This window comes from Anoplopoma fimbria, chromosome 8 (genome assembly GCF_027596085.1).
Source record: "Anoplopoma fimbria isolate UVic2021 breed Golden Eagle Sablefish chromosome 8, Afim_UVic_2022, whole genome shotgun sequence".
Taxonomy (NCBI): domain Eukaryota; kingdom Metazoa; phylum Chordata; class Actinopteri; order Perciformes; family Anoplopomatidae; genus Anoplopoma; species Anoplopoma fimbria.
Window position 1 is genome coordinate 13587718 of NC_072456.1, and position 58802 is coordinate 13646519.

At 38.7% G+C, this 58802-nt stretch overlaps 5 protein-coding genes and 1 long non-coding RNA gene across 6 annotated transcripts in view; 3 read left to right on the forward strand and 3 right to left on the reverse strand.

The window, feature by feature from the left end:
* LOC129094704 (E3 ubiquitin-protein ligase RNF213-like) overlaps window positions 1-3738 on the reverse strand; it is a 7723-nt gene extending 3985 nt beyond the window's left edge. The window contains exons 1-3 of the mRNA XM_054602964.1: window positions 3691-3738; window positions 3034-3582; window positions 1295-1858 (exon numbers count right to left, since the gene is read on the reverse strand). Coding sequence (XP_054458939.1) covers window positions 1295-1858; window positions 3034-3582; window positions 3691-3738 — 1161 coding nt within the window. The remainder of the gene's footprint in view (window positions 1-1294; window positions 1859-3033; window positions 3583-3690) is intronic.
* A 3629-nt stretch (window positions 3739-7367) lies between these two features.
* On the reverse strand, window positions 7368-10447 carry LOC129094072 (uncharacterized). The gene is made up of 3 exons (XR_008531358.1): window positions 10356-10447; window positions 9767-9885; window positions 7368-7441 (listed from the first exon to the last, which is right to left on the reverse strand). It is a non-coding gene; the product is annotated as an uncharacterized LOC129094072 (long non-coding RNA).
* A 12345-nt stretch (window positions 10448-22792) lies between these two features.
* On the forward strand, window positions 22793-24081 carry jund (JunD proto-oncogene, AP-1 transcription factor subunit). Its single transcript, XM_054602858.1, has one exon. It carries the CDS (start codon window positions 22959-22961, stop codon window positions 23778-23780), a length of 822 nt encoding a protein of 273 aa, XP_054458833.1. The 5' UTR covers window positions 22793-22958; the 3' UTR covers window positions 23781-24081.
* Window positions 24082-26160: 2079 nt separating this feature from the next.
* On the reverse strand, window positions 26161-44679 carry rab3ab (RAB3A, member RAS oncogene family, b). The gene is made up of 5 exons (XM_054602191.1): window positions 44624-44679; window positions 34900-35124; window positions 30604-30722; window positions 29653-29777; window positions 26161-29282 (listed from the first exon to the last, which is right to left on the reverse strand). The coding sequence occupies exons 2-5, from the start codon at window positions 35122-35124 to the stop codon at window positions 29092-29094; spliced, it is 660 nt and encodes a 219-aa protein (XP_054458166.1). The 5' UTR covers window positions 44624-44679; the 3' UTR covers window positions 26161-29091.
* A 2173-nt stretch (window positions 44680-46852) lies between these two features.
* On the forward strand, window positions 46853-54581 carry LOC129094598 (mpv17-like protein 2). Its single transcript, XM_054602840.1, has 6 exons — window positions 46853-46935; window positions 48177-48395; window positions 48554-48715; window positions 51549-51625; window positions 53158-53286; window positions 53570-54581. Exons 2-6 carry the CDS (start codon window positions 48206-48208, stop codon window positions 53666-53668), a joined length of 657 nt encoding a protein of 218 aa, XP_054458815.1. The 5' UTR covers window positions 46853-46935; window positions 48177-48205; the 3' UTR covers window positions 53669-54581.
* A 1310-nt stretch (window positions 54582-55891) lies between these two features.
* LOC129095127 (mpv17-like protein 2) lies at window positions 55892-57780 on the forward strand. The gene is made up of 5 exons (XM_054603515.1): window positions 55892-56069; window positions 56242-56403; window positions 56870-56946; window positions 57319-57447; window positions 57751-57780. Exons 1-5 carry the CDS (start codon window positions 55892-55894, stop codon window positions 57778-57780), a joined length of 576 nt encoding a protein of 191 aa, XP_054459490.1.
* Window positions 57781-58802: the final 1022 nt, after the last annotated feature.

The window sequence follows — 58802 nt, forward strand, 5'->3', positions numbered from 1 at the left end:
CACATGCATTTCCACTGCAGTTCCACAGCAGGGGTTCACCAGCTTAGCGGAGCCACACCAGGGCCTCCATAGAGCCAAAGGGGCATCTTGTGCGTAACTGACTGGCTCAACACGTGTGTGGCTGTATTGGTGACTATAAAGAAAACACTGGTATTAAAAGCCTCTTTGTTTATGTCTCAGTAAAGTGTCTTATCTTTATTGTTCATACTTTAAGGTGATGGCCTTATTAGGGCCCGAGCACCGACATCGTCGGGCTGCGAAGGCCCTATTGAAACTGTAATGTTTTTTCTTATTATTATTATTATTCAGCCAAATTAATTGCCTTTTTGAGGGCTTTATCATACTCAAAGTCTCACCAAATCTGACATGCATATCAGGACTGGTGAGAATTTTGATATTTTATGGGTCCCGGGCTCAGGCATGAATGTCCGCTTGACTTAGAATTTTACACACACATGCAACTCAATGAGCTCTACAAAAAATCCTCTTGGAACCCTAAGCTCCGCCTTCCAAAAGTTATCGCCATTTTGAATTTTTTGAAAAACACATTTTTGCAAACTCCTCCAGAGCGCTCTGTACGATTGCCACCAAATTTCATATGGATCCTTAACTGATCAATCTCATCAAAAGTTATAAAAAGCTTGTTGATATCTCGTTACATTTAGAAGGTATGGACCAATGAACTTGATGGGCGTGGCTTCCTACATCAATACAAATAACGTAAATACCATTTGACCTATAACCACGGAATTTGCAGCGTATGTCCACACAGCATCCTGTTACATACCATGACATTTTCATTCCATTCTACCACTAGGGGGCGATACAGTAAATGGTAAATTGTCTGCATTTTGGGTTGTTTTGAGGCGTCCTTTAACTGTAGCTGTTTCTTTTGTATTTGGGCAGCTGAAATGTTGCAAGGAAGTAAGTCACAGTGAGTTAGTATTATAAAAAAGCTGCATGCGACAGGGTCTTACTGTGATCATCAATGTAAACAAGGTATTTTCTGACCATGCAGAGGCTCTCAAAGGTTTATATTCAGTGGCCACTTCATTAGGCACAGCAGTACAGCCTAATGCAACCGAATACAAAAGCTATATTCTACCTTGACAAAAACTATGATGTTCAGTTTTTTAAATTCAACTATAAGTTTATGACTGAGATTGCTGCTGCTGGTGGTGTTATTCTAGATTGCAAAATATTAAAAGGCATTTTTTCCATTTGTTATAAGCCAAAGATTCAGGGTTTGAGTCAGTTAGAGGGTTAAAACTCTATGTGTTTGACTGATAACTACCTTAGTGTTTCGGGCACTTTCCTTCTTTACTGAAGATTCAGAGACGGACTGCTTTGCCAGCCTATCACATTCTTGAGGTGTTTGCTCAGAGGATTCAAGTGCAGTGGAGCCGGTTTCTCTAGTCAATGCTTGCGATGACACAGAGTTGGAAAACAGCCCAGAATTAATGGATTTTTGTTGATCAGCAGGTATTTGCACTGCATCAAGTCTGCCCTCTGTACTAATGTCTGGTGTGGCCGCTGTTTGTTGCTCATTCAGCTTATCACTGGCAGGTGTAGAGGAGGGTGGTGTCGTGTAATCAGACAGGTTTGATCCAGGTGCCACCTCACTGCATGGTTGAAAATCACTTTCAGGAGCTGTAGCAGAAGGCCTCTCATCCTCCTTACAGGTCTCTGCAACTTCTGTCTTCCTGGTAGTGACTGTTTCGCCAGCTGAGAGTGTCTGGTTGTGGGACGAGTGCTTGGCTCGTTTTTCCCCTGCGGCGGTGCTGGCAGTGTTATCTGATGGGTCCTGTGGTGTAGCGCCATCTCTGCCTGCCTCTTGGTCATCACTAGCCGGCTGCCCCTGAGAAGAGTCAAAAAAGTTAGCTTTTTTAGCCCATTTCAATTATGCCATACCGCGCTAAGCTATGAACACATGCATTTCCACTGCAGTTCCACAGCAGGGGTTCACCAGCTGTAGCGGAGCCACACCAGGGCCTCCATAGAGCCAAAGGGGCATCTTGTGCGTAACTGACTGGCTCAACACATGTGTGGCTGTATTGGAGACTATAAAGAAAACACTGGTATTAAAAGCCTCTTTGTTTATGTCTCAGTAAAGTGTCTTATCTTTATTGTTCATACTTTAAGGTGATGGCCTTATTAGGGCCCGAGCACAGACATCGTCGGGCTGCGAAGGCCCTATTGAAACTGTAATGTTTTTTCTTATTATTATTATTCTTCAGCCAAATTAATTGCCTTTTTGAGGGCTTTATCATACTCAAAGTCTCACCAAATCTGACATGCATATCAGGACTGGTGAAAATTTTGATATTTTATGGGTCCCGGGCTCAGGCATGAATGTCCGCTTGACTTAAAATTTTACACACACATGCAACTCAATGAGCTCTACAAAAAATCCTCTTGGAACCCTAAGCTCCGCCTACCAAAATTTTCTGCCATTTTGAATTTTTTGAAAAACACATTTTTGCAAACTCCTCCAGAACGCTCTGTACGATTGCCACCAAATTTCATATGGATCCTTAACTGATCAATCTCATCAAAAGTTATAAAAAGCTTGTTGATATCTTGTTACATTTAGAAGATATGGACCAATGAACTTGATGGGGCGTGGCTTCCTACATCAATACAAATAACGTAAATACCATTTGACCTATAACCACGGAATTTGCAGCGTATGTCCACACAGCATCCTGTTACATACCATGACATTTTCATTCCATTCTACCACTAGGGGCGATACAGTAAATGGTAAATTGTCTGCATTTTGCGTTGTTTTGAGGCGTCCTTTAACTGTAGCTGTTTCTTTTGTATTTGGGCAGCTGAAATGTTGCAAGGAAGTAAGTCACAGTGAGTTAGTATTATAAAAAAGCTGCATGCGACAGGGTCTTACTGTGATCATCAATGTAAACAAGGTATTTTCTGACCATGCAGAGGCTCTCAAAGGTTTATATTCAGTGGCCACTTCATTAGGTACAGCAGTACAGCCTAATGCAACCGAATACAAAAGCTATATTCTACCTTGACAAAAACTATGATGTTTTCAGAGACGGACTGCTTTGCCAGCCTATCACATTCTTGAGGTGTTTTCTCAGAGGATTCAAGTGCAGTGGAGCCGGTTTCTCTAGTCAATGCTTGCGATGACACAGAGTTGGAAAACAGCCCAGAATTAATGGATTTTTGTTGATCAGCAGGTATTTGCACTGCATCAAGTCTGCCCTCTGTACTAATGTCTGGTGTGGCCGCTGTTTGTTGCTCAGTCAGCTTATCACTGGCAGGTGTAGAGGAGGGTGGTGTCGTGTAATCAGACAGGTTTGATCCAGGTGCCACCACACTGCATGGTTGAAAATCACTTTCAGGAGCTGTAGCAGAAGGCCTCTCATCCTCCTTACAGGTCTCTGCAACTTCTGTCTTCCTGGTAGTGACTGTTTCGCCAGCTGAGAGTGTCTGGTTGTGGGACGAGTGCTTGGCTCGTTTTTCCCCTGCGGCGGTGCTGGCAGTGTTATCTGATGGGTCCTGTGGTGTAGCGCCATCTCTGCCTGCCTCTTGGTCATCACTAGCCGGCTGCCCCTGAGAAGAGTCAAAAAAGTTAGCTTTTTTAGCCCATTTCAATTATGCCATACCGCGCTAAGCTATGAACACATGCATTTCCACTGCAGTTCCACAGCAGGGGTTCACCAGCTGTAGCGGAGCCACACCAGGGCCTCCATAGAGCCAAAGGGGCATCTTGTGCGTAACTGACTGGCTCAACACATGTGTGGCTGTATTGGAGACTATAAAGAAAACACTGGTATTAAAAGCCTCTTTGTTTATGTCTCAGTAAAGTGTCTTATCTTTATTGTTCATACTTTAAGGTGATGGCCTTATTAGGGCCCGAGCACCGACATCGTCGGGCTGCGAAGGCCCTATTGAAACTGTAATGTTTTTTCTTATTATTATTATTATTCTTCAGCCAAATTAATTGCCTTTTTGAGGGCTTTATCATACTCAAAGTCTCACCAAATCTGACATGCATATCAGGACTGGTGAAAATTTTGATATTTTATGGGTCCGGGCTCAGGCATGAATGTCCGCTTGACTTAAAATTTTACACACACATGCAACTCAATGAGCTCTACAAAAAATCCTCTTGGAACCCTAAGCTCCGCCTACCAAAATGTTCTGCCATTTTGAATTTTTTGAAAAACACATTTTTGCAAACTCCTCCAGAACGCTCTGTACGATTGCCACCAAATTTCATATGGATCCTTAACTGATCAATCTCATCAAAAGTTATAAAAAGCTTGTTGATATCTTGTTACATTTAGAAGATATGGACCAATGAACTTGATGGGGCGTGGCTTCCTACATCAATACAAATAACGTAAATACCATTTGACCTATAACCACGGAATTTGCAGCGTATGTCCACACAGCATCCTGTTACATACCATGACATTTTCATTCCATTCTACCACTAGGGGCGATACAGTAAATGGTAAATTGTCTGCATTTTGCGTTGTTTTGAGGCGTCCTTTAACTGTAGCTGTTTCTTTTGTATTTGGGCAGCTGAAATGTTGCAAGGAAGTAAGTCACAGTGAGTTAGTATTATAAAAAAGCTGCATGCGACAGGGTCTTACTGTGATCATCAATGTAAACAAGGTATTTTCTGACCATGCAGAGGCTCTCAAAGGTTTATATTCAGTGGCCACTTCATTAGGTACAGCAGTACAGCCTAATGCAACCGAATACAAAAGCTATATTCTACCTTGACAAAAACTATGATGTTCAGTTTTTTTAAATTCAACTATAAGTTTATGACTGAGATTGCTGCTGCTGGTGGTGTTATTCTAGATTGCAAAATATTAAAAGGCATTTTTTCCATTTGTTATAAGCCAAAGATTCAGGGTTTGAGTCAGTTAGAGGGTTAAAACTCTATGTGTTTGACTGATAACTACCTTAGTGTTTCGGGCACTTTCCTTCTTTACTGAAGATTCAGAGACGGACTGCTTTGCCAGCCTATCACATTCTTGAGGTGTTTGCTCAGAGGATTCAAGTGCAGTGGAGCCGGTTTCTCTAGTCAATGCTTGCGATGACACAGAGTTGGAAAACAGCCCAGAATTAATGGATTTTTGTTGATCAGCAGGTATTTGCACTGCATCAAGTCTGCCCTCTGTACTAATGTCTGGTGTGGCTGCTGTTTGTTGTTTTGTCAGCTTATCACTGGCAGGTGTAGAGGAGGGTGGTGTCGTGTAATCAGACAGGTTTGATCCAGGTGCCACCTCACTGCATGGTTGAAAATCACTTTCAGGAGCTGTAGCAGAAGGCCTCTCATCCTCCTTACAGGTCTCTGCAACTTCTGTCTTCCTGGTAGTGACTGTTTCGCCAGCTGAGAGTGTCTGGTTGTGGGACGAGTGCTTGGCTCGTTTTCCCCTGCGGCGGTGCTGGCAGTGTTATCTGATGGGTCCTGTGGTGTAGCGCCATCTCTGCCTGCCTCTTGGTCATCACTAGCCGGCTGCCCCTGAGAAGAGTCAAAAAGGTTAGCTTTTTTAGCCCATTTCAATTATGCCATACCGGGCTAAGCTATGAACACATGCATTTCCACTGCAGTTCCACAGCAGGGGTTCACCAGCTGTAGCGGAGCCACACCAGGGCCTCCATAGAGCCAAAGGGGCATCTTGTGCGTAACTGACTGGCTCAACACATGTGTGGCTGTATTGGAGACTATAAAGAAAACACTGGTATTAAAAGCCTCTTTGTTTATGTCTCAGTAAAGTTTCTTATCTTTATTGTTCATACTTTAAGGTGATGGCCTTATTAGGGCCCGAGCACAGACATCGTCGGGCTGCGAAGGCCCTATTGAAACTGTAATGTTTTTTCTTATTATTATTATTCTTCAGCCAAATTAATTGCCTTTTTGAGGGCTTTATCATACTCAAAGTCTCACCAAATCTGACATGCATATCAGGACTGGTGAAAATTTTGATATTTTATGGGTCCAAGGCTCAGGCATGAATGTCCGCTTGACTTAAAATTTTACACACACATGCAACTCAATGAGCTCTACAAAAAATCCTCTTGGAACCCTAAGCTCCGCCTACCAAAATGTTCTGCCATTTTGAATTTTTTGAAAAACACATTTTTGCAAACTCCTCCAGAACGCTCTGTACGATTGCCACCAAATTTCATATGGATCCTTAACTGATCAATCTCATCAAAAGTTATAAAAAGCTTGTTGATATCTTGTTACATTTAGAAGATATGGACCAATGAACTTGATGGGGCGTGGCTTCCTACATCAATACAAATAACGTAAATACCATTTGACCTATAACCACGGAATTTGCAGCGTATGTCCACACAGCATCCTGTTACATACCATGACATTTTCATTCCATTCTACCACTAGGGGGCGATACAGTAAATGGTAAATTGTCTGCATTTTGCGTTGTTTTGAGGCGTCCTTTAACTGTAGCTGTTTCTTTTGTATTTGGGCAGCTGAAATGTTGCAAGGAAGTAAGTCACAGTGAGTTAGTATTATAAAAAAGCTGCATGCGACAGGGTCTTACTGTGATCATCAATGTAAACAAGGTATTTTCTGACCATGCAGAGGCTCTCAAAGGTTTATATTCAGTGGCCACTTCATTAGGTACAGCAGTACAGCCTAATGCAACCGAATACAAAAGCTATATTCTACCTTGACAAAAACTATGATGTTCAGTTTTTTTAAATTCAACTATAAGTTTATGACTGAGATTGCTGCTGCTGGTGGTGTTATTCTAGATTGCAAAATATTAAAAGGCATTTTTTCCATTTTTTATAAGCCAAAGATTCAGGGTTTGAGTCAGTTAGAGGGTTAAAACTCTATGTGTTTGACTGATAACTACCTTAGTGTTTCGGGCACTTTCCTTCTTTACTGAAGATTCAGAGACGGACTGCTTTGCCAGCCTATCACATTCTTGAGGTGTTTGCTCAGAGGATTCAAGTGCAGTGGAGCCGGTTTCTCTAGTCAATGCTTGCGATGACACAGAGTTGGAAAACAGCCCAGAATTAATGGATTTTTGTTGATCAGCAGGTATTTGCACTGCATCAAGTCTGCCCTCTGTACTAATGTCTGGTGTGGCTGCTGTTTGTTGTTTTTCAGCTTATCACTGGCAGGTGTAGAGGAGGGTGGTGTCGTGTAATCAGACAGGTTTGATCCAGGTGCCACCTCACTGCATGGTTGAAAATCACTTTCAGGAGCTGTAGCAGAAGGCCTCTCATTCTCCTTACAGGTCTCTGCAACTTCTGTCTTCCTGGTAGTGACTGTTTCGCCAGCTGAGAGTGTCTGGTTGTGGGACGAGTGCTTGGCTCGTTTTTCCCCTGCGGCGGTGCTGGCAGTGTTATCTGATGGGTCCTGTGGTGTAGCGCCATCTCTGCCTGCCTCTTGGTCATCACTAGCCGGCTGCCCCTGAGAAGAGTCAAAAAGTTAGCTTTTTTAGCCCATTTCAATTATGCCATACCGCGCTAAGCTATGAACACATGCATTTCCACTGCAGTTCCACAGCAGGGGTTCACCAGCTGTAGCGGAGCCACACCAGGGCCTCCATAGAGCCAAAGGGGCATCTTGTGCGTAACTGACTGGCTCAACACGTGTGTGGCTGTATTGGAGACTATAAAGAAAACACTGGTATTAAAAGCCTCTTTGTTGATGTCTCAGTAAAGTGTCTTTATTGTTCATACTTTAAGGTGATGGCCTTATTAGGGCCCGAGCACCGACATCGTCGGGCTGCGAATGCCCTATTGAAACTGTAATGTTTTTTCTTATTATTATTATTCTTCAGCCAAATTAATTGCCTTTTTGAGGGCTTTATCATACTCAAAGTCTCACCAAATCTGACATGCATATCAGGACTGGTGAGAATTTTGATATTTTATGGGTCCAAGGCTCAGGCATGAATGTCCGCTTGACTTAAAATTTTACACACACATGCAACTCAATGAGCTCTACAAAAAATCCTCTTGGAACCCTAAGCTCCGCCTACCAAAATTTATCGCCATTTTGAATTTTTTGAAAAACACATTTTTGCAAACTCCTCCAGAACGCTCTGTACGATTGCCACCAAATTTCATATGGATCCTTAACTGATCAATCTCATCAAAAGTTATAAAAAGCTTGTTGATATCTTGTTACATTTAGAAGGTATGGACCAATGAACTTGATGGGGCGTGGCTTCCTACATCAATACACATAACGTAAATGGCATTTGACCTATAACCACCGAATTTGCAGCGTATGTCCACACAGCATCCTGTTACATACCATGACATTTTCATTCCATTCTACAACTAGGGGGCGATACAGTAAATGGTCAATTTTCTGCATTTTGCGTTGTTTTGAGGCGTTGTGCTTTAACAAATTCCTCCTACAGAATTTATGCAATCGACTTCAAATTTGGTCAGGATGATCTTAAGACCTTTATGATCAAAAGTTATCAAAATGGTGAGTTTTCAAGGACCTTGACGTGACGTGGCAACAATTTTGTGGCAACTTCGTGCCGGTCGCCATGAAAGAGGAAGTTGTTGTAACTCCAAGGTACATTGTCCAATCAGGCCAAAATACTTATGCATGATGCTGGTTTATAAATTTGGTCAGTACAATCTAAAGACCTTTGTGATTAAAAGTTATCAAAATCTGTTCGTTTAATGGAATGGCATAGCCGTGGCGGGGCGGCCATTTTAGGTGATTCTCCATTAAATTAGCTGATGTAACTACACTGGACTTGCTTGAATCTGCCCCAAACTTTACATGCTTGATATAAGGTATGGTCTGAGGATGTCAACAAGCCTATTTTCAGTTTCCGTCAAAGCGCCACCTTCTGCCGAAAGGAAAACAGCATTATGTGACCAACAGCATCTGATTTACATGACATTTACATGATGTGGTCTACACTTGATATAGAACAGTATTATGCTTGTTTGTGTGTGTTATCTAGCACCACATAGTGAATACAGGTAGTGTTGGAAGTGATTTCCAGCATCACACAGCCATGGCCGGAAAAATCCGATGATAGCAGACATACACAGCCGCGTCGGCCCAGAATTAATGGATTTTTGTTGATTGTTAGCTTAACACCCTGGTATTGCTGACTTTAATGATGCCATACTGTGCTAAACTATGAACACATGCATTTCCAGTGAAACTGTAAACCTCTTTGTTCATCTCTCAGTAATCTTTACTTCATTGTTGTTTATACTTTCAGGTGACTAATTACTTTTACCTTTTATTGCTGACAAAAAATGACTTCAGCTGGTGCTGCTTCACATTAAAAGCCTACAAACATGAAGTTGTTGGCAATGCAAAGTATTTGTCGCAGATCTAAACAGATGTTCATTTAACTGTAGCTGTGTTTTTTGCATTTGGATTAATGAAGTTTATGAATGAGATTGTTGCTGCTGCTGGTGTTGTTATACTAGATTACATTATATTGAAAGGCATTTTTCATGGGATTATAAACACATTGCTGCCACAGCAGAAATTTGTTTCGTTTTTTATGAGCTTGTTTACAACTCTTGATAATGTTGGTGTAATGTAGCCCAACAGTTTGAGAAAGAGGAAGTAAAGGTTACTTCTGACTTAGAAAAAGCAGAGTATGGATCTTTTTTTCCTTTTTGATTTCTTTCTTTTTTAATTTGTTAAATTATTTTAAAAAGTTGGTTAAATTCATGGATTTATACATTTACAATGATCATAAAAATCACAGCAATACAATAACTGTTTTATTGGCCTGTTCACCTTTATCTGGGCAGTGTTTGCTTGTTCTTCTTTAACCTCTTTTGGAACCTGGTCAGGATCCTCCTTTTGGTTCTTCTCCTCAGCAGTGTCTGAGGGTTGATGTGCTGATGAGGCCACATCTGGGTAACAATCAATGTTAGGTGACATATAAGTTACATATTAACTTTGGTAAGCTATTTCTAAGTTTTATGGAAACCGTACAATAAATTACATATTTCCACTTTAAGCCAAACCAAAGTGGACTTTAATAAAGTCTTTCTACTAAGAAAAACATTACACTTTGTTGCAGAAGACTATTGGGTGTAACGACCCAATTTTTATTTCTCATTCTGGTTGAGTCAAACTGCAGCATAGTTTTGTGGTTTCACAAGGGAAAGCTTTTTATTACTCAGTCAAGCTTAAGAAAACTGATTGTGTGACATCAGTATAAGTAGTGATTTAACATTGATAGTTTATTGGTTATCGAATAAAAATCAGAAGATGGATATGTGGATGCCATAAAAATGATTAAATTAACGATCTTGCTTGAATTTCTATTTCATCAAGTAACCACAAGTTATTAGTAAACACTGTATTCTGCGAAACTTACCTTTGGTCCTATTTTGAGTCAAGACAAATAATTTGTAGCCACAATGAGGACAGAACTTAAATGACCTTTCCACTTCATTTCCACAGTCAGGGCAAAACATGATTTACCTGTTCAAAAAGACAATAGAAAGTTGTTGAGCATTAGAAGCAGAATTCATGCATCTTCCAGAAAAGTCTATACCCACTGTTTTAAATTATTTCCATGAATAAAAGTAAATTACAGTATGTAATGTATGGAAACCAATGTAACAGGCTGTTACACCTTAAAGGTAGATTAATATAAAGTATAAAATACCATATACAAAACCACATTGGATTTAGGTCTTTTTGTGTGTAGTGGTAACACACAGATTTTCTCTCACTTCCTTCTTCCGCTATGTCTGTCTTTTGTCATTCAACTAGAGCACTAGATGATCTAAGAAAGCTTCTTAAAATTAAATAGTAAGCAAACAGTTGAGCCTAATTCTTTAATGAACAATAAAGAATACTTATTATAGCACAGTAGGTAATATAAAGTGAAAGTATAAAAAATAGCTGTCAGTATAACTAACCTCAGAGTTATTATTACAAACACAGAACTTCAATATTGTAGTCCTCGTAACTTCATGGATTATTCTTAGGTCAGTACAATGGATGAACTTATTCAGATAACCTACCTTGATGCTCTTCTTCCATACATGGTTGAATCTGAAATTCTGGTCCGATAACTGACGTTATATAGAGCTCATGCATTTGCTTTCACTTTTGATTTACAGTAAGAGGTGTGGCTGCTTTGGCTTTTTCTGTCACACTCATTTATCAAAATAATCACAACTTTGTGAGAATTCAAAGTGACACTTTTAAATTGCTTGTCTTCTCCAACTACAATAGATATTTCTTTATCCTCATATATGACACAAAGAAACAGCAAATCTTTAGATTTGAGAAGCTGGACATAGGGAAGAGTTATAGGTCTCCATTCCTAAAACTATTAATTGATTATCAAAATAATTGCTGATTTATTTTCCTTGATCAACTATTAGTTGTAGCCCTGAATGTCACTAATACCTTTAATATAATTCATGTATATTAATATACACAACCTTTACAAAAGGGACAATGCATAACATGCAATGCAACATCTAATATATCATGCACCAAGTATTTATTTATTAATTTGCTGTATTTTAAGTATTTAACTTTTTTTAATCATCTTTTTGCAGCAGACCTGTAGATCAGTTATCCTGAACTAAAGTGATTATGACGTGTAGAAAATTATTGGATGAACTATGATCATTTTCATCAACTTCCCAGCAAATTCTCTGTAAGTATGGAAACATGTGAAAATATAATCAATACTATCATTAGAAGTACTATTATGCTAACCATATTCAGTGACATGTTCTACAAACTCCAGCACTAGTTCATTCAGAAATCCTACTTGGTATCCACTAGGTGGCAATATTAATTTATCTAAAACACATATTGTTTAATAGCAAGTATGAAAAGTAATAGTAGTAGTAATGGTATTTTCCTTTTTCCTTTCCTCTTCCTTTATCAACCCACTTTCCCTACTGGGTTCAAAGTCTTATCTCATGTTGTCAATCTGAAATTTCATTCTTGTTGTTTTATAACTGAAATCCATGTTATTTACTTTCATCCATGCAATGGAATGTTGTAAAACAGCAACTTTATCATGGAAGAAGACGCTTTCCGTAGATTCCATTTATGATTGGGTCCCCTTATTGTTTGTATCTCATGCTCTACGACCAGCTTTTACAAGGAGTAAATGTTGATTGGAAGCATTGTACCAGTCCAAGATGTCCATGCCATCAAACTAATCATTTCTGTAATTGATTCATATTTACAATACTAGATTGCAGTATGATTTCACTGTATGCCAACAATGACAAGATGAAGCAACTTCACCCAAACTGTAGTTTAAATGTTTTGTAAAAAAAAAATTAACATTAACAGTTACAAGTTCATTTTTATTTAACATAAAACAAAACAGGAAGGGTTGTAAAAGGTGACTTGGATAGATAGAACAGACAACTTGAATTAACTGCAGTAAAGAAAAAGACTATGGGACAGAACAACCTTTGAAATGTAATTCAATTCAGAACTAAGGCTTTGCCAAAACAGCTGAATTGCCAAAGGGTCTATTTTAATTGCACTAAAATGAAAGAGCAGAATGCGTTAAGTTCATGTAGGGGGAATGCTAGGAATATTTAACTCCCAGAATGCATGCATAAAATCCAAGATGGCATTTGTGAGGGAGGAAAATAACACTATTTTCCACAGCCTCTGAAGTCAGTGCTCAAGGAGCGTGCTAAATCAATACATTTTATTGCTAGGCTGAATTGTACACCGTGCTAACAGGCTTGGACTGTGTGCTGTGTGTGTGTTTGTTTGTGTGTATCTGTGTTGGGAGTGTGGGAGCTAATCTCAGTGTTGTTTTATGAGTCCTCCTCCTCTTCTTTACCACCCACACATCTTTTCCACACACACAGACACAAACCATTGCAGCCGGCAGCCAATAGCTACCTCGCTCCCTTTCTATTCCCTTTACCTGCGTCACTCTGCATGTGTTGCCATGGTGATCACTGATGCTCCACCCACACTTGGTCTCTCTGTCTCTTTCAGTATGAAGATGAAGCTGACTTGTGGCTGATGATGCAGGCAGGCTGCACACGTCATCATTTCCCTCGGGAAGGAGGCCTATTTTTACCACTGGGCACAAAGTATACCACGCTGCCCAGCATATTTACGGAACCGCATCTAATCCCAGCCTGCCTGGAAAAACATCTCTCCCCACGCTGAGCATTTCTCTCTCCCTCTCCATTCATCTCACAGAAATGCTGTTCCTTCAAAGGCATAATTTAATCCTTGATTTGAGATGGTAGCACTTTTGAAGGTTTTGAAAAATCTTGTTTTAGTATCTGCGCTGTTTAAACTGTGATACTGTGATACTCACATGGAGGTCAGAGGTCGGTGGTCACAGTCACCCGAGATCCAGTAGCCCCACAGCTAATAAAGATTTAGGGGCACAATTCCCAAAAGGACTGCGCGGCTTTTGCAGACACTAAACTTGCACAAATAAGATTAAAAGAAACCTGCAAACGGGGAAATGCAACTGTAACTTTGCATGCCAAGCAAATAGCTTCTTGGTGCTCCTGTGCAACCGCCACATTGACCTTAAGTGCATGTATACTTTGCCACATAGATAACTGCTATCAGAGGCAAAAAAGTGCAAACTGCACTCAGCTGCAAAACAGTATGGGCGTGTTTGCACTGTAATTACCAAAACAACTTTAGTGAATCAGACTTTGAGACGGGACAGCTAGTTGCCTGATGTGCCAGGGACAGATAATAATGAAGGAAGTCAGCATGACATTGCCCACAGATTTCTAACTGGTCATTTGAAACCAGGAAACCAAGCTGGAGCCTAACACCATGCCCTTCAATATCATATCACACTTCACTTTTAGTTTTTTATTACAGTTACGTTGTGGTCTTGATGAGTAGTTTTCTGCAAAGACAGCTGCCAAACTAATGTTGAGAATAATGTTACCAGTTGTTGTTGCGTAGTTGTTTTGATAATGGTAAAAAAGGTAGATGGTATTTACCGCTAGGAAAATCCAGGCCCAGGCCACCATATAAAGCTTTTATGAACAGTATTTTGAAATGAGGGCGTGGCCCTCATTACATCATACATGGGGAAGTTAAAATTCAAAGAATTTTCATTGTACAGATGAGGTTCCTATGGCTAGCTAGCTAGTAATAGCGCCTGTTACAGACACCTGGCAGACAAATGTGTTCCCTTTTATCTGGAGAGCCTCTGGACAGGTGTCCTAGGACTTTCTAGTCTGTTGGTTATTTAGTCTGGTCTGGCTCTCTGTCCCTGTCTCCAGCCCTTGCTCACTTGCCTCGGGCCATGTTCTCTCCTCTCACTTCCCAGACCTGGCATCCTCTAACCATCCACTAGATGCCCTCAGACTCTCTTGTCAGTCCTGGTGACCTGATATTCCCTGCCACCTGTCCCCACTTTCTTCCCTGAAGTTACCTGACTTTCCTCACCCAATCACACCTGTTTACACTTTCCTTCATCAGCCCGGCAGTTTATAACCGCCATTTTCCACACATTCATTGCCAGTTTGTCTAGGTTGCCATGTGCTTTTCCCATAAGCTTTCGAGCATGGTTAATCAGTTGTCTGTGACCTGAAACCTTGGATTCTGTAAATTGCTACCTGCTTGAACCTCTGCCTTTGGACTTTGAATTTCCTGACTGACCCTGGTAGGATAAGTTTGCCTGTTTGGACTGGCTTCCCTGTTTTGCCCCCCCACACCTGCTGTGTGATGTTGTATACAATATACAGATAAAAGCAAAATTTACAATGTGCTATATATATATATATATATATATATATATATATATATATATATATATATATATATGTGTATGTGTGTGTGTGTGTGTGTGTGTGTGTGTGTGTGTGTGTGTGTGTGTTGTGTGTGTACATTAAATTATATAAAGTGTGTTCGCTTATTTTATCACCAGATGATCTAAGTACCTATACACACAATTTCTTACCTTTGCTGGACTTGGACTTCAAAATGAGGAAAAGCACCCCTCACATAATAAGACCATGATAGGCTGTCTCCTTCTTTCTTCTCCTCTTTGTTTTCCTCCATTTCTGTCCACAATAGTGTTTGCTGGTCAGTGTGTCGTCTACAACGGTCAGGTTCAACCATACAGCCTGTGGCTCTGACTAATACCTGTATGACAACTGGCTAGGATCTTCATCCCTTTGGAATAGGACCTACTGACTGGAAGTAATTATACTGATATCTTATCATACAGTTTGCTACAACAGAACACATGTTAGGATATGATATGATAGGCCTACATTAAAATCTAGATAATGTGGGTAAATCACACGGTAATACAGTGCTTAAGTCACTTTGGGGAAACATTTACAAAATATATCATTGATTGTAGATATTACAATAAATAATATAAAGTATGTTATCTTATAGTACAGTCCTTTACCTTCACCAGAGGGTCTAAGTACCTATATTGGAATTATACAGGGATTGAATACTGCTTATTTTATTTTTAATATCGTTTTGATACCTACTTTTTTCTCACCCGTATACATTTTAACAGTTGTGTTCAATAACATAACACATCTACAACTGAATTGATAATTTACTTATTGACTGGTAAATGGAGAGAAAATTAGAAAACCAGCTTTTTTTCTGATTGGCCTCATTTATTTGTACGATTTTTTTTGTGTGTATGTATATAAATATTAAACATAAATTAGAACATTTCATGGTTCCACCTTAAGTGTGAGAATGTGCTGCTCTCTGTTTTATATCATTTTAAATTGAAAATCTTTTGGGTTTTGTTACTTGGACAAAACAATGAATTGAAGACTTAAGCTTTATTGTTTGTGACAATAATATTTTACAATATACAGCTTTCAAACTCAAGTGAAATTATTTCTTTAGGCCGATATGAAATAAATAATATCACATAAAATGCCTTAGCGGACTTTACAGGGCCACATCATCCTCAAAAAGTAATTACGTATCACAAAAAGGAGACAAATTCAATACCAATATTTAAACCCACTTCTCCTGCTGTTGGGTGTTAGTATCAACCACTGAGCCGCTAAGCAACAGCAGCAGCAGCAAAGTTTCTGTTCGGATGTGGCAGATCAACCCACATTCACTGCAGAGGTTACAATCATCTTTTAACACATTCCAGACACAAAAGGCTTACTTTGGTCATCAAATTCTTCTAAAATTGAAACTATGTCTTTGTGGTAAGCAATCAGCCTCAAAGGTTATATTAAATTGTCATGAGACAGTTACAAAATCTTCCCACAAAATGTGATTTACATTTTCCCGTTTCCTAGTCAGGCTGGAAAATGGTTTGAAACCTTTATTTGAGGTTAATGAAGCACATTTCTTAACTCTACTGTCTCTACTATCACACTCATTTTCTACTGGGAAATATTATCGATTGACTATTAGAGCTGCAAAATAAGAATAAATACCTAAATATTATATTATCAGAAAACAAATAAATATAGAAAATAAAAAGAGGCAAGCTAGATAAGCAGACTGTTATAGTCCTGTACACACCCTCAGTAACACACTCAAAAGTCAAAAGACAGAATTTTTAGGGAAGCAGATATAGAACAAATAAATAAATACTAACAAATTAATTCAAGTGTTTAAGTCTCTCAGTGTGAATACTCTAAATATGGGGCAACATTAGGGTGTGATGTTCCAGTATTATAATCCAGTTTGTTCCATGTGTAACACGTTCTGGAAAAAAATAGGCTATCTCAGATGCCTTTGTCTGTTTCACTACAACAGCTCATGTTTAACCATGAAAAGGTGTAGGCCTAGTGAGGTTATGTGGTTAAGTGTGTGAAACTGTCAGTGTACGTACACACACACACACTCTCTCTCTCTCTCTCTCTCTCTCTCTCTCTCTCTGTGTGTACAGTGTTCCTACGTCCTCCATGAACGTGGAACTTCCTCCACTTAGAAACTACGTCATCAGGCCCAGTGGAGCAGTTTAGTAGGACAAATACATGTGTAGCCTACCTATACTTGTTATTTACATGATTTACTATTGAACCGTTAACATTCAGAAAGATAAGTTGCAAAAACGTCCATGCTGTGAGGACACAACCAACCCTCCCTCCAAATGTAGGCCAATATATTGAAACACAGAACACTTTTGAGGTATTACCCGATATGATCTTAAATTAAATTAAAATGTAGCCATTAACTTCTTTTTTGGCGCTTTGAGCACCACAGGCCATGTGCCTTATTGTCCCCTTATATTTCATAGAAGGCAGACATCTCTAAACTAGGCAACTAACATCAAAACAACCTAGATTTATAATAGCACTAAAGGTAAGAGGAAAAAATATGTAATTTAGATTTTTGGGTAAACTGTCTCATTAAGAATGCTTTGTGTATTAAGATGTTCTGAACAGCAATACTTGAAGAATCGGGTGAAAAGTTGGCAATCGTAGAGAACTGAGTCCTGATATTGGTTCAAATGGGTAAAACAGTGCACGCTTTCAATCTTTCCTGAAAGGCATTAATGGTGTTACACTGAGTTGTAAACATGAAAATAACAGAAACAGTGTGTAAACAATGAAAATGGAGAGCTTGAGTCATACACCTGGCCGGTCACTGTCCTTACTTAACGTATCCAGTATGTGGCGTGAATGTCATATTGACAGTTTTGGAAATTTACAAAAAAAACTCCGGTTTTGACATCGGTGTAGGACACCTAGGTAGTAGCATGTTGAACCCTTTAATGCTTTGTCTTGTTTTTAAAATACATATAACAGCTTTGTTATTATAAAGATATGTATATTTATCATCATCATCATCATCATTAGCACCAAAGAGGTCCAAGAACATCACTTCAGCAATCTATTCATATAAAGCCAGTAAGTATGAAAGATAAGTGCAGCAAAAGAAGATGAAGCCTCAAATAAGGTTTTGTTTGACATTGTTTTTATTGTTGAGCACCCAAGTAACATACAGTACATGCCATTCAGGCACGGTATCATTGTTGGCCTGGTAGTTATGTAGTGAACTACTTTGAAAGAATGCCTTAAAAGTTTATACAATATCTAATTGCATCCATGGTAGCGTGCCAAACCAGCTGGCAGCTAAACAACACAACACTTGACTTATGCGTTGGGCTTCATTGGCTTTCAAACCTCACAGTAGGTTCACAAGAAATTCCTAGAAATTAGGGAAGTATTGTCACAGGACCCAAGAGCAGCGTGACAGACACGGAGTAGTAGTGAGAAGCTTTATTCCAGGCAGACACAAACAGCAGGAAACCAGTTGACTCACACCAAGAAGTCAAGCCGGGGAACGCTGAGTCGTCAGGTGAGAGTGATTGAGCTGATGAGGTGGGTGTGGCGAACAGGTGCACTGAATGAGCTGATTGGGTGAGTGAGAGAGTGGCAGGGGAGAAGGGGCAGAGCTGTGACAGACTGGTGAGGTGGGAGTGGCTTCTAGATTAACTGAGGGAGAGTGAGACAGGATGACAGGGAGTGGCTGGCAGGTGAACTGAGTGAGCTAATTAGGTGAGTGAGGCAGAGTGACAGGGAGTATGGATCTAATGACAGTGGCGTATGGGGCAGAACTGTGACCAGTAGGCTGAAAGTTTCTGCCTGACAGAAGGTGGATACTCATATCTAATAATACCTTCAACCACAAATCAACCACATGTTGCTCAATGCAGCACCAAACGTTCCTGACCAAATTTCCCAACCGATGCCGAGTATTCCAGACAACTCATCACTTTCTGTCTTGACTTGCAACATCAACCAACAGTCACTTCTGACAATTATTGCTGGAGGCCTGAATGTGCTACACAGCTCATGTTGACTTATGTTTGAAGAATTTAGAACATTTAGCTGTCATATGACAAACTATTCATCATGTAAAAAGAACACCTAATCATGTCAGGGATCCTAAAGGAATTGAGAGGGAACAGTTTGTTCTGTAGGACTAAGCAGCACCACACAGGTATATTTGTATATATTAGCCCATTGGCTATTGGCAACCATTTAAAAATATACAATAAGCTTTTGTTTTTTGATTTTAATTTGCAGTATGTGGGTCAATATATAGGCTGCACGGTGGTGTGGAGTGGAGTTTGCATGACCGTGGGTTCTCTCTTGCTTCCTCCCCCATTCCAGAGACATGCAGCTTAGGTTAACTGAAGACTCTAAATTGCCCTTAGGTGTGAATGTGAGCATGAATGGTTGTCTTTCTGTCTTTATACATGTCAGCCCTGTGATAGTCTTTAGCTATCACAGGGAAAGATTTAGAAAGATTTAGCTATACTGTTGTGGCCATGCTCTTGTGACATGGCTCTAGGGATGGCACTGTCTGATGTCAGTTGGTTAGCACAGTTGGTTATTCCTCTTTGGTCCAAAGTGAAATATCTTGACAACTGTTGGATGCATTACCATTGAATTCAGCATTTACATTCAGGCTCCCCAGAGGATGACTTGATGAGTTGTTGATCCACGACTAGTGCCACGAACAGGTCAAAGTTTACCCTTATCAAGTGAAATATCTATTTTGTTGAAATGCTAGGTTACTTGCGTTGTATTAAAATTCAAGTCCAGTTTTCAATATCATTTTGAAATTATTGTCTGCCAGTTTGAAAATGAAAGACAATGTTACATGTCATGTCCTTTTTAATTTTGGCACTAACATATTTTGGAGTATACGCAGTCTCAATCATGATTTTTTTTTAGGGGGATATTTAGATGTTGAATTTTTCATACATCAGGCACACACAAAATAAACATATTTTTCTCTCTCTGAAATTCTTCACTGTGTTTTCAACTTATTTAATTAGTATTGATGAGTCGTTGCTGTCTTTGACTCAGGTAAAACGATGTTGTTGGTTTACAAAACAAAGGTCCATAACCGAAAAACATTGTATTGTCATAAACTAAGTGAGAGTGGGGAGGAATTTAAAGTTTGCTCACGAACTTGCAACTGCAGTACAAAAATAACGTCACTCTACAATAACCTTTGAAGTGATACTCCAACCAATATCTATTTTTAGGTATGAAACTCTCACATTCTGTCGGTTTTAAAAGTAGGTGTAACAATGTTTGGTTTTTTTTCTTCATAAACAACAGCAGCTATATTGTATTCTTTACATTCTGATTGTGATGATCGACCCTAACCTAACCCTTTTTTCAAGAAATGAATTGATCTGGCATTAAAAACATGTAATACAACATTACAACACATTAACAAATTAATTGGATATTCAGTGTCAAGAAACGTAATATGTGTTGTGTTTAACTCATTGTAAATGTATTTTTGTATTTTGCTCACATTGTGTGCAAGTGTATTATACATTAAAGGGTTAAAGGGAAATGACAGTGTGTGTGTGTGTGTTACATCCTTTTCCAGGTAGCATGCCCTTTTATTTTCTTGACTGCAGGCTCAGCACCCCCACTCTCTCTACACTGATACTCAGCTTTTAGACAAAAATATCTCTCCTCTGTTGGTTTACCCCCACCACCTCCATTTCCGCTACCGTGTTCAGAGATCTGACATCACAGGATCCATCATGTGATCCACCCACACAGAGCTCTGCAGTAATGGATGGGGCCTACCTGTGACGCACAAACCTCCTATCTGTAACCCTTTACATGCTGACAGAAAACGGTTTGATAATGAAGGAATCTATTTGGTCCCATTTTTGTTTATTTTGAAACAAAAACAACATGTAAATGGAGAAAAACAAACACAGACATTACACATTAAAGGAACAATTAAATTAATTGTTTATAGTAGACAATAGTGGTTTAAGTGTATAAAAAAATGCTATGTTTATAGGAGTGAGTAATCTTAGTATTAACGGAATCAAAATAAGCCTATTTGGTGGTAGGAGGGATAGTCTGGATAACTATGACCAAATGTATCAACCTTGGAAAAACAGAGCTTTCACTGTGAGAAGTGCTCACCACAGTGGCACTGAAAATGTACGACTCATGAATTAAAATTTTAAAGAAATCCTATTAAAACAAACAGTGGTAATATTCTTAAACTATTCTAGTAAATCGGGACACATTTTAAAAAGGGAAATTAACTTTTAGGGATTAATTGTAAAATTGAAAGTGAAATGGGAAAATCCGTGATAGAAAATGACAAAGCATGAGTGGAAACTGAAATTATCATGTGACGTTTTCATAAGATGGATGTGTTGGGTGCGTGAGACCAGATGCAACTTGAAACTCTGAATTGACCTGAAAAACTGTTCAAATCAGTTTCAGGTTCAACTTCTCTAAAATATGTTGTGCGGAAATACAACACGTGGGTTGGCTGAGGGCATAAAACAGAAGTATTCCTTTTCTGAGGAGACATCAACAAGATGTTCATGTCTTGTGCAAGCTGATATTTCCATTATATCCTGCAGTTAAGCAATCAGCATTCTTACTTTCAATTTGAAAAAAATTATAATGAAAACGAAATGGTTCCCAATGCTGAACATTCCGGACTTTATTGTATTAGTTTGACAATATTTATGGTTTATTTCCCCTCTCATAACAGGTACAAAAGATCATCTACTGAGAAAATGGATTTTTCAGCAGTTAAAATAATCTTAACACAAGGCCCATTTAATTTTTTTCCCAGAGCTTTCAAACACATCTCACACTCTTCCTCAGCAGATGCTCAGTTGTTGGGAAGAAATAATAACTACAACTGAGCATGTTAGAATCCTAAGTTAAACATCACAATGTGTTGTTTTTCAGTAACTTTAACACATTTAGAGTCCTAACAAACTTCATAATAGTTGTTTTTTAAGGTAACTATGGTGGAAAAAAAAGTTTGTCAGATGTTGCTATCCTCATACCAAATGCTGTGTTTTGGGGGAAAAACCACAAATCTCTCAGCTTGTGGTTGAAAGGAGAATCAAGCTTCCTTTCAATGTGAAAAACAACATGTGCAACAGTGGAAAAACCCAAGGACTGTTAAAAGATGTTGGATGGTCATTCATGGACTTCATGAAAAACAACACCATGGATTCCCTAACACACTATTTCAGCCCTCACTCACGGTGAATACCTACAGGTGTTTTTCACTTATGTTGCCTTTGACTGTGTGAGCATACAGACTTATTGATTGATGTCTCCTTCACTCCCTTACACCTTAATGACCAGTATAGCTCAGCCCAACTTCAACCTGAGCAGAGTTCTAAATGCCTGAATGAGCAAAAACACTTGTGTTTGTGTGCAAGACCCTTAAGGTAAAAGCCAGACTCCTTATTTTTCATACTGACTAGTGTGTGTTTCTAAAGATACACCTACGTACAAAAGCAGATAATATCCCTCAAATGGATGCTCTTAAGATAAACTATAATCCAAGTCATGACTGTAATAACAAGGTTAAAAGCTACTAATTTGGATTCACCCAAATACAATTGTACCCTCTGTGTTTTAATGGTTTTTTTCGTTTTTAACTGTGGGAGCTGCAGTTTTTGATAACCTAACATTCAAATATACCCCATAAAATTCAAAGAAACTCCTGTCTTAGAAATCTTAACCCTTTAACTTAAATATGAATGGACGTTGTGCGCTGTTATTGTAACAAACAACGTATTTCCATAAAGACTGCTAAAAACACTGATGTATCAGGAGTAACGCAGTTCATACAACACCCTGTGTGGGCACTGCCTCCTGTTTCTAGACCACAATGCAGAGAAGAGTGAGACTCCTCTCACTTCTGCTCTTCTCTGCTCGGTTTGTCCCATTATTTAAATTGAAGTATCTTCTGCCCAATGCGCCGGCGCGCTCATGTGACATAACGGAACGTGCCTGCGCTGAGAGGCTCGAGGCGGTGCGCGCAGGCTCGCTGTTCACTCCGATCGCGCTCGTGAACAGACGACACCGGCCTCAGTACAGAATCAGACAGTCTGATTAAAACAGATACTCATTTCCACTGCCGTGTTTCCCCCCCCTGTGAGGTTATGGGTAAGGCACCGCTGTGAGGGAGTGCCGAGTTATTTACACGTCTGGTTTCATTCACGGGAATAATGATGAAGAAGGATGTCAACTTGAGCCTGGCGGACGACGCGGACCTCAAGCCGCATCTCCGCGACGCCGAGAGCATCCTCAGCTCCCCGGACATGGGGCTGCTCAAACTGGCCTCCCCGGAGCTGGAGAGGCTCATCATCCAGTCAAACGGGATGGTCACCACCACGCCGACGAGCCCGCAGTTCCTCTACCCGAAGACGGTGACGGACGAGCAGGAGTTCGCGGAGGGCTTCGTGAAGGCGCTGGAGGATCTCCACAAGCAGAACCAGCTGAGCGGAGCCGGGCAGGCGAGCGGCAGCCTGGACCTGGGCTCAAACATGGCCCCGGGCACCGCTCAGCTGGATCTACCGGTGTACACCAACTTGAACAGTTACGGTAGCGCCACGCTGGAAACCACTGTCAACTACTCCACGGACACGGTCCCGTACCCGCCTCCTCCGGCGCATCATTTAGGGGGATCCCCGCCGCAGCCAGAGCTGTGTCGGGTCCAGCTGCTGAAGGAGGAGCCTCAGACGGTCCCCGACGTGCAGAGCTTCGGGGAGAGCCCCCCGCTGTCTCCCATCGACATTGACTCACCAGAGAGCATGAAAGCCGAGAGGAAGAGGCTCAGGAACCGCATCGCTGCCTCCAAGTGTCGGATGCGCAAACTGGAGCGGATTTCCCGGCTGGAGGACAAGGTCAAATCGCTGAAAAGCCACAACACGGATCTGGCCTCGACGGCGAGCCTGCTCAGGGACCAGGTGGCCCAGCTGAAACAGAAAGTCCTCACCCATGTCAACAGCGGCTGCCAGGTGCTGCCACACGAAGTCCAGGTGCACTAGAGGAGGAGGAGACCTGGAGTTGGGTTACTGACCAGCATATAAGCTTCATGGACTTTGTTAATGTTGTTGTTTTTCTGTATTTAGTGTAGCCCAGATGTGTGCTGATCCCAGTGGAATGAATTAACGCCATGTAGGCCAAATTGTACATTCAGGATCCGGTGTTCAAATGATTACGAGCATCGGCAAAAATGGGTAGAACACAATGGAAGAAAAATGGAGAGATAAGACTCTTCCGCTAGGACATATTATTTAGACCAGGATCCACGGGCGCCTCCAATCAGTGTTAATCATGGACATTTTTTTTTTTTTTAAATGATTGCTAATTGATTTATTGCATTTATGCCGAAATGAAAAGCGTTTTCCTTTCACTATGTTTGATGAAATCCTGTTATACATTGAACATATGTGTACTGATTAACAAGGCAGCATTAAACTGCAGTGTTTTTTAATGTAATTAGATCATGATTTTTCCTGATGAAAGAATTGTTCAACTCTATTGCCAGAAAGCCCATAATTTAAATGTTTTCAATGTAAAAATGTTTACAGACTAGCCATGTCTATATATAGTCTCAAACCTGGACCAAACATATTATCAATATTTCTACAGTAATATTAATATAATATCTATTTATGACACAGATATCCTTAATATATGAGGAGGGGACTGTAAAAAGAAATGCACATTCACACACATTGTATATGTAAAAGATAAACTACATATATAGACCATTTACCATTTATCTGTAGGGAACAATTTGCATGTTGTTTACATACTCGAATGTTGCCCACAGCTGGGTGTCAAGGGTGCAATTATTCAATGTTTATAATCTTTACTCTTTACAAATACATGTATTTATCAATTTTTTTACTCCACTGTGTCCCTATTTCATTGTATTCTTGTTTTAGTGTGAATAGCCGTAACCTTTTTGTTGCACTGACTGTTTCTGTCACCTCCAGCCTGCAGCTGTTTGGCTGTTTGCCACTGTGTTCTGGAATAAATGCTGCTCGGCAATAAACACTGTTTCCTGCATTTTGCTGAAACTCTGCATGCATGTTGATACAATCATAGGTCTAAGTCACGATGGTGGTGGTGGTTGGCTGGTATAAGCCTTCAGGTCCATAGAAGTTAGTCAAATTCAGGACATACTGTAACCAATCATTTAAAGATTATGTTTAGTTTCATAAAGGTGTTCAACTAACTGGGTTGACTGAAGATCAGTTTTGTTTTTCATTGCACATCATTCTTGCAAATAACATGGAAATGCTGTTTATTATGTTACAGTATATTAAACTAGACAGTAAGAAATTATATTGTGGTTTATATATCAGTGCCCACACAAGATTGACACTATAATGGACAACAACTTAAAGTCAATATAATATATTTTTCCTGGACCAACTGAAATTATCTTGATTAGAAGTTAATTTATAGTTGCTCTTCTGATGGAGACTGCATTAGAGAAGTCAGTGTTGTATAATAACCAGGATTTAGGAAATGTATTTAGAAATCAACATCACATCATCACTCTGGTGTCTTTCTCCCTCTGCTGGTTAAATGAGAAAATTGCAAAGGCTGTTGACCGACTAATGGTTGCAATGACATCTTGGTGAACATGTTTGTGATATCCAGAAGGACCTAGATTAGCTCCAGGATGTCAACAGCAAACATAAGGATAAGTTTGATTGCAAACGTTGTTGAATAGCCTATAAAAACTTGTGTGGATGGGTATTATATGACTGATTTATTTTAGTTTGATTTATTCCTCAGAAAGGCAGAATTAGATATAATTATGAAAGGACTATGTCTGTTATCCAAATCTATGCAGAGAACCTTTAAATGAATTTAAGACAAAAATATGAATTTTATCTTCCTTTTGTTAAACAGCAGCCTTGTGATGTTGCCGTCCACCTATGATGAGCAGGAGTATCTGGTCTGACCAAAGTTTAACACAATTAGAAATGCAAAACCTGCAAAATGTGATTTTTACATGGTATTTTTGTCTAGTGTAAGGTCTGCTTTTTGTGAGCCAGTTTGACTCGAGTACATTTCTGTGTGCATGACTTCTGCAAACAAAGAGTGAAACAGTGACATCTGGAGGCTATTGGGGACAAGAAGCATCCAAACATTGGCCACCAACGTGACTATTTTACTGCTAAATCTAGATGACTCTAAGCTTTCATGACACAAATTTTAAAATTTGGCATAAATCTGGATTTCCACTTAACTGTTTTGGGTTAAACAACATTGATGATGATTTCACTTAGTTTGAATCTATAACATCAGCTCCTTTGGGGATTTTTCCTTCATTATGAGTAGCAGGTAACAGTATCTCACCCCTGAAGGTACAAAATCTATCGAGAATCAACTGCTTGTTAGTAACTTTTTATTGTTTTACCACAAAGTACAGATAAAAACATCCACAGCATATTCTCTCACCTTAATGGCCCAAACTGAGGAGCGAGTGAAGAGGCATTGATACTAGACCAAATAAAGTACATGTTCCTGCGTGCTAGTAGAAGATCTAAAGTCGGCAACTTCTACCAAGCTTGATGGCATTTTTTTTTTTATGTGTAGATACTGTAGTGATCTATTGCTTTTGTAACAGAGTGACACATTCATTGACAAGCAGGCCTAGTAATGAATGCAGATACAGTACAACATGGCTCTTTTGGGGCTGGGTTTAAGGTTTATACTGTCTTTTATTTTTTCTCCTCATTTTTTCTTTGTTGCAAGCCTGAGTCGATACAACACAATCCACAAATTTGACTCAAAGAAACAGTATTTACAGATCTGGTTTATATAGAGAGGAAGACATATTAGAAAGGAGAACAATTTTAAAAGTTTGGATTTTAACCGGGAGAGAAACAGTCACAACCAGTAAGTAGTAAAATATACCCAGGATCAGAACCAGCTCTCAGGTTTGTCATCATCACTCCTTTTCTTTTAATAATCAATACTTTAACTGGGGCCTCATTTTCTCAAACTTTAATAGTCAGTGGCTCCTCTGTGATTTCAGGTTTGTGTGCCATTTGTACACTCACAGAATAAATTCGTTCTGAATCAGATTTGCTTTGATCACACAGTCAGAGTCACTGACTTTATGAAGTTGAGGATTTGGACCACCATAATGATTTTTACAGTGCTTTGCCCTCTCAGCCCATCCTCTCTCTTCTAACTTGTTTCATTACAGTTTTAAACTTTGACACACTACTCATTGTGGCATCCCACACAAACAGTGAGCTTCTTCGACAGCAATCTTTGGTGAAGTAAAAAGAAGGAGTACCCGGCAGACCAGTTCTAACTTTGGAAAACTGTATTAAAACAAGTATACTAATGCACGCCCAGAGTTAGTGATGGAATGCAGACTTAAAAACAGCTGTAAGTAGAAATGCGGCATTGGAACCAAAATAAAACCTCAGAACAAAATGTTCAATTCCTGCATTGACTTGAAACTAGTGTTAGAAACTCAGCAGCTACCTGGTCTGTGAACATTTCAGCCTCCAGCTGTTTGATGCTTGTTAAACAGTGCTGCCCGAACTTCACCTGAAGACTGCAATAACATTACACACACAAACAAACAGACTGTTATACTGATTCTGAGAAAGTTGCTTACTGTTGGGCTGTTTGTCGCTAAGCAAGGAAACATTAAATCGCTGAGTGTTGGTGGTGTGTCACGCGCTATCCTATTCTCTCCTGATGTTTCCTTTCAATTTTCTAGGGTCAAACTATCAGGTAAAGGCAAAATACCATAAAAATCATCAAACAAAACAACATGTTTGCGTCCTCCAAACTCATTCCATCATGTTTAAGAGAATGATTACATTTTACAGGAAATGTTTATAATTCATAAAGTAGCTGTGGCTATCCAAACAGCCATAAGGGTTTTGCTGTTTTTGAGTCAGAGTTAGAATTCATCTGCTGTTATGATCACAAATTTTCAACTTCAATGCTTAGCATCACCTGCAAAATTTCCTTTCCCAGTGTAAAATACTATAATATCAATATGCTGCATTGTTAATGTGCACAACTGCACAACTGCACAACTGTGTTGCACAAAATGCTTTTCAGATACCCTTTAATTTAGCTGAAAATCACAATGAGTGGTTTTGGAGGATTAAATACATACCGGTTATTTTGTAATTTGTAATTCAGACTTCATTTACTGTATTCTTTAAGCCGGAAGTTTGAATTTCTGACGTCTCTGAAGGGCAGCATGAGACTAAACCGACAGGAAAAGAAATTACGCATGGAAGGGCTGGGAAGGGTTCAAACAATTCCACACATCATCCAAACAAACCCAACAACATAGACCTCTTATATTTGATACTATCCTCATAGAACTTCAGACCTTTTTTAATTAATTTCAAGAAATGCATACCTGTAGATATTATATATATATATAGATATATATATATTGCACAACATTTATATATACATTTGAAATAAATATAATTAAATAAAAGGTGTCTCTTAATTATTTTGCTACTTCTACGTAGCTCTATCTTGTTCATATTTCCCCAATCAGCTTTAAAAGAATAAAGGGGGCACCAAAATACAAAAACATTAAAAAAAAGCCAAATGAAAAGGCTCAGATGAATAATGAAATCAAAATACTTGCTTACACCTGCAAAATCAATGTTTAGATACGAGGTGAAGAAGCAAATGAAACACAGATCCATGTATGTTTGATTCTGTCCTAACTTAAGTCCTAAAAGAAACGTAACACATCGGTATGGATCAGATTTCAGCGTGATCAGCCCTGACACATTAACTCCTCTGTGGCCTTCTTGGTCACCGTACCTGAGGCTGACATCTTATCGAGACATTTGACTGACATGAAGCAAAGTACTGTAAACATCGGAAGGATTTAAATGGCACTCTGAGGCCGCACGCCGTCAAATCCTTCTTGTAAAACCACACTGAGGAACAAGGAGACAACGAATGATGGGTCGGGAACCTTCAGGAACCTGGTTTGCTAAGAGTCTGAAACACTCTGGTTTGATTGAACTTGGTTTGGCATCAGACCAACACCAGCACTGATTAAAAAAAAACACCTTTTAGCTCTTTAATAAGAAGGAACCTGACGCAAACACGCCTCTAGCACTGGTCAACTCGCATCTCAGAGCATTTCAGACACTTTTCAACCTGGCTCTTGTGCCCCTCAGCCAATCATCCTTACTAGGTTACAGAAAGAAGCAGGAAAGTGAGTGAAAAGGGTGATGGGAGTATTTGACCCGAGGCCCCGGGGTCCAGCTGAAGGAGGACAAAGAGCAAGAGGGAGAAAAAGGGGTTTGGAGGGAGTAGTCAGCTTTAACATGCACAGTCCTGGTGAGGAGGAGCGGGCTGCTCTGTCAGCTGGGGCCCCTGTTTGGCCCCTGTGACGGCAGGATCTCCGGCGTCCAGGCTCTCCGACATCTTTTCACAGATGATGTCGACCAGGCGCTCAAAGGTCTGCTTCACGTTGATGTTGTCCTTGGCGCTGCACTCGAAGAACTCAAAACCTGCAGAGGAAACAGGGTGTGACAGAGGGTCAGAGGGGTTTATTGAGGATGTGGTCGTCTCTGCCACTGCATAGTTAAACGGAAAAGATATAGCGCAGGGTACAGCTGGTGAATGCAACTGTAACCATGGTAACAGCTTGTTCCCTAGGTCAGTATATGGTGAAATATCTTGACAGCTATTAATGTCCTTTTTCTGTAATTCCTAGTTCTAAAAAGATTAACCTTAATGACTCTGGTGATCGCCTGCTTTTCATCTAGCAACACCATCAGGCAAACCTTTCTGCCTGTCCATTGAGTCACTTCAGGTCAGTTTACCTAACACTGAGTCATAGAGTAAGTGTGTGTTTGTGTGTGCACACCAGGAACTCACCGAGGTGTTCAGACAGCTGCCGGCCTCTGTCTCCGCCCACCACCCGCTCATCCTCCATGTCGCACTTGTTCCCGACCAGCAGCACCTGGGCGTTGTCCCATGAGTACGTCTTAATCTGAGTCGACCTGGAAACCGACACGTCAGCCATCAGAGTGGAAACTCAGAGACTGTGATCCCACTGCAGGCTGCATGTGTCCTGAGGTTTTCTCATTAGTGTGTGTGTACAGTGAATGAACCACATGGAGTCTTTAAACCAAGTTCTAGATCACAGTGATTGAACATAGTTACAAAATCTGATCCCAAAAAATTAAACCTATATGTGAATTTTATTTCACATCAAAAAAAGGATCCGACAGAAAGCTTATTTTAACCCAATGTCATACAATTATTTAAGTAATTGAAGAAAAATGTGTCAGACTAAATATGAAATGTGTTATAATCAGAATGATAATCTGATTCTCAGGTATGGTCTCAGAATGTCCAAAACATTGTCAAGATATTGCACAATGAGCCCCATCTGTAACTCCCTCATCCTCTCCTCCTGCATGCTCATTGGCCGGAGTCCTATATCTCGATCTTACTTTTACCGTGTTTTTATTGTAAAGCATGTTGTAACATTGTTTTCAAGAGGTGCAATATAAATAAAGTTTTTATGATTATCATTAGGCAGTGAAAATAACACGCAGTTGTTGACACACTGTAATAGAGTGGGTCAAAGAAAAAGTCTTTCTTTAAGGACAAATGAAATGACAAACACAGGCAAAGGAGGAGGAGACAAAAATAAGACTTGAAACGGATCATGTGCTCTGTCCATCAATCTACAGTATCTCTTTATCTATTTTCCAGATTGGCTAAGCCACTTGATCCATCCTCGTCCTCTCAAAGGTAAAGCTACATGGTGTCACTTTACACTCTATTCATGTGACACCTCCTTCTAAACCAATCACGTACCAGTCCTGGACAGCACTGAAGGACTCCTCGTTAGTGATGTCGTACATGAGGATGAAGCCCATGGCTCCTCGGTAGTAGGCCGTGGTGATAGTGCGGTAACGCTCCTGCCCCGCCGTGTCCTGGAAAAATAAAAAAGCAGCAGTTAGCTTTTATTTAACCTCAAAATCTCACAGAATCCATTTCACAGTGACTTCTAACAGATTTGGCTGAGTATATACTTTTAGGTCTTCAGACGGTCGGCCCTTTTTCTTTATTTCTCCCATGTTGGATATTTTGCACAAGCCCTTAGTGTTTCTCTGCAACACCAACAATATTTATTATTTTTATTCTATTAGTCAAAAACTCAGTTTTTGATTCTAAACTTGAACACAACGAAACGACAAAACAGGCCTGACTCAGATTAAGATAATTATAACCAAAAGATATATAACTGATATAATACATCAGGATTATATATTAACCCAATGGCTAATAACCAAGGGCCAGATAGTGTTGAACTCTTATATTTATATGTCTATTATTCTAATGAAAGATTTCCATGTGCGTCTATTAAACCTTTAAGAGCCAGAGCACACAGAACAGCAGGCAGCTTAATGTAATTACAGTGTAATCAATAACTTTTTCTATACCACAAAAAAACGAGCCTACACTGCGGTTGAAGAGCTGCTGACCACTGCAGAGGACAAACTATCAGAAAACTTTTTCTCTGCATTCAAACTTTTGCTGCATCGGAAAGTTATTTAAGCCAATGTGTCTTGAACAAAATTATGAATTCCTCGAACGATGTGTGAATACATCATTAACACAAGCCAAATGCAAGAGTTGTCTAACCCTTTTAATGCGATCTGGTATTGTATTTAAAGACACATTCTTTGATCGGTTTACAGCGTGCTAATCCTTAGCTAGATTAATGAACACCAATCATGTATCCTGCATTAAAGATTTATTATCCTGATGAAACTTTAAGTGCACAAACAACAACAAAACAAACAAAAAAAATAAAAAATAAAAAAATAAAAACAAAACAAATCGTGACAATACTTATGCCTAAAGAACGTCTAAACATTCAAAGTGTCCCACTGACAAATTGTTTCAATGTGATTCAGTACAGCCAGCATATTAAAAGTCTTCTTGTGGTTTTAAAAATCTCCTCTTGTCTTTATTTTCGCTGCAAGCTTTACCAAACAATGATCCTGTCCAACAGTCTAAGGTGAGATTGAATGTCAGTATTAAGTCCTAATGAATGCTCAGGGAATTAAAGTCTGGTGTGTTTCTGATACCCGACCAGCTTCTGGTCCAACAGCATCACTCTGCTGTTGGTGTCGGTGTGGAGATCAGCAGAGCAACAGACTGACATGAACTGCAAAGTAACCAGCTACAATCACTGCCTCCACTGAAAGGAGACAGCTTTCTGGTTTACCTCGACATTTATGAGAATTCACACTTTTTTAAAGCATCTAAACTACACACACATACAGAAACATGAACTACAAAGTGCAAACTCTGACAAACAGAGTCCATAGATGTGTGCACAGATACTTACAAAAACAAAACATACTGAACACAAATACACTTTACTTGTCAGCTATACACCAGCTGACAGGAAGTAAATATGGAGCAAAGCCGTTGCCTGGCAACGCAATTCCATTGAAGCAGTCTATACCTAAAATGCCAGTGTAGGTAGCTCTGAGTGGTGTTACATAACAAACCCATTGGAGTACTCATCTTTCCCATCACCATGGGCCCTAAATTCAAGCATAAAGCTGTGAACATTTTTAATTTTAGCAAACAGCTTATTAAATGTTAATTTTCCAGCAGGCGAGTTATATTGCAGTTAACCAGTCTAACTAAGGTGAGAGGCGGGACATAAACTTGTCTTGAATACTTGAAAAATGAAGGAAAGAGAAGTTGTGAGATTATGAAAAAGTCTAATTTGTATTGCTTTAATTTCAATCAAAGGATTTAAAGGGGAAATCAAGAGTTTTTAAATAAATATTTGAGTTGTATGACATGTTGTTATTATAAATGGTCTAATATTATTTATGTTTATGTTTAAAGTGTAATGTAGGTGAGCTAGTCTCAACCTGTGAGCCGTGTCCCGCTGGCGGGCCGTGGAGGTACTGACAAATTATAAAAATGTATCAAACATGTCATTTTTGGGTAATTTACAAAGTTATTTTGCCATCTAAATATGCGCAATAATTCACATAAATAAAAAATGTCAAATTAAATTAGATTATGCAACAGACAGTAATAACTAATCTTAAACACCATCTTTGGTCTGTACACACATTTTCTGTGTGTTATCAATGGATCTAACAGGATTGAATAAGGGAAGTGATTTTGCTGTTTTTGACTCGAGTTGGAACAATTAATCGATTTATCAACAATTTCAATACTAACTTTAGTAATTTATGAAGCAAAAATGCCCAAATTGCTCTATTCAGCTTCTTAAATGTGAACATTTGCAGATTTTCTGTTTTATTTGATTAGAAATTGCAATGATAAAAGAAAGGGTGTCCAGTCTTCAGTATGAAATAATGTGCATGGCAAACTAAATATATATATATATATATAAGTACACATCACATCTGAATAAATCTATATAAATGGGATTAACTACACACTGTGAAATAAATATATATACAGAATACTGTATGTTGAAATTTGAGCTCATTTTTACTCGACTGGAGTCTCAGATGAGAGAACTGCTGAGAGATGGGGGTCGGGGATTTTATGTGTGTGTAGGGAATCGAGAGGGGGGGAAATCTACTCGGGTGAGATGTGTAGTAGTGGGGGGGGAGAGCAGCACCCAGTCATCTATTTCTCATGCTCTGATTGGCCAACGGTGTCTCCTATAACAGAGGCAAGACCTGGCAAAGGCTAACAACAGAGACAGCTCACACACACACACATACACACATACACACACACACACACACACACACACACACACACACACACACACACACACACACACACACACACACACACACACACACACACACACACACACACAAGCACACACACGCAGACACCGACACACACAGTGCTCTGCTCACCATCACAGCTCTGCCTGCTGCAGGACTTGTAGTAAAAGTGGAAATGATGGAATGATCTACAACGTGATACTGGAGCAGTGCGGTGCTCTATGATTGTTTTTACTGCTGAGTCCTGAGGAAATAACACATTTATGATTCAACAAACACCGCCCTGTTTGTTCCTGAAGGCACATCAATGCTACTTGAGTGTATTGGTCATTACTTCCATTGAATTCTATTGGATTCTACTCATCCACTGGTCAGATGGACGAGCAGGTTGCAGAGAGGATGCTGTTGAGTGCATATTTGTGTATGTTTACTGCGATCTGAGGACATTTGGCAAAAAAAACTGCACCACAGGGCAGTGTTTAACAGAGTTATTTTGCTCTATTATTAGATATCATTAAAACAAAACATAACGAACATTTATGGTTTTGTTTCAGAGGTTCAAGTGAGTAGCTCGAGGATAAAGCATCATATTTCTCACGAATGTCTAGCACACCTTTTAATCCTGCTTTTTGAAACAGCCTTCAGATGTAGAGCTGGTACGCTGTGCGCAAAACAAAATAATTTGTGCAACATGTCGTCCGACAACCGTATGCAAAAATGTTTATAGCTACTCTGAACGTGGTGAAAAGCCTGCCATCATTGAGGGGGACAAGATGCAAAACATTTTTGAATACTGAATGGGAATAACAGCGCGCACTAAAGGACAATACGTCATGAAATGAATTCATAGTGTTGCGCTATAAAGGTTTGAGAGAGAGAGAGAGAGAGAGAGGTTTTCAGACATTCAACCATCCAACATGCACTTCAGATGAAGCGTACTGATGCCTGGAGACTAAAGAGTTCACTTTGTGTCTGTAAAGGCTCTGCGTGTGCAGCCATAACAGTTCAGGAAACCTCTGACAACGTCAGCAAATCCCATTTAACTGATTCATCTGAGCAATACACAGAGAAAAGAAAACAAAAAAGCACTTGAAATGTGATGGAAGCACAGGAAGTAAAATATGTGGCTCAAAGGTCATATGGGAAACTGCAGCTATTCTTGGGACATTGTTGACCAACTGTAGGTGATGGTTTATTGGTGGAAAGTTAAGGAAGTCAACAAGGTTGTAACAGTGAAGGAAATCAATGGGACTCACTTATTCCACTTCAGCCTCAAATTCAGTTTAATTTAAGTACATGTTAATTATAGATCTCGGTTTAATTCACTCCCCTTCCAGGAAACCCAACACATCTCCAGAAGTCTTACCCAGATCTGTAATTTGATCCGCTTGTCATTCCTGTAGATGGTCTTCACCTTGAAGTCAATGCCCACCGTACTGACAAAGGCCGGTGTGAAGGAGTCGTCGGCGTAGCGGAACAAGAAGGACGTTTTGCCCACACTGCTGTTGCCAATGATGAGGATCTTGAACATGTAGTCAAAGTTTTGGTCCGAAGACTCCTTCTGTCCGTAGGTCGCTGTTGCTGAGGCCATCTGTGGACAGAGAGGAAGGAGAAACACAAAGCTTTAATTAAATGGCCGCCGCTACATTCACAATACAGGTTGGTTTCTTTAACCCAACATACATTGAGGCTAATTTTCCTGTCAGTGCAGTGAAGATAAAGGTCACATGAAAAAGTAATCTGTAAGATTATTCCTTCCTGGGTGGGGGTCCCATGTATAAACGGACTATTTTAACATTGATGAGGCTGTGATGAATTACACAGATCTGACTCCTCAATTTTCTGCCAAGAAAGCGATAAAAGTGACTTCCATGTAATACATCTCCCAAAGTCTGTGGTGAATCCATCTTGCTTATTTTAATTGCAAAATATTAAGGATTTGCCACAGTGCATCCATAATAAAATTCGCCTTCATGAAGTTCTAAAGTTCAAGATTGCAAAGTGTTTCACCCAGTACTTCAAAAATAGATTTTTTTGAATGAACAAATTAAAATTTTATGTTAGATCCACTCCTAAAACACTCTGTGGGTTGTAATCCAGCATATTTATTGAAAAACACAACCATATTAGTAAAAATCAGAAGCAACATGAACGATCAGGAAGAACGTCCAAATTAAATCCCACACAGGGATACAAATATACAGTAGATGTAGATGTAGATATAGATATAACTAAACAAGAATATACTAAAATAATTCGCTAGAAAGGCAAGTTAACTGGCCTGATGAAGCTTTAAGGAAAATTACATCATTTATTAAGATAATTAGAAAATGCAGAGTAGAGTAATTAGTAGTTTTAATGATTCTTAAAGCAAAAATGTGAAAGGATTTGATAGTTTCAGTTTTTAGCAGATTTACTGCTTCTCTGTGCAATAATGATAGTAAACTGAATATATTTGGGCTCTGGACTGTTGGTACAAACAACGTATTTGAATACATCTCCTTAGGCTGCAGGATAAACATTACATAAACAAAACAATTATTATTTTATGATGATTCAGGACTATTGCTGATTTGGATGTATATGCGTTAGTTGTTATTGATGTAGTGAGTAGTTTAGTAGTCTGACCTATCTGAATCAATAACCCTCTCCTTTAAAGACATGAGCAAAATACACACTTATTAAATTTAATTAAACCCAAGAAACCCTTAAAAAAGCAGCAGAGGTGATTTTTCACGCAGACAAGCTCATACTTTTAATGAGTGTTTGGACAAACGATGATGTTCCGTCAGCATCTGCTAGCCTCAGTGTAACTGTGATTAACTGGTCAGGCTTAAACATTTTCTTCATGGTAATTAATCAAAGCAGCACATTGCGATGTCAGGGGAAAACAGAAAGCCCATCTGAATTTTCTCAATTTGGCAGAAAGGTTGGAGGCAAATGGCGCGATTCGTCACAATCAGCTGGAGATGTGTGAGGAATAATTCATTGCACAAGCAGCTGCCAGATGAAGTCAGTTTGGAGTCTGATATTCTCCAGCTGGACTTGTATTTTAACATCACTAGCTCTGTGTCTATACCATCCTTTACTGTGGTAAGGGGATTATTTTAGGGTCAGATCTGACAAACGTTGATGGCTCCTTCATGGCAGGAGTCTAATGCTTACAGCTGAAGTTCCAGACTTGAGAAGAAGTATAGCCGGACATCTACACCAATGATGACACCACTAAGAAGTGATTATGTGACAGAGGTAATTTTAGATTAGATTTACACAAAGATTTCAGAACTGTCCTTGCCTAAATTCCTAAATCTCTAAGTAAAATGTTGTCATGACCAACAAAAAATATGAGAATAACAACAACGTTGACAAATACCAAAGATTCTATTTTAACGCAGATAAATTAACGTCCCAAACCCTGAACTGGCTCAAGGTGCAAACATGCTTCTCCAGGCTGCACATAGGTAAACATGTGCAGGCGTTGTTTGGCTATTTCTTTCTATACTTGTATATAAAATTTACAAGTTACATTGGAGGCAAGTTGTCATGGAGAGGGGCTATTTGACCATCTGACAAGGAGCATATTGGCAGCTTTATTTCAACATCAGTAGAAAAACCATCAGCTACATGACACTTGCAACATTTCTTCGGATGCAACCACGTAAGCTACCAGTGGGCTATAAGAGGGCTAAAAGGATTCAGGAAGCATTGTGGACTCTTGAGAGCACAATGACTGGAGCCCACAGGCCTCAGAGTCGCTGCACCCTGCTCTATATTTAGACTGTTATCTCCACTCGGCTGCAGTGGAACACGAGAACTCTCAGGGAATAAAGCACAAACAAAACAACTGCACCCACCTCAGAGCTGCAGCCGATCGGTTTACTTGTAGGAACAGAGATCCTTGTTAAATAATGAAAAAGCACCGACCCTTCCTCAACACTGGGGTTTAGAGGTTAGATGTGCCAGTTAAAGCCATCACCAAACCTGCTACATGCAAAAAAAACTCTAAATAGGGATCAAATAGGAAGCTGAAGCCAAAAAGAATAAATAAAACAGAAAACACACAAAACATTTTTCCTTTAATGTAATTTCTGGTCTAATTTGTGTAAATAATTGAGAACTTCCTAAGCGCAGCAGCAGCACAGGTGTCGATTTCTATCAGGTTGATGACAAGTTCTGCTGTGACATTAATAATTCCTCACAAATAACTCTGCTGCCGGGAGCTCCTGCATATACTTGAGTATGAGTTTTAATCCAGAGTACCGAAGACGACAACTGGAAAACAAGAGACCTCATCTGACAAAATGAGCATGGGCCTGAAATCAACTTTAATCAATTATTTGCAAAGATTAATACGATTCTAAAATAGTTATACAGAAGTCAAGTTTAATAGTATTAGGACTTCAAACACTCTGCTTTGTTTAAAAAAATATCTATTGACTTAATTTTTAATATATCTGCTCATTTAAAACATACTCAGTCTTGGCTGAGTTAGAACTAAAAGGGGAAGTTGCTTTTGATTTAATCAATAAACGCAGTAATTTATCAGTGAAAAAAACACACACACACGTTTAGCTTTTGTGTTGTCTGCAAACAAAACAATATATTTTTTTCAAACAACCCAAAGACTGCCAAGTTACTGGAGGTAAGAGAGTGTGAGAAGAGAAACACCTGAAATAAATACTTTATTCAAAAGTTGCATATTTGTACCTCCACAACGCATTCTACATAGAATCAAGTCCAATATTGCTTTTAATGATGAGCAGTTAGTGTCAGTACAACATACTGTGCAACCATGAAGAATTAGGAGAGTTTGATGATCTTTATCAACACAGTGCATTTCTATTATTAGGCTTTGTTTTTATATATGGAAATGTGTCTCCATCTCAGAAATATACAACAAGCTACAGCTCGTACAGACGTACATGCAAACAACTTGATCTGTGACTCAGCGTTTTAATGCTGCTGAACTCCAATCAAGCCAACTGAAAACGAGAGTCTGTGCGCTGCAGTGAAGTGAACTGCAGTGTGACTCACCGAGGGTGAGAGCGTAATCCACAGCAACTAAAGGAAATGTGAACAAACGCAGAGGTTGAAGGAGTCGTACGGTTTTCACTGGATCAACTGACCCACAGGAGATACTGCCATCCCACAATTCATTGATCCTACGACGACACACGTACAAACCAATGTCACATGATTATGAAGTCTATTGTGAGTTTCTGGATTCTCTGAGCAGAAACATTTTAAAGATGAATGATCGAATGCTCATATTGAGCTCTTTATTTGTACGTGTTTAACTGGTCTGAACATTAAAACAGAAAAACAGAGAGAAGAAGTTGATGTCTGAAATCAACTACGTCAGTCATGTGTACAGGTTTTTAAAATTTTGTGAAAATGTGTGAAATGCACATAGAAGGTAGAAAGAAGCACACTTTTCGACACGTGATCAAAATGCTACATGGAATGATTTTAAACACACAACTACATTTCATAAAAATACGTCAATATGCCAAATATTACAGAACGTTAATACTTGACTAAAATACATCAGAGGTATATTTGTCTCTGTGAACCAAAACGAGTTATATTCAAAAATATAACAAAGACTTTTTCTCTGGCTCTGACTAAAAACAAAACTACTGGAAGTGAGGACACACTTGATCACAGCCGGGGTTTGGTGTTCGATTTCGTCTTTGGCCAGCCTTATTAAATATGTATCTGCTCATGTTACACCAAAGTGTCTACTCAGCTCAGTAGATATTTCAGCCCATGTGCTTTTTATTGACACGTTTTTTAAAGCTGAGTCAGCAGTTCTAGCCCATTAGGCAAAAAGTTAACTTTGAAATAGACATTCAAGCCAAGGTCTTACAGTCACTTTAGACTGCACACTTCTTCTGAACATTTTGCTTATCATGGCTTGCTGTCCTCAAAAATATCTGAACCTCTGTCCTTGAAACCATTCTATTTTATTGTCTCTACTGTAAATGGTTCACCTCTTCAGCAATATTTGCTGCATCTGTGGAGGTGCTACAGCGTGATCTGACCCTTTCCCCTCCTAGTTAATGTTTTCTTAAAATGTTGGGTGTCTAAAACCTGGATTTATTGAGCTTGTTCTGGACAAAGCACCAGTTTAAATAGCTAAACATGAAACCTTAGCATGATTAGACAAGGTTATAAATGAATAGCCACAGCTGGAAGTCTTGATCTTGTCAAAAACTATCAAAGACTTTTGTTGACTGTTGAGTGTCTGCTGTATGTGAAGGTATGATGAGATTACTGCAGCCTCTCCTCTGCGTCTCAGAGATTAGCTGTGGAACAGAGAGCTGTTTTAACCTTCACTAAACACTATTTTGATACAGAAGCTTACAGACTGCAGGCCGCTGTGTTTAATCTCAAAGTAATTAACAAAGTCTCATTATGCAAATGTATTTCAGCCTGCAGGACGTTGCTGCTGCTTTCATTTGGCCTCGATAGTGAACCGCCTTTGAGCAAATCTACAAGTCAGGTGTTCTGAACTGTGAGACACATAGGCTTTTACGAATTATGGCTTTAAGGTATTTATGACACCTCCGAGCCTTGGAGCCCTGTTTCAAAGGCTGAAAATAACAATGTATTGCAGTTTTCTTCATTATTTTTCTTGTGACATTTCTTATTTGAAAATCATTTTTTTTAGCTTATCTTCCATGTATCTAATGTGCTGACTCATGACTCCCCAATAAAGGGATCTAAAGAGTCTCATCATCGTTTTTTCAAAGTAACATTTAACAAATAAAACTTGATTATGAGCCTGAGACAAAAATAACAACATTAATATTTTCTATTTCCCGTATATCAAGATGATTCTGATGGTTTTAAGAATAAATGAAAGAATCTCCAAAATGGAAGACAACATCACATCTACACATTTCAAAATGTTATGATTTTCCACCACATTAAAAAGGTCTCATCAAATTAAAATCCTCCTACAGTTTGTCGACCAGAAACAGGATGATGAGATGTGGCTGAATGTGATTTGAGAGGGCAAACAAAACTGCAAAATGGACACTGGCTCTGGATGCGGATGATAACTCAGTTCCTCTGTCATGGAGGAGGAGGGACATGATGACAAAGATGGACAAATCACACTGAAATCCACATCTCTGATGTTCCTGCTGTCACTTTGAGTTTCACATGGTGAGATGTGGTCACTGCAGTTGGTTTTGTGCTTTTTAGCTCAAATTGAGTCACTGAGAACCATTTTTATATCACAGAAGAGGAGTTTTTCAGTATAATCGATCATCTATTCATCAGTTATCTATAACAATAATTCTCAGCAGTTTGGTTGGGGGTTGGAGCAGATCCCAGTCAACATTGGGCGAGAGGCCCTGGAGAGGTTGTCAGACAATCCCAGGGCTGACATATAGAGACAGACAACCAATGACGCCCAAGATTTTGAGTCAACAATTATCCTAACCTGCACAGAGGAAGCCTAAGAAAGAGAGAAAGAGGTTTGAACTAGGAACTTGGTGTGAGGCGACAGTACTAACCACTGCACCACCATGCCACCTGTTTTTAATATAATATGAAGCGATAAAGATAGTGTTTAAAACACAGCTTTCACATATAACAAGAAATAATGACAACGCTATGGAGAAAACATGCAGCTACAGGTTTTCTGCTCTGCTCAACAGCATACTGTGAGTAGTTACACCTTAACCAAGTGTTAAATGTTCATCTTAAATCCTAATTCAATCATGACTAAGAGTTTCTGTGCTGTACGATGACATCATTGAGCTCTCCTACAAACCTGTCACCTAAAGAAGATTGAGGTTCTTAAGGAGCTGGATTGATCCACAGCTAAGTGCTGCCGCGGCCAGCTAGTCAGGCTCATTTAATCAGCAGTGGCCGGCTTCCTGCAGATTGACAACTGATCCTCAGCTGATCCCAGATCATCCAAACACCTTCTCGCCAAACACCTAGTCGACTTACAGAGGCGTCTTCACCTCCACGAGCTAACAAAAACATTTTGCTTGGAACACATTTTCTGAGGTGGGGATAATCCCATTTATTTATATTTAAAGTTTACAAAATCCTGGTAAATAATATAATACTTGCTGATGAAAAGTAACTAAGTACATCTACTCAAGTACTTATGTACAATATTGAGAATTTCCATTTTATACAAGTGGTAAAAAGTACTTAAAATTAGCTCCACTTTGACCATTAACAACATTCAAGTACCACTAACATGAATCCATCCTATAAAAAAAAAATCTACTTTATTTTATAGCGTTTTTTTTACTGCTTTTACTTTGGTACTTTTACTTAAATAAATAATCAAAATATTTCTTCTGTGAACAGGCTGAGAGGGTAGAAAAGGTTTACACTGATCTAAAATGTTCCACCAATCGTGAAGATTTACACCCAGAATCATAACCAGGACCAGAACTAGGAAGCCAAATCTAAACCAGCAGGACTTTGAGGAGTCAAATATTTATCTGCAACAAGATTGAATCAAGCAAACTCAAAATATCTGATCAAATATGAGAGGAATGCTGTAGCAAAACTCTTTCCATCCCAACCAACACACACTGCTGTTTTTTGCATCTTTCCTCACAACCTGCTGTTTTGTTCTCTTTTTAAATAAATGTCTAATGCTAAAATGCTAAAAAATAAAAAAATCAGGGAGGAAATATGGGACACTAATAACTGGACCACCGAAACGTAAAAATTGTAAAATTGATTTATAAAAACAAATAACGAAAAAAAAAAAAAAAAAAAAAAAAAAAAAAAAGGAATGCCCTGTTTTCACCTGACTAACTATTCATCACCACCAGGCAGCCATGTTTGAAACAAAAACCAACAATGTGCTAAAACAGGGAAGATGCAGTGGCTTTTGATGCAGCTGCTGTTCTGCTCTCAGGTTGCTTGAGACGGCATTTTCCCCCTTTTCCTCCAATCACGTGACCCCTTTTCTAGGAGGAGTGGGGATGCAGATGAGAGGAGGGGAATCTAAAAATAGCACATCTTCTTCCTCTTTCCCTTTTTTATTTCTCTCCAGAGCAAACAGAAAGCAGAGAGGAGGGAGGAACCAGGATGTGGAGGATGTATTTTGGAGCTGGAGTCTGCAGGTGAATCCAGGACGTTTTGTATTGAAAGCTGTTTGTACTGTTTGTAAACCAGTTTATACTTCATAATTATAAGCATTTAATTTGACAAATGTCTTCCCTGATTTTATGCAGCTTTCAATTTTCAAAAAAGATGTTGATGGAAAATGTAAAGCCTGTTGTGGAAGTTGAAACATTTTTCTTTCCACACGTCTATGTTAAGGCTTGTTTTGTTACTTCCCAGTGGTAATGACATTTATAAGTATAACATAGTTTTAACTATAGTAAGAGCTTTCAAGGACCAGCAAGAATTATAAATACAATTTAGTCCTAAAAACTGCTGATAGCAAATATCTGCCCAATATTTCAGCGTGTTTACATTCTAACACCTACAGGAATTCCATGTTTCCCTTTCAGAGATTTTTTTTTCTTCTTCTCTGCAGCAGCCTTAGACTATCATCTGATCTGACAGTGAAATCCTCCACTGAACCCAATTATTTCAGTGGTAACAGCTATTTAAGGCATATGAAACGTTTTAATTCAACAACTCTGACGTTTTAGTCTATTTTTCTGAAGCAGTGATTATATGAGACTCATGACTTTGACAGACTGACTAATATCTGATATGTAATAAAAGATATTGACCCAACATATGAATCTGATCCGGTTGGTACTGTAGCAGTGCTTGTTACGGGCAACATGGATGTGTGTTTCCTAAGACTTGCCTTCAAGTCTCACTGCCGATAATTGAACTGTCAGCAGAGGACGTACACATGTGAACTGCAGACTGTCGACTCTAATTTAGACTATTTCAATCATATTTGCAATCTGTACAGGTAAATTGAAAACTGCCAGAAGAGTTTTAGTCTACATAGTTATTTGTATTGTACTATTACATTGATGAAGGCCAATGCAACTTCTGTCTGTCTCTGTCCTTACACACACACACACACACACACACACACACACACACACACACACACACACACACACACACACACTTTCATCTATAGACTCAACAACTAATGTTTCTGTACATGCTGTCAATATCCATTCATGCAACCTACATTTAAGAAACTGTGAGTGTTTATATGTTTTATATTTCCCCTCTTAAGCATACAACTCAACCCAATGTAGTTCATATTTTCTGTTTGAATATGTGAGTCAACCTATAGCCGGTTTCTCCGTTCTTATTCCTTCTGCAATGAAATGAGCTGTTGCAGTATGGGAAGCACACACACACACACACACACACACACACACACACACACACACACACACACACACACACACACACACACACACACACACACACACACACACATCATCTAAAAAGGCACGAGCCGAGATCTGATTGGTTTAGGACTAAACGTTTCACCCTAGTCCTCCATATGGCTGAACGTTTTATATATAAAACTCCAATAATTTTCCTTTAATGCTCCACATATTTGGACTAATAGTGAGTCCTGTACTCAGTGGCTACCCAGGTTATCTCATAAAAATAATCTCTGAAATAATATTAGAAAATTACAGATAATTGTACGTATGCGGGACAAAAATGATTTAGGATTACTTAGGCCTAGTTTGCTCTGTTAAGGAAATTAGGTGATTGAATGAAATGATGTAGTTCCTGCCTCAGACACATTTAGACACATTTTCCTGATTTAAACCATCGGACAGTGTGAAACGCCTTTTCCTGCAGGACAGGCCCCTAGTCAAACCAGAGATCCACTGAGCAAATAGCCCTCTTCAGTTCCACCCTAACAGATTACACAAATATATATATATATATATATATATGCATTACATGAATCTACGACGGTTTTATGGTTTTCACAATGAAAACAGCTGTTCTAAAGCAAGCATCGTATATGTCAAAGGTTCTTTAATCTGAAATCAAGTCCCTGATATTGGAGCATTAGTGCTGATAAACAATAAATGGAGGATACATTTAAATAGTCCATGTTTGTCAATGCAATACGTTAATAGAGATATAATTCTCACCTTTATAGATTTCTATCCGGCTGCTTTGCACCGAGTCCAGCACCCGCAGAAAAAACACCACTGTCAAGTCAGAAAGTCCGTGCGACACAACATCCGGCTACAACTTCCAGAATAAAGGCCGTTTAAAAACGACAATCGCAAATGCTAAACACAAAATGCGACAATTATAATAAAAAAATAGATGCTCTGAAAAAAGAAAAGAAAAGGAAAATCACGATACATGTTTTCTAATGTATTATTTAAATTGGCAGTTTTAATTTATAGGTATAACGTTAATGTAAATTGATGTGAACTGGATTGTAATTCCATTTCAACGTACTTAAAAATGTACCATAGATGAAAGTAATTAATTAACACTGTCTTTAACGCCTTGAAAGAGTAATCCACCAATTAAGCATTGCACTCTTATAATATTAAGGGACTAATGATGGACAGTTTAAAAATATACAGATATATATATAATATACAGAAAGATGACTGTATCTAAAGTGGCCTTCAGCTGTAAAAGTTTGTCTCAAGCAGAGATTACTGATGTCTAGTAAACTCATTTATCTCTAACTCCACAGTCTTCAGCCCAAAAAGACCCTGACTCAAGTGACATCCCTACTGTGATGAGCTATATAACTCGACATTACTTTGAAAGAAAACATCATTTCCGGTCTTTCTGTAACTCCGTCATCTTTACTCAGCCAGAAACAACGTTGAACGAATGACAGGTGGGCGGGACCGCGGTCAAGATTGACAGCTCGTCTCGACGAATCCAGAGCCGCGGCGTCACAACTGTCCTGAAACGTTCAAATATGGTCCACCTGTCATTTATTATTGATGGGCGCTGCTGGAGAGACTGAATTATTGATTAGGAGGTCAGTAAAAACTGCTGCCGTTTCCAACTCTTATCAGACACTGGTCATGATGGTCATTGTAAAAAATATCACTGCAAAAATATATTAATTTGATAAGGAATACCATACTAATACAATATCATTTTTGATAAATCTCAGAGTCCTACAAACTATATATAAAATTAATATGCCCACTATAAAGTTCACCTTTAAAGTAGCATGACAAATATGATAAATAAACAACAGTTTGATCAGTCGTAAACACATTTAACAATAGGATTATTATTATCGTTTTCGTTATGTTAGTATGTTGATGATTCCTCTGAGATGAGGTCAAAATCTATTTGTTTATTATGATAAATCACAATAACTTGGGGAGAAAGCATAATTAATTTGAATACCAGGAAAAAAGATATTGGCAATGTACTTAATTTGGAAGGAAAACACCTATATCTAAAAAATCTAAATGGCCATTGCTTTTATCCATATTTCTCAGCAATGTGTTGTTTACTGAAACAGAACAAGAGACAACCAGCGTTGATTGGATTCATCTGAAAAGGTATTAAACTTCCATAAAAAAAGGATGGACGATCAAAAAAAAGTGACTTGTTTTTGGACATGAAAATTTGAAATATGTAATAAGTGTCTAGTCTAGAACAACTGTAGTAGCAGTTTTAAATATCCATGTTTTGTATTATATTCGTATTTTTTGTGATGATATAGTACAACTGTGAGGTGTTTGTCTTCTCTTGTAGTGATGTTGAGTTAAAGCTTCACCAAGCAGTAAAGCTTTTCAGCCAATTGCTTCATGTGCAACACAAAACCACCTGATGGCAGATCTATTACAGATTATCTCAACCATGTCATTTGTGATATAGGCTGCTGTATTTTAAGCTAGAAGGCTTATTATCTTGTGAGTAATGGTACTAATAGGTGTAAATCTATTTTAGACTCGTTATGTTTTTATAGCATTCAATCTTTTTTCAGTAATATGCAGGTAAAGATACAATTTCAAATCATTTTTTTTTTTACTTTTTATTTATATTATCTTTGGCCAAAAGGCAGTTAAAATGGAGGAGTTTATGTATCATGCTGTGTTATATACTGTGTTATATGTGTTTAGTTTGTAGAGTCACCTCGCCATGTATTCCAGATTTTCACCCCTGCAGTTGTTCATGCATATTGATCTGTATGTTGAAAATTACTATCAACAATAGAAAACTTTGAACATTAGAAGATTGTAGATTGTGTTGTAAAGAGCAAATCATTGGTCACAGTGAGTCAAACTGTGATCTGTGTATGATCTGGCTTTCTGTTCTGATTAATTGATCCTCCACACAAGCAGGTGGCGCCCAAACATTTAATGAACCCACTTCTGTGGGTGAAACCCAAGCAGGTCGTGGGTCAGGGGGATGTACCGATGGACTAGTGTTTCTCACATGGATGTATGAAGACCGCTCTGTGGTTCAGGTAAGGTTGTGTTGAAGTGGAGAACATTTAAGTGATTGTGGTCAGATTAACGTAACGGGGAAATATGGACTTCAACGCAACACCGACTCTCATTTGTTGGTAGTTGTATGTGGCGCAGAGAGAGGGTCAATGTCAGCGCTGGTGGTGTACCAAATACACAACGGTACTGTAAACGGTGGTGACCTTTGAACCTTTGGACTGTTTCAAAAGTTTCCATCTATGTTATCTGTAGATATACTATAAACGTAATTATAAATAGCTCGTATGATACAAAGAAAGTCATTGACCCGATAAACAGTCCATGCAACACATTCTATTTACCAAAAGACAGGATCATTGAACACAGGAGCAATAGAGGAGACTTCAAACAACAACAAGACACTTTTCAATCATAAGCTTTAGTTAATTAGTAACGTTTTTGATCAGGTCAATGTGAGATTAACTTCCTACAGAACAAAGAGAAGCTTTCTGGATTTGCTATTTTAGAAGCTAACAATCAAAACAAGATGTTAGTGTCAGATTTGTGACAGTCGTTTCTACAATAAAGGTATTTATTAACTGCTGGTATTAGATAAAGAATGACTGAGATGTTTGTCTTCTCTTGTAGTGATGTTGAGTTAAAGCTTCCTGAAGCATTACAGCTTTTCAGCCAATTGGTTTGCAAAAGGGTTAATTTCTCAAGGTTTCATGTGCAATATAGGCTGCTGTACATCTGTGCAACAACAACGGACATGTAAACGAAAGTAAAACCTAATTCAATCGGCCATCACTGCTATCTTTACACAAGCACAGCATGCACGATTGGGCAAAAGCTTCTTTTTGTAAACTTTTGAGCTGGCTGAAACATAGACCAAGAGGACAGCAGGAATGACTGATACTGTCTGACGTCTGATTTCTTTATAAACTTTACTCAAAAGTGTTATTTATTTTATTGACATTTTACATTTGTTTCCAGTGAGATATTAATAGACTTTATATAATGACCTTGCTGTTGCAAACAAAACTGTTGCTGCTCTAGAGAGAATATTTAGTTTTATCAAAATTATAACTTCTAATTCTGTCCTTTAATTTATTTGTTTCTAAAATTAAATATATCTTTTTAAAAAAAACAATTATTTAGTCATGTAGAACAACCAAGTACTATAAGAGTAGCTCCTGGTTGTGCTAAAATGGAAAGACGTTTGATTACTTAATTACTCTACACACACTCGTGACCCATCAATGTTCTCTTTCTCCCGCAGATGACAGTAACATTAATTACTCTGCAGTCATGCTTCCTCGGGTGGGTAAAGAGTTTCTCGTCCGGATGCAGTTCAACTGGCGGCCGCTTTTCCAAGGCCGAGCCCTGTTGCTCACAAATACCCTGAGCGGAGGGGTATTATTGGCACTGGGAGACATCGTGCAGCAGAGCCGGGAGAACTTAAAGAAGCCAGGCAGAGTACGAGACTGGAGGAGGACAGGTGAGACTGAGAGAAGAACCAGTATACTCAAATCTCCATCTGTCAATAAAGAATGATATATTGTATTATGGAGAATATCTGTGCAATGTGTTACATTTTGAATGACCAACTCATGGCCATTACTTCTCTCTTGTTTTCTTGACTCTCTCCCCCTGAAGGCTGCATGTTCACGGTGGGCTGCTCCTTAGGTCCTTTGCTGCACTACTGGTACATCTGGCTGGATGGAGTATTTGTGGGCAAAGCTCTGAAAACAGTGGGCAAGAAGGTTCTGGTGGACCAGGTGGTCGCCTCACCGTTTTTGGGGATGTGGTATTTTGTAGGTAAGATGGATTTCAGAGTTTATTGGCACAATGCAGACTGTCTCCTTCTTCCCTTAGTGCAAATATTCACACCTAAACATTTGTCAAGGTATAAGTACCAAAGCTGTATAGTGGTTAGAGCGGTTCTTCCTTAAACCACATGTTGGTGGTTTGATGCCCGCTTATACTGTTTGTATGGATTAAGCGAGACACTCGCTGGCCTTTGTTTTTAATGTTTGGGATAGGCTAAATGCATGTATGTAACTGTGTGCATATATGTGACAAATGTTAAGACAGAGTGTACTTAAAGACTTGGATGAGGTAAAAGAAAATCTATATCTCAATATCAGAGTTGAAGGTCTTCTGTGATAAGCAGTTTGAATTTTATCTTGGCCCTGTTTAACAAACTGAGCCTACCCCTGAACTATGAGTTGACTAACCTTGAGATGGGAAACTGAGTTAAGCTCTTGTGTGTTGAATTTAAAAGGCCATCATTAATGGAGCTCTGACAGGCAGCCTCCATTTTAATTTAGGGAAATTAGAGCTATTAATGCATTATATATTAAAATAAGTATTGAACACATCATCATTTTTCTCAGTAAATATATTTCTAAAGGTGCTATTGACATGACATTTTCACCAGATGTCAGTAACAACCCAAGTAATCCATACATAAGAAAACCAAACAAATAAGTTCAGAAATGAGTTATATGTAATAAAATGGAATGACACAGGGGAAAAGCATTTAACACATGAAGAAAGGGAGGTGCAAAAAAAGGCATGGAAAGCCAAGACACCAGCTGAAATCTATCAGTAATTAGAAAGCAATCCTGCCCCTCAGCTGGTTCAGTCCCAACTGATGGCCTATAAAAAGGTGTCTCATTACCAAGGTGTCACACAAGAAACATCTCATGATGGGTAAAAGCAAAGAGCTCTCTCAAGACCTTCGCAACCTTATTGTTGCAAAACATACTGATGGCATTGGTTACAGAAGGATTTATAAACTTCTGAATGTTCCAGTGAGCACTATTGGAGCCATAATCCGGAAGTGGAAAGAACATCATTCACCATAAACCGGCCACGACCAGGTGCTCCTCGCAAGATTTCTGACAGAGGAGTGAAAAGAATTATCAGAAGAGTTGTCCAAGAGCCAAGGACCACTTGTGGAGAGCTTCAGAAAGACCTGGAATAAGCAGGTACAATTGTTTCAAAGAAAACAATAAGTAATGCACTCAACCGCCGTGGCCTGTATGCACGCTCACCATGCATGACTCCATTGCTGAAGAAAAAGCATGTTGAAGCTCGTTTAAAGTTTGCTGCACAACACTTAAACAAGCCTGTGAAATACTGGGAGAATATAGTCTGGTCAGATGAGACCAAAATTGAACTCTTTGGATGCCATAATAGACACCATGTTTGGAGGTCAAATGGCACTGCACATCACCCCAAAAACTGCTAATTCCAGGTCTTGACAGAAATCCTGCGAGGAGCACCTGGTCGGGGCCGGTTTATGGTGAATGATGTTCTTTCCACTTCCAGATTATGCCCCCAACAGTGCTCACTGGAACATTCAGAAGTTTAGAAATCCTTCTGTAACCAATGCCATCAGTATGTTTTGCAACAATAAGGTTGCGAAGGTCTTGAGAGAGCTCTTTGCTTTTACCCATCATGAGATGTTTCATATGAGACACCTTTTTATAGGCCATCAGTTGGGACTGAACCAGCTGATATTAATTTGCACTGACAAGGGGCAGGATTGCTTTCTAATTACTGATAGATTTCAGCTGGTGTCTTGGCTTTCCATGCCTTTTTGCACCTCCCTTTCTTCATGTGTTCAATACTTTTTCCCTGTGTCATTCCATTTTATTACACAAAACATAATTTCTGAACTTATTTGTTTGGTTTTCTTTGTATGTATGGATTATTTGGGTTGTTACCGACACCTGGTGAAAATTTCATGTCATAGCACCTTTAGAAATATATTTACTGAGAAAATGGTGACGTGTTCAATACTTATTTTACCCGCTGTATCTAGATAGATAGATAGATAGATAGATAGATAGATAGATAGATAGATAGACTGTGCACATTTATCTTTAAAAGCGCCTGACTCATAGAGGGGAAAAGAGTTAGGTTTTATTCTGTATTGTCGGTTAATTTATAATTTACCAGTCTATGATAAAGTGGTGGAATCTGACAGTGTATATCAGGCTGTAGCCTACTTTTAAATGTATATGTCAGCTTTAATCTGACAGGTAAAAAACACAGGGGCCAATTGAAGATGAATAATTTAGTTGAAAATTCTCAAAATATATAGATAGACATTCGAGATTCAGTTCAATTTATTTTGTATAGCCCAAAATCACAAATTACAAATTTGCCTCAGAGAGCTTTACAATCCGTACACATTCGACATCCTCTGTCCTGGAACCCTCACATCAGCACAGGAAAAACTCCCCTAGAAAACCTTTAACAGGGAGAAAAAAGGAAGAAACCTATGGGAGAGCAACGGACCACGATCCAGGTACAGCCACGATTTATGGAAAAATCACAATCTGACCAAGTGATAATGTTTTGGGTGATTTGAAAGTATAAATCCAGTGGATTTTAAATGTTAGACATTCAAATTTAATCTTGGATAACAGCATTCAGAGGCTATTTTTCTGCTACCTTGACAAATGAAAAACCTTCCCTGAAATGCTGTTTAAGCACGCTCACTATATCTCACATTCAGACTACATTCTACAGTTGCACCACGATCCTGCTTCCCTCATTTCAGGGTAAACTAACTCAGAGTTTCGACTAAACCTGCTTTCTGAAACAAAGCCCTGACAGACATATCTGTTTATTGCAGGTATGGGTCTCATGGAGGGACACACCTTATCAGAAGGATGGACGGAGTTTAAAAACAAGTTCTGGGAATTTTATAAGGCAAGTACACCTCTCAGGGTCTCACCTGTAGAGCTGGAGCAGCTGATCAATGATTATTTACTCACAATGGGCAAATCTGGATTCATCAATATTTTTATTACAGACTCTGTTAATGTAAACACACAGCTTTAATTGAATGAATCTTATATTAAAACTACATTCATTAAGGCTTTTATAGACAATATTTTAAAACGTAAGTTCACTAATGCATCGACTAAATGTATTACATAACTATGAAATTGACGCATAAATATTGTCATAATAAAGATGAATATGTCGAAGCTTCTATTGAGACTTTCGAATGACGTATTTTATGTCGTAGAACAATATGTTAAAATATCTTAAAGCTTGTGTTAACCACAGAATGATAATATTCCTTTGTAAATGTTATTTGGCAGGCTGAACACCCATTTGCCGTCCTCTTTGTGTACCTTTTTTACGTCTCCATGCTTCCACTGGCAACTGCGTTTTTACCGTCACATTGCTATGAATTATGCGCCTTAAAGTCTGTGAATTGGTGAGTGTGGAGATTGGGATTTGGCCCTTGATTTGGTTTAGGACTCCTGCAGCTTTGTTTTATGTTGTTAATACAAACTCAAAACTACAACACAAATTAAAAGCCTTGTAGCGTTTCAATGGACAGAATCTTTTCATTTTCTAACAGGCTTTTATTGGGAGACAGTGGCATGAAAACATTAACCCTTCTTCTATACAGTCTACGATACAACAACAGTGACTGATATCAGGGAGTAACAGTTAAGATTAACAATACAAATCAACACACTGTTAAAAATAGCATGATAACATTGGTGAATTGATTAAATTAAAGCACTTTTCAATGATTTAACTCAAGCTCAGCCATTTCATGTTAAATGCTACTTAAATTCTCTGAAGAACAATTATTACTGGGGCCACGCCATAAAATTGCAGAAGAACATTTAGAGGCACCACTTACTCTCCCTTTACATAAATCCCCTTTCACAGCAGCCATCGTGACGGGTCGTTGCAGGTAAACACAGGTGGAATTAATAACACTAATTCTGGCCCTGTTCCATTCAGGACAGCCCGGGCCCTGGTATTGTGCATGCTGGCTCACTTGAATGACTGTGACACTAAACAGAATGGGACCAATATTATTGTTATTAATTACACCTGTGTTTACGCTGCAATGACATGTTGAAATAGCTGCTGTGAAAAGGGCCTATTTGATCACAGTTTAGCACTTTGACCAGAGACGGTCCAGTGGTTTAGTCCTCCTAGTCTTGTTCTTTGTGTTACTACTGACTCGTTGAAATGTGGTCAGTACTGTTGACATGTAACAATCATTTGTGATCACCGCATGCTGACTATATTTATTAATGACTTTTGAGACTCTTTTATCAATGTTTAAGAAAAAATTGTCTTTGATGAAGCTCACTAACTGTTTCCTCTGTATGCTTTTCAAATACAGATATCTTGCCTGCTGACGGAGACGTTTTATTTTGTGTAATCAGTCCAGTTTTGTTAATGCTCATCCGTGTTCTCGCCTGCAGGTGGACTGTTGTGTTTGGCCTCCCGCTCAGATGATCAACTTTTACTTCCTCTCGCCCAAATTCCGTGTTGTGTACATTAACTTTATCACCATAGGGTGGGACACCTACCTCTCCTACCTCAAACACAGAGTAAGTCAGCCACACATGAGATTAAACTGAAATTCTGCCAAATCTTGGCAAGTTTTCACATTTATTTTTTAAGATATTGTTCTTTTTACCTATTAAATTATTAAATGACCATTTAACATCTTTTGTAAATAAGTAAAGAACGATATACACAGTCTATATTATAACCCATTTCTCTGCTGATATTGTTCATTGTTTCTGTCAGACATTTTCTACCTGCTCAGTAATTTAAAGTGAAGTGATATTGATTATATCGATGTGTGTTTTGATTTTTTTTGTGTGACAGGATGACAGCCAACCCTCTGAGCTGCTATCAGACAGCAGGGATGTTGATGTTCAGCAGGAAGCACTCACGTCCTCCAAACCTCTGGAGGAGAAACCTTAAAGAAGGAGTTCATGCTCAAGTGTGAAGTCGTTCATCGGAGGCAAAAGAACATTTTTGCGTTTTTTCTATGCTCAAACTTCTTTTCTGTCTTTGCAAAATGTTCCAAGAGTTAAAAGGAAGGTCATGTTTCCTCTGATGAACCTTTCCTCTCTCAAGTTTAAATCAGCCACATTTCTGTCTGAGCTCAGTGGAGTTTAAGGATGTTTAGGTGAAAACGCGGTACACTTTTCTCTTTATGTCTGTAGAGTTTTATTGTGTCTCTGTCCAGTGTGTCTGTATACTTATATCTGAAACGTACACTCCTGTAGGAACATTCAGGGATGAAAAGCTGTTTAACTGCCTCTCATGCTTATAATTCTGATGATAGTTTTTTTTTTTTTTTTATCACATCAGCATAATAGTGACTGCGGCCATTAACAAAACCTTCCTGAAGGCATTTAAATGTTAGTTAGTTGTTGCAAGTTTTAAGTGTGAAACTACAAGATTTTAAACTGTCCAATATCAAAAAGTGGCATTCCTTTATTTTTTTTTGCTGTGAATGTTTCTGGTATGAGATGAAAGAATCAGAATGCTGTGAAACAGCTGCTTTGATTATTCTCTTTAATATTAACCTGTATAAACTTTGCCTTGATTTGTAGATCAGTACTATGTTTTGATGCCAAATAACTTTGTCTTCAGCTTATCCGTTTGAGGTATTTATAAAAAAAATTGCACGATGATGATTATGTGCTTAAAGAAAATCTGTGACAGTATTTAAATCAAACCTGATTTAAGACAGGCTGAAGAAATTATTTTATTTTTAGCAGAAGTTTTATACCTTGGACTTTAAATGTGACTTGCTATACTGTACTAATTATATATCTCCAGCTGCTATTTTTTTAATGAATATCTAAATATATAAATTGTGTCTAAAAACAGAAACCTTCTAAAAAAGTGTTTTTCTTCTTTTACTTATTGTCACTTCTTGCTCTTGTTTCCTTAGATTCATAAATTAATACATTAAGTTTTATTGCTCTTTGATATTATTTACATCGAACAGGAAAAGACTGAGACCAAGGACATTTGTTTTAGCCAGTCATTTTACATTACATTACATTACAGTCATTTAGCGGACGCTTTTATCCAAAGCGACTTACAGGAAGTGTATTCAACATAGGTATTCAAGAGAACTACTAGTCACCAGAAGTCATGAGTGCATCTCCTTTCTTAAACAAGCATCTTAAAGCATAAACCAGAGCAAAAGTATAGTGCAGAAGCAAATTACTACGAAAACAATAATTGCAACAGACGGCCGACGCCGGGGCTCCAGCAAGTAGTGAGTTGTATGTTACTGCATAGTTCCCCTAAGTATTTCTGTCAATCTGATGTTGCAAAAAAACATTTTGTATTGTTTGACATAATAATTCCAAACGATTATACAAACGGTGACTATACATTAAGACTATTATTTTTACGCTCTCAAAATGCCTGCAGCGATGCAGCTCACTGCTGGTTTGCCTGTTTGCAGTATCTGTTTGTAAAAGTTAGGTAAACATTTCCCAATTCATCTGTTAAACTCGAGTGTTTAATTAATTAAGAGATGTTATTGAACGCCAGGTTAAAATCTTAGAAATATATAAAGTTGTGCAACAGGAAGGTGCCATCTGTATCCTCATGGATGTTTCCTTATAACTGAACAATACACGACATTCAGAGTACTAATATACCAGCAAACAACTACGAGCTATGTAGAGATATAGTAAGATGTCTAACTGCGTGAAGTTGCTCTTCCTCTGTGTGTTATCAGACACTTACTGCCTGTAAAACTCTTATCATATGTAAATTCACTAGAAACTCAAAGCTTTATTCTTCCAGTCAAAGGTCTAACTATAAGAATAAATATCTCTATCACTTAAGGAAGCAAATTTCAAATGGATTTACGATCTTGAGATGCTTATAACCAAGGGGAATCAATTAATACTTTAGCAGAGATTTTTTGTCATTTTGTTTTTTATAATTTTTTGACAATTGCTTTGTAGTTTTTAACTATTTGCAGTTTCAAAAACTCAATTACATTTTTGTAAAGAAATGTAATGACTGTGAGATGTTTGTTTTACTTTGTGTACATAAGTTTGAACCCTCTGTCTTGTTTGAAAAACTGATTAGCATGCAGCCTTCTTGTAGAGTACTGACACATGTTGGCGAAATAACAAGTGACAGTACTCTTTCTGCGATCCGAAGGTCATGTTTCCCAGTGTGGGTAAACGGTTTCTGGTCCTGATGCAGCCGCTTTTCCAAAGCCGGAACCTGTTGCTCACAAATACCCTGAGCGGAGGGGTATTATTTTCACTGGGAGACATCTTGCAGCAGAGCTGGGAGAACTTAAAGAAGCCAGGCAGAAAACAAGACTGGAGGAGGACAGGTGAGACAGAGAGAAAAGCTGAGCTCTCTCAACCAGTATACTCAAATCTTGATCGCTTAATAAAGAATGATATATTGTATTTTGGAGAATATCTGTGCAATGTGTTACATTTTGAATGACCAACTCATGGCCATTACTTCTCTCTTGTTTTCTTGACTCTCTCCCCCTGAAGGCTGCATGTTCACGGTGGGCTGCTCCGCAGGTCCTTTGCTGCACTACTGGTACATCTGGCTGGATGGAGCGTTTGTGGGCAAAGCTCTGAAAACAGTGGCCAAGAAGGTTCTGGTGGACCAGGTGGTCGCCTCACCGTTTTTGGGGTTGTGGTATTTTGGGGGTAAGATGGATTTCAGAGTTTATTGGCACAAAGCAGACTGACTCCTTCTTCCCTTAGTGCAAATATTCACACCTAAACATTTGGCAAGGTTTTATTTTAAGCCGAGGATGACTTTACTCTGTGTAATATTTAAATGTTTGGGCAAAAATACGCAGCAACTTAATATTTTCCTGGGAAACAAACTAATGTTCGACCAGGATTTACATTCTAGAGACAGTAATACTATATGGACTGAATCGATAAGGAAATGAAACGTGTCTGGCTCTGTAAGAGGGTAGAGACAGAGAGAAACTCAGGGTTCGTTTAAGAAAACCTTCTAGCGAGACAGACCAAGAGGTAAAGTTATCTGTCTATCTTTAACTAAAAAAAATTAGAGATTCCCTCAATTCAGGGTTAACTAACTCAGGGTTTCAACTAAATCTGCTTTCTGAAACAAAGCCCTGACAGACATCTCTGTTTATTGCAGGTATGGGTCTCCTGGAGGGACACACCTTATCAGAAGGATGGACGGAGTATAAAAACAAGTTCTGGGAATTATATAAGGCAAGTACACCCGTCAGGGTCTCACCTGTAGATCTGGAGCAGCTGATCAATGATTATTTACTCACAATGGGGCAAATCATTCATCAATTTATCTGAAATTGTTGGTAATCTGCAAACAAATTTAGAATTGCCTCAGCTTAAGCACAAATCATGACTACCTGGCCGACTCTGTTAATGTAAACACACAGCTTTTAATTGAATGCATCTCATATTAAAACCACATTCATTAAGGCTTTTATAGACAATATTTTAAAACTTTAGTTTAATTATGCGTTGGCCAAATGTATTACATAACTATGAAATTGACACATCATTTTTACATTGTGTAATCAGTCTAATTTTGTTAATGCTCCTTCGTGTTCTTGCCTGCAGATGGACTGTTGTGTTTGGCCTCCCGCTCAGACGATCAGCTTTTTCTTCCTCTCGCCCAAATTCCGTGTTGTGTACATTAACTTTATCACCTTCGGTTGGGTCATCTACCTCTCCTACCTCAAACACAGAGTAAGTCAGCCACACATGAGATTAAACTGAAATTCTGCTAAATGATGGCTAGATTTCTGAAAAATGTATGAAGATAATGTTTTGTAACCTATTAAATTACCATTTTACATATTTCGTTTTCATGTTTTTGCCTTAATGAAGACTAAAGAACTATATACACACAGTCTATATTATAACTAATCTCCACCATTTCTCTGCTCATATTGTTCATTGTTTCTGTCAGACATTTTCTACCTGCTCAGTAATTTAAAGTGAAGTGATATTGATTATATCGATGTGTGTTTTGATTTTTTGGTTTGACAGGATGACAGCCAACCCTCTGAGCTGCTATGAGACAGCAGGGATGTTGATGTTCAGCAGGAAGCACTCACGTCCTCCAAACCTCTGGGGGAGAAACCTTAAAGAAGGAGTTCATGCTCAAGTGTGAAGTCGTTCATCGGAGGCAAAATAAATTTTTTTCTGTCTTTGCAAAATGTTCCAAGACTTAAAAGGAAGGTCATGTTTCCTCTGATGAACCTTTCCTCCCTCAAGTTTAAATCAACCACATTTCTGTCTGAGCTCAGTGGAGTTTAAGGATGTTTAAATAAAATGGCGGTTAACTTTTCTCTTTATGTCTGTAGAGTTTTATTGTGTCTCTGTCCAGTGACACAATAACTCAAACGTGCACTCCTGTAGGAACATTTAGGGATGAAAAGCTGTTTCACTGCCTCTCAGGCTTATAATTCTGATGATAGAGGTGTTATATATACATATAAATATATCATACCATATATATATATATATATATATCAATTCACAATGCGACAGATGTCATACATTTTTACTTAAGAAACACATACATTATCGCCTTTTTATATTTTATCATGTAAGGCACTACTAATGTTTGTATAAAAAGTACTAACAAATAAAGAGTGACATATGATTGAGCAATATATATTATATACACACAAACACAGTCCTGTCTACATGACAACATGAAATACAAAAAGTGCTGAATGCAAATGTTATTGATGTTGAATAATTTGATGACCGCAGTTGTTTGCACTTGTAAACATCATGTCAGGAATAAAGCAGTTGATTTGGATGCAGCCTACATTCAAAATAAAAACATAAGTAATGTTGGGGTGAAATGTAGTTAGTAACTACATTTTATGAATACAAAAGGACAGATACATTTTTAGAGAATAGTTTGAGATTATTCCAGTTTTGTGTCACGCCTCTTTTATATGTCAAGGCTGCTGATAAGGTGCAAGACATTATTTCGTCTTGGCCAATTTGAATTTAATCCAATAAACAAACCATCAAAACCTACACTGATCATACAGCCCTGGTATTACACATTGCACATTTAAAGC

Bases quoted from the DNA above. Each gene is read 5' to 3' on its own strand.
- jund (XM_054602858.1), top strand. From the start codon at position 22,959: ATGATGAAGAAGGATGTCAACTTGAGCCTGGCGGACGACGCGGACCTC.
- rab3ab (XM_054602191.1), bottom strand. From the start codon at position 35,124: ATGGCCTCAGCAACAGCGACCTACGGACAGAAGGAGTCTTCGGACCAA. The intron at 30,723-34,899 runs GTAAGACTTCTG...TTATTTTTCCAG, and splicing joins GGATCAAATTACAGATCTGG to GACACGGCGGGGCAGGAGCG. The intron at 29,778-30,603 runs GTACGTGATTGG...GTCGGTTTCCAG, and splicing joins TTCAGTGCTGTCCAGGACTG to GTCGACTCAGATTAAGACGT.
- LOC129094598 (XM_054602840.1), top strand. From the start codon at position 48,206: ATGCTTCCTCGGGTGGGTAAAGAGTTTCTCGTCCGGATGCAGTTCAAC. The intron at 48,396-48,553 runs GTGAGACTGAGA...CTCCCCCTGAAG, and splicing joins ACGAGACTGGAGGAGGACAG to GCTGCATGTTCACGGTGGGC. The intron at 48,716-51,548 runs GTAAGATGGATT...TGTTTATTGCAG, and splicing joins GGGGATGTGGTATTTTGTAG to GTATGGGTCTCATGGAGGGA.
- LOC129095127 (XM_054603515.1), top strand. From the start codon at position 55,892: ATGTTTCCCAGTGTGGGTAAACGGTTTCTGGTCCTGATGCAGCCGCTT. The intron at 56,070-56,241 runs GTGAGACAGAGA...CTCCCCCTGAAG, and splicing joins ACAAGACTGGAGGAGGACAG to GCTGCATGTTCACGGTGGGC. The intron at 56,404-56,869 runs GTAAGATGGATT...TGTTTATTGCAG, and splicing joins GGGGTTGTGGTATTTTGGGG to GTATGGGTCTCCTGGAGGGA.